This window comes from Lissotriton vulgaris, chromosome 1_1 (assembly GCF_964263255.1).
Source record: "Lissotriton vulgaris chromosome 1_1, aLisVul1.2, whole genome shotgun sequence".
Taxonomy (NCBI): domain Eukaryota; kingdom Metazoa; phylum Chordata; class Amphibia; order Caudata; family Salamandridae; genus Lissotriton; species Lissotriton vulgaris.
The window spans coordinates 2052131637-2052203725 of NC_141685.1; the positions used below are offsets into that span (position 1 = coordinate 2052131637).

General features: G+C 42.9%; 1 protein-coding gene across 1 annotated transcript; it reads right to left on the reverse strand.

The window, feature by feature from the left end:
• Window positions 1-5378: 5378 nt before the first annotated feature.
• On the reverse strand, window positions 5379-37182 carry IAPP (islet amyloid polypeptide). Its single transcript, XM_086938835.1, has 4 exons — window positions 37085-37182; window positions 36627-36724; window positions 36344-36478; window positions 5379-5919 (listed from the first exon to the last, which is right to left on the reverse strand). The coding sequence occupies exons 2-4, from the start codon at window positions 36704-36706 to the stop codon at window positions 5730-5732; spliced, it is 405 nt and encodes a 134-aa protein (XP_086794961.1). The 5' UTR covers window positions 36707-36724; window positions 37085-37182; the 3' UTR covers window positions 5379-5729.
• Window positions 37183-72089: the final 34907 nt, after the last annotated feature.

Consider the following 72089-nt stretch of genomic DNA (forward strand, 5'->3'; position numbering starts at 1 on the left):
ATTGGTGGTGGTGGTATTGGTAGTGGTAGTGGGGGTGGTGGTATTGGTAGTGGTGGTGGCGGTTTTGGTAGTGGTGGTGGTATTGGTGGTGGTGGAGGTATTGGCGATGATGGTGTTGGTGGTGGTATTGGTGGTATTATTGGTGGTGGTGGTGGTATTGGTAGTGGTGGTATTAGTGGTGGTGGTATAGGTGGTGGCGGTATTGGTGGTAATATTGGTAGTGGTGGTATTGGTATAGGTGGTATTGGTAATGGTATTGGAGGTAGTGGAATTGGTGCTGCTGAAGGTGGTGCTGGTATTAGTGGTGGTATTGATGGTGGTGGTGGTGGTGGTATTGGTTAGTGGTGGTGGTGGTATTGGTGTTTCTGGTGGTGGAATTAGTGGTGGAGGATGTGGTAGTGGTAGCATTGGTGTGGTATTGGTGGTGATGGTGGTATTGGTGATTGCATTGGTGGTGGTGGTATTTGTGGTGGTGGTACTAGTGGTGGCGGTGGTAATATTTGTAGTGGTATTGGTGGTATTGGTATAGGTGGTGGTGGTGGAATTGGTGGTGGTATTGGTATTATTGATGGTGGTATTGGTAGTGGTGGTGGTATTGGTGGTGGTGGTATTGGTGATGGTGGTATTGGTGGTAGTGATGGTGAGATTGGTGTCGTTGTTGGTGGAGGTGGTGGTGTTGGTATTGATGGTGGTATTGGTGGTGGTATTGGTGGTGGTATTAGTGGTGGTATTGTTAGAGGTGGTATTGATATAGGTGATATTGCTAGTGGTGGTATTAGTGGTGGTGGTATTGGTGGTGATATTGGTAGTGGTGGTATTGGTATAGGTGGTATTGGTGGTGGTATTAGTGGTGGTGGTATTGGTGGTGGTGGTATTGGTGGTGATATTGGTAGTGGTGGTATTGGTATAGGTGGTATTGGTGGTGGTGGTATTGGTGGTGATAAAACCAACCAATAATTTTGACCCAGTCATATCACATGAATTGTTCCCCTTTACGGAAAACGTTTTGTGTTATTTTTTTTAAAGCTTCTGATCCCTTTTTCTGGTTCTCTGTATTATTATGACATATTTCTTTACTAATGATTTTGGTTTGCCACTTTGACGTTTTTCGTGGCAGATATACTAAAATATAGGGCAACACAGCTAAGCAACCAAAGTTGCTTTCCTGTGTTGCTTGAGTGGACGAAATCGTCACAGAGTCATTGTTACTAATCATGGAATGCTGCTGCTCTTTTCCACTTAACTAGAGCAAAAACAGCCTGCCTAGCTCCACTTTCACACTTTTGCACCATAGGGCAATGGTGTGAGTCTGAGCTCTATTATGGGGTTTGTAACAGAACTATACTTGTACACTATAACATTCTATAACTGGATAATTTTCAAAACATTTCACACATTGCATGGTATGAACTGTTGAGAGAAATCAACATATTTCTCCAACTCAGCAGCTGCTTCAAAGAGGCACAAAACCAAGCCTGATACATTTAGCTAATAGTTCTTTCCATTGCAAACCAGGGGTTATTGTGTTAGAACGGCCACATACCACATATTCAACACCGCCTTGAAGCAAAGTTGTTCAACACAACATAAAGTACTATTTGCACTGAAATAAAGGCTCTTTTTAGTGAAAATATCCTTTAACACTGGAAAGTAAATATTGTTGTTGGAAATTAGGTTATTGTTGTGATTAGTATGCACCTAACACTGACAATAATGTCACTAACGCAGTGTAATGTTCAGTAAAGGTCTCAATATATGAGTCCCTTGCTCAGCCCTTGGTAGCTGGCAGCAAGCAGTCAGGCCTACCATAGGAGACAGGAGTGTAATGCATTTAAAAACACCAATACAATAAACAAGTAAAACACCAAACATAATTAAATGCCCACACAAATTTATAAAAATTGTTTCTATTTTTATTAACAAATAAGACCAAAACTAAAAAAATACAATATAGAGAATCGGAGATATGAATTTTCAAAGAATTAACACTTTCTAGTGACTAAAAGCCTGGAGCACCACTTGGGTGCTCTTGACTGGGACAAAGTAAAAGTTTGAGGCCAACCGCGATGGAGCTCTGGTCGGATACACTAAGCCGGAGGCCTCAGTTAAAATGTTACCTTTGCACTTAGAATCTTCTGTTGATGTCATTCGAACCTTCACAGCAGGTTGGATTCAATGATGGTTCCTCTACTACACTTTCTGTGAGACCCCAGTTAAATCCTGGAAGTCAAAGGCTCCGAATCTTACAGCAAGATGAACCTGAAATTCTGGCCTGGTTGCGGTCGAGTCGGCTCGACTCGACTCTCGACTTTGGTTCAGCCACCTTATGGAGCCTTTTCACAAAAGTTCTGCAAATTTCTCCTAACTTCTGGAGGTGCTTCCTAAAGGTCTCCTCTTAGGTTCAAATTGTCCAAAACACCAATCCAGAGGTCTCTCTGGGATGTCTGGACTTCAATTCCCATACTGCACCTGGCCAAATCCTCAAAGGTCCACTGGACACACTCCAGGATGGGGACTCTTGGTAGAGACGATGCAGTTATGATCTGATAACCTGTAGCATGCAAGGAGTCCACTGCCTAATCCCTCTGGCAGCAAGGTTCATTCCCCAGGGCTGTAGGACAAAATTGTGCATCAGGCGCAGTAAGTCAGAGTGTAGGCCTTTGGGTGCGGATCTAGATTCCAGCACAGCAGTCCTTCCTCTCCTTTTAGTCCCAGGCAGCAGATCTGAGAGTCTTTGCAGCTCTCACCTAATAATTTGGTGTTCTGGGATGACAAGCAGGGGGGCACCTCTGTCCAATTAGATTCTGGGTGTCACCCAAAAGCATGGCAACTTTCTCCAAAGTGTGACATCTTCTTGTCTCACAAAGCACTGCACTTCCAAAATCCAACATAAATGAATTCTATCTAGAGTAGTAGTAGCTGGTTACATCATCCCACAGTGTGGCTCATTTCCATTATCTCTCCTCCTGACCTCTGCACACTCCTCTCCTAAGCTTGCCATCTGGTACAGGATGAGGGGGTAAGTAGGCCTGGCATTATTTTACTGTACTTCTCTCTTGCCCAGTTTGATTTACCCAGCCCGCCTGCATGACCTATCCTCTGCAGCTGCAGAGCTCTCTCCATCTAATAACTCCGGCCACTTATCACTTCATCAAGGCTGCCTGGCTAAGCCTGTTAAGGCTGACCAATCAGCAGAGACTACTAGAAGGCTGGATTTTGGCTTGCAGAAGAGAAAGCTCTGTAACCTATTTTCTGTACTAGTTATGATAACTTCGACAATGGACAGTTGTTTTATCCTTTCCCATCATTTAAGTGTTTGACTACAATTTTAGCCCCATCCTAGCAATAGTTATAATTTAATAACATATTGTCATGTTAGCCTACGGAGGTAACAGCACATGCATCATTGTTTGCGATTTCTTAATTGCGAATATTAAGGAATCGCAATTAAGAAATCGCAAACGGTTATGCACCAAGAAATCGCAATTTTTTTTGCGATTTCTTAAAATTCCTTAATTGCAATTCACAATTTGCGAATCGCAATTAAGGAATCCCTTCCCATTGATTCCTATGATTGATTCCTATGGGCCTAGAGGCCTGCACCCCTGAACTATAACTTTAAGTGCATTTTTCACACACACATGCCCTAAGGGCATGTGTGTGTGTAAAAAGAAACTTTCAAAAATGCTCTTTTGTTCATTTTTGAAAGTTTTAGCAAATTACCATGAAGATCAACTTCATGGTAATTTACCTCTCCCTATTTGCGAATCCGCAAATTTAAAATGTTCTTGCATTGCATTTAAGAAATCGCAAATTGCGATTTCTTAACTGCAATCGCAATTTTAGAAATCGCAACATGATTGCGATTTCTAAAATTGCGAAAAACATGATGCATCCCAATTTTGTCAATTGTATTCGCAAACAGCCGAAATTTGCGATTCACACCGTTTGCGAATGCAAATAACAATAATGCATGTGCCCGATAGTATCTACAATAGGGAAAAATGAAATCAGAAGTTTTACTCTCACCAGGGATTATAAATCATCCTTTATATGGCCACTATATAGCACCCCATCCCTGGGACACCCAGGGGAGACCTTAGGGGGATTCATATGTAAAAATAAGGTAATTATCACTTTTAGAGTGCCCATACCACCAAAGTCGAATTTGCATTGAATTTACTTTTACAGACAGTCTGCAAAGCAAGGCTACCTCTAAAGGCACTCAGCAGTGTATACATGCAACTGCAGGAAATCTGATGGGTCTCTAAATGTCCATGCCCTTTTATGATCTAGAGACCCACAGGGTCTCTCAGTACCAATTGTGAGAATTTACTTTAAAGGCAGGGTGCAAGGCAGGGCTGCCTTTAAAGTGACAGCCCTGTTATCTATTAGGGACTTATAGGTAGATTAAATATCCCCGGCCCTATTATATAGTAGGGACTTACAGGAGTCTATAATTGCCAATGGTAAGTGAACCCAATTAATGTTACCTTTTTAATCATATCACTGGCCCTGGGCCTGGTTAGCAGATCCCAGGGCATAGTCAGACTCAGTTAGCACCTGGGCAAAATGATGACTTACTAACACTGTTTCTAGACGTTGTGTCACTTTGCAGGACTCTGAGACAACACAGCCTTGATAAATCGACCCCTTTGTTTCTTAACTGCAATTTTGTTGGACTAATTGCTGCAAATATACCTCATGCATTTTCTCTGAGGAAGACGTTGCTGCTTGTGGTAGCACTGATTCCTTGTACATAGTTAACAGAACGTAACTCTACCTGCACACCTGGCTATCTTGATGGTAGCCAGATTACCAAATGCTGAAGACGAGAAGGGTTTTTATTTTGAAAACAATACACTGCAGTGCATCTCAAGCAGTGTGTAAAGTGTGGTAGTGGTACTTTATATTAAAAAAAACATTATATCCCCCTTAGGCAGCCAGCTCTCTTCTAAAGGACAATAATAATTAAATGAACTTTAAAAGAAGAGTTACACTGCTTACCGGAGCGTAGTCTCCCCCAGAGGGCATGACAATAATTACCAACACTTTTAAATGCATCTATTTGTGCAGTGTTTGGAAACCATACTATCTATATCCGTGGTGGGATTGCCCACCCACAACTCATCTTTGACTAATCATGGGCTACCCGAACTCTCAGGAATAAACATGCATATATTTTGAAGTGCCCACTAAGTCATTTAAACCACAGCATTTTCAATAGTATTTGCAGACCAGTTACTGAGTTTTTATTTGCAGTTCAGCAAATTATAAAATAACATTACAATCTTGTCATGTTTGCCTAAGCCATTGCTTATCCTTACTTAAACACTTTGGCAACTCACTACATTAACTGAAACTACGTGTATGTTTAGTCCTGAAGGATTCCTTAAAATAATTTTGGGAAATGTATCCGAAAGACACATAAAACAGACCAATGCCTTTTCAATGTTTTTAATTTAAAAAAATGCAGCAATAAACTGTTGATTTTATTTTGTAGCATTGCTTGATAAGATTATTTTTCTGTAAATCCCACTGGTCCTTTCGGAACAATGGGCGATGCATGTCAGCTTGTGTGGCAATGTGCACAGGAAACATAACCTTCACATGTAGACAGAGAGAAAACAAGGCACTCATAAAAATATGAACCGTTAAAAACACAAAGGTTTCTTTATACATAAGGTCGGGGGAAGAAAAACTCTAATCAGAACTTAGAACTTTCCACATTAAAATTGGAGATAAGTGACAGGCTCTCGGCTAAAAAGTCCAGCTCCGTCCCGCTTGCCATACGTATACGAACCGACGTTGGTGGGAGAGTAAATTGTTCCAATGTTGTTGCCGGATCTCACCAAGTAATCGGCCAGACGTTGCGTCACACACGTAGCAGTATTACATTTCCTTTTCTCCATCCGGCGGCTGGTGATTTAAAGAAAAAACAAAGATGTAATGTTGGCCGAAGAGATATTTCTATCAGCCATGCCTCTTTTCAATTTAATATATATCAATGAACGAGTTCAGTTTCTGGCAGCATCAATCTGCTAATTATCACGTTCCTTCCACCTACGTCGCCACGCTTTTAGCGCGATTCTCTAAACTTTAATGACAGGAGCAGGATACAGTTCACATAATCCTACGATCTGATATAATGATTAACATTAGTCACAAGCAGAGTCATTGTTCGAGAAGATCTGTAAAGAATGACTTTTATAAAGTGACAGTGGTGAATACACAATGTGCGTCAATTTGAACTCTGATTGTTGTCAATGCACTCGATTAAAGCAGCAGAGCTGGTAATTAATCACGATTAACATAAAATAACGAAAGCATGGTGAGCAATTTACGTAATAAATTCGGAAAGGACCAGGATGTGAAATTGCAGATGCCAAAGTTAGCCGTTGAATAGAGAGCCATAAAGGTTGAAACTGTCAATGTCGGGGATTGTGAAAGGCTCTGTTCTTTCACCTTCCTCGACATTGGCATCATCAGACAGTATTGATGGAAGCAGGGGAGAGACACACAGTGCTCACTGCCACCACCAGGATCATTAGATTAATTATTTGACTATCTTTACAGGTCTTGCAGAATGGTCTTACTCTTTTTCAATGTCTCTCATTAAAGCTGCTACCAGTTTGCATGACCAAAATTAGAATTTGGGATCCCATTTCCTTGTTGGCGTATCCCTAGAAGGAAAATGTAATTGTACAATCTACTTACAGCATCTGGTGCCAGGGGGATTGACTTGGCAACACTAATAATAAGCATTTGTGAGTCCCACAAGAATAAGTATCACTATAAACCAAGGAGAAGGATATGTCTGTGTTTGGGCTCGATGCAACCACATAGGAAGGGATATGATTGATAGCAACAACGCCCCTTTTATTTTACAGAACAGGCATTCAGGATGTTATGATCTCGTGTTATGGCGTACCCTCTTAGTGGGGCGGCCATTTGTAGCCCCCTGGGTTCTGGCATTCCAGTGTCACATACTGATTTTGCATATAACACCTCACCTAAAAATGTACCCCAGCATTGAACTATGTTTTAATGATACATGAATAAAACCTAATTATAGCATTTTATGAGCAAAGAGGTTTGTGCAAGAGTTTCGTTATATATGGTCCTTGTCTCCATACCAGTGGCTGGCAAGACAGTAGACAAAGTAGGAAAGCCAAAATAAAAATGAAACACGAAGGAAATAAAGAGAAAAGAACATCAATAACAACAGTTTCCATTCTGTCGCCCCTTATGATAGAGCCCTCCCACTCATTCTCTCACTCAAACCACACCGTGGCCTTCCCCCAACAACATAGGTGTCCTCCTATGGGCAAGTGCAGGCTGGTTTGGCATCCTGTAACATTTTGTAAAGTTCAAAACTAGCCTTGAGGCGCCATTGTATTTACTATTGTGCATTTTAAATTTGGTCATTGGTCTAGTTGTGGCTTCTATATTTGCAGGTTGAGTGGCGGAGCTGTGCATATTGCAGTCTATCTACATCTGCGATCCCAAATTTATTTTTTCATTTGATGAATAATTTAAAGATATCCTTATATGAAAGGTCTAAAAATGTTCTGAACTCCCCTTTTTCCTAATTTTTGAAGGAGTTCCTTGATATTTCTGGTGAGAACTGCAGACTATAATGAACTGGCATTTTTGGTAAGGAAACAAGATCAGTCCTCCTTTGATCTCTACTCCATCCCTCACCTCCAGCATTGTGTTCTCTGGTAGAGCCGAATAAGAATGACAAAGTCATGCAATGTCCCATAGGGATGCTGCCTGATTCATCAACAGCCCCAGAGCCTCCCTGCAAACCTGCAAGCTTCAGCCTCAATTGTCATAGTCCTTTCTTCCCTTATTCTAAGGAAGACCTAGGTGCAAGTTGCCAATTAAGTCTGCCACTGTTTAATCAAATACAGCTACGGAGTCATCTGAAGGACTGGAGTCATCCCTCAAGTGCATGAGTGACTGGCCTTCCTACAAGCTTGTGATTTTAACTTCTTTGTGTAAGCAAATTCTATACCAATGTGCAGCAGTCACCTACTGCATTTCCTCTTGTCCAGTAGTTCTTGTATGGCAGCCCTCAACTTTCACCTGCTCGAACTTGTCACATAGAGAAACTAAAAGAAAGATACACAGGTGTCTCAGTGTTAACAAGTTGTTTGCCTCCCTGATAATTTTCACCTTCAAAATAGACGGTGCAACTTTTCTTTCTATGTCTCTGGGCCTAGCGTTGGGATCCCCAAGCTTTAACTCCGAGTATCGTTAACTCGGAGTATCCTTAGTATTGCATACTCCTCCTTCAGGACTATCCAAAGAGTTCCCTACGGCAACTGTAGATATTGATGTCCTCCTCTCCCTCTTGAAAGCCCCAGACCCTGATATCTCCCCTACTCAATCTGTTCTCCCGTTCTTCAGTCTAGTCAACAGTGAGTTGGTAGGCTGTTCATGAATTCAGAGATGAATCATGGTTGTGTGGAGTGCCTTGTTTGATTCTTCATTTCTTCTGAGTTGTTCATCAGCGATTTTGAGGCATTGGTTTATAGATTACATGTCTCCTTTTAATTCTGATATGTCACAGTTTAGATCTGCCTTTAACATGCTTAAATTGTCCATAAGGTTTTTCTCCAGGTCTTGTCTCAGATATTGCTAGGTGCAGCTTGAGCTTGTCCATAATGAAGTAAAGTGCAGCTTTTAACACCATATCATTAGGCAGGACTTGGAGGGGATGGCCAGCCTTGGCAAGATGGCAGACATATATTATACGGCTTCTCGTATCCTGAGCAGGGGTAGATTACAGGTGTACGCCCTTCATACAGACAGGGCACCTGGAATTGAGGTGCTCATTACCGAGAAGACCGTTGAAGCCAGCGCTTCGATCTAGTAGGGTTCCACTCGAAGTGACGGGACTACGTGCTCGCTGAGTATACTAGTGGTAGGTAGGAACCTTGCCTCCTGACCACATTGTGTAGATAGCTATTTTAGGTCCTGAAGAAATGCACTGTATCAGCCCTCCTGGCTGTCTACTGCATCAATGAGATGACTTGTCAATGCCATACATTGGCATTCCGTTATCTGCCACCAGCAGCAGGTGCTGCTGGAGCCACATGTGGAGGTCAGTGGGGCCCACCAGGCCCGTGTACTTTGCAAGGGTCCCATCCCCCATTTTGCCCTCTCTGGACTGATATACCCCTCACCTCTGGGCAGCCCTGCTTCAACACTGGACCCCTAACATGGTTATCGCTGCACCACCTGTGCGGCCACAGAGGCACCCGGGCGCACTGGCCAGCCTGAGGATTGCACCAGCGAAGATCGGAGACTGCGCCCCCGACTGCCTCCTTCTGCATTGGGAGCCCCTGTGCATGGCCCCTTGCAGTGCCAAACAGAGGCACAGTAAAACCCTTCTAGGGGTCGAGGGGCCAGGCTGTCCTGCACCTGGCAGCCTGCTTTTTCTCTTCAGCATTGTTGGCAGCCGCCCATTTACAGCAAAGGGAGACCTGGCCTGATATTTTGCGGGCCTGCCCGTAAACCCAGCTCACAACCACTGCTGAGGCCTACCACTTTGATACCCTGATAAAATTACGCGGCCTGGCAACTCGGTGGGACATGTGCTCCCTCCCATCCCATCTGGCTTCATAGACAGCATGCTCACTGCCTCGACCCTGATCCACATTTGCAGAGACATGGGGCTGTACTCTCTATGCCAGACTTGGGCCCCAACCTGTCCCCACACTCCTGGCATTTGCACACTAAGGAGTGCATTACATTCCTGGGCGAGGGGGTCTATGGACGATGGGCCCCCACTGGGGAGGGCCACCACTGGCCTTTTCAGGGCCAGAGGAACGGCGGCCTGCCATCCTCACTACTGGCTGCGACCTCGCCATCCTCCCCCAACGTTACATCATTGCCCAGGCTGAGGATATAGGAGCTTTCTGGACTACTTGTGCCCCCGCATTTTTACCTGGACAGCACTTGGAGGGAGAGTGAAGGGTTCCTTGCCACATAGATAGCCTATTATCCCATTTTGTACTACATGAGAGGCCCGCTCCATCTTGTTTTTGCGTAAACTACACTTGGGACCTAAGGCACAGTTTGCTAGTCACACCATTATGACTGCTGGTGTGGGACCCCAGATGTGGCCAGGGGTCAGGCGGGTCCTCGGTGGTTGATAATCCAGTATGTGGCAGCATACTTCCTCCTGTCTCCTTCCCCTGGAGTACCTCCATATCATTGATACGGCCCTCACACGGGAGCCTACTGTTTGCCTCATGAAGGTGATGGGGTGGTGGGCAAAGGGAGAGCCCACTCATTGGACCTCCAGGAACTCACACCAGATGACCGGCCCGAGTAAGAGACACCAGAAATGAGGGATGCTCCCACCACAACAGCCTCCGAATCATTAGATTTCCCGAGGGGGCAGATGGCCTGGACAGAGTGACCTTCTTTGAGGCATGGATGGCACAAGTTGTCGCGCCTGAGAAGCTGCCGACTCAATAACTTGTGGAACGTACCCACTGAGTCAGTGCATGACGCATGTCACCCGGGAAGCCTCCCTGACCAGTAGTGGTCAGACGTATGAACTTCAGAGATAAAGAGACCATACCCCGGGCAGGCCATACCGCAACACCGCTACTACACGATAGCTTGAGGATCTTCCTATTATTTGATTACACACTAGGGGGCATTTTTACATGAAAATTGTGCAGGGCAGTGCTGCAAGCAAATTTGCTACACCAAGCTGTGTGATTTTCAAAATGAAGGGATGCGCTGTATTGACAACAATATTGCGCATCTTTGTGCTCACCCTTGCGCCAGCGCAAACATTTCTGCCTAGCCCCAATGTCTGCACCCTTGGGCCATGATGAAATGGTTCCTGCATTGCCATGATGATTGTGTTTGTGCAGGAAGGGACACCTTCTCGCACAAGCACAATCATTAATGGCGTTTTGCTCCTTCTATGTGTGCTGCCGAATGCAGCACACATAGAAGGAGCAAAAAAGGAGGAGAAATAAAAGTAGTTCTGCTCATTGTGCTACATCAATGCCTCTTTCGTAGGGCATTCGTTTTTGGTGCTGCCTTAGAATCAGAGGTCCTATTAAGCCTGGAGAATAAGCATGGGCGAATTTTGCGAATCTCGCGTTCGCGAATTTTGCGGATTTGCGAACTCGCAATCCGCAAAATCCGCGAATTCTCGCGAATTTGCGGATTTTTTTTTGTGTTCGCGCGGGTTTCTGCCAGGTCGCGAGGGTTTTGTACAATTTCGCAAACGTGAACTTACCTGTCGGGTCGCAAGTTTTGCGAACTTGTTGTTTCTACGTGTCCAGCCTCTTTGGGACACTCTTCTTCATCACTGCCACTCTCTGTCACCACTGCCACTCTCTGACTACTCATGCCACCCTCTGGCCCACCCATGCCACCCTCTGTTTCATCACAGCACCCTCAGTGTACATTATTGTGGCAAAGCAAAGCACACCTTCCCTGCCTCAAGTGACCTGAATTAATTTGGGGCTGATTAATGTGTCACAGAATATTTTTTTAGCTGGCACCTGCTTCCTTAGTGCTTCCTGATTAGTGATCTTTTGCACTTGCTAAGTGCTTTCATTGTTGCAAAATTAGTTACAACACCTGCCCTGCCCCAACTGACAATAATGAATTAGGGGCTGATTAATGGATTTGAACTTCCAGCCTGGCTCCTGCTTGTCTCCCTTAGCTGTAATTCAGGACCTTTGTGGCATATGTGTAACTATTCTGAGGTTCAGAGCAGGGTCACATAATAGTTGCAACTGGCAACTGAACTCTGGAGGGGCCCCTCAGGAAGCACTACAGGAAATGGCTACTAATGATGAGCCTGAACTTTTGAACCTGGTAAGTAGTTTCAGTTTTGCTAAGATCGTATTTCTGCAATTTAGCGCTTATTCGCGGGGCGCGAAGTTGTACTGGGAAGCCGCGAACTCACGCGAACAGTGCGAGCAAGCCATAAAATCCGCTGCTCGCGGATTTGCGGATTTTGCGGGAGATTTGCGAATCTCGCGGATTGCGAATTTACCGAAAATCCGCAAAATCCGCGAGCGAAACAGATTTTCCGCCCATGCTTACTGGAGAAGCAACACTCATTGCACGCCCCTTTGTTGCAGAAAACTGCATTGCAGAGGGCGTACTTACATGGCTGTGTGAAGCCACACAAAGTGGCTTAGCGAGGCCTTGTAAATATGGGCTAGCATAGAGTACCTCAGGAGCGTCAAAAAAGGGATCTCCGGTGGTGCTTGTAAATATGCCCCCAGCAGTTTAGCGCCATCGGGTATCCTTTCTAGGAGTTAAAAAGAGACTCCCAGTACAAGCACCTGTCTGCGTAATTAAGTAATATTTAGTGGTGTGCTATGCCTAGGACTGGCAGGTGCAATTATCCCCCTTACTCCGCCAGCGCACGGAGGTCTACAGAATTTCAGAGTTTTACAGTAACTCCGTGAGCTCCGTCCAGTCCTAATTTTTCCCACAACTTCCCAGTACACTTACCCAGAAGTACTTTCCTTACACTACATAGCATGTCAGGAAGCTTACTCAGGAACAAGAGCCAGCGTCGTGTTGCATTACACAAACTTCAGCTCTCAGTCAAAAAAGGGGGAATAAGTGCCCCTAACCTCGAGCACTATTACCTGGCAGTGCTATTGCAGTAGCCATCCCGATGGCTAGCAGGCGGACTCATGGAAGAACTAGGACCTCCCACACCAGACTGACCACATCGCAAAGTGTGAGAGGCATTCCTGCCACAGGGTAAAACCCCTAGACACTCCAACAACCTCCTCCATATAGCACACACCAACTAAGACCTAAGTTTGCGATGACGCTAGCCCTCACACCATGCAGCCAGGTGTCTGTATTTGCTGCATGCGCCCCTTCAAGGACTTAATAGGGAGGGAGTGTCTCGAAATGTGGGAAACCGCTGTGGTTGATACCCTTAGTGCACTCTTTCAAAACAATGAGCTCATACCCTTTTCACAGTTAGAGGCAAACTACACTTTACCTGTGGGCCACTACCTTTCATATAACACCCTGCTGGCTGAAATGCAGAGACTCTGGCAGAGAGCTGGCACAGAACCAGAATTGCATGTCAGTCTCTGCCACTTTCTAGAATGTGAAGGTCATGCTCACAGTGAACAGGACGTGGAGGCTGGCTGCCTGAGACATTTGGGGCCAGATGTTTGATCCAATTTTACATGCGCAAACGGTTTGCGACCGGTTTGCGCATGCAAAATCTAATAGGGCCATGTACAATCCCTATTTAGCGAGTCACATTTTATTTGTGACTCGCTAAATAAGAATTGTGAGTCGCTGTTAGGAAGGGGCATCCCTTCCTAATATTGAGTCAGAGGCCTATGTAAGAATGTTTTGACTCCAATTGTGGTCACAAAACACTCTCAATTTACCGCCCTCTTCAAGAAGGTGGTAAAGCACTCACAAATGGGAAGGGGTCCTCAAGGGATCCCTTCCGCTTTGCAAATACGGTGGAAAATAGTTTTTAATGGCAGGCAGTGGTCCCCCAAACCACTACCTGCCCATAAAAAATGAAACAAAAACGTTTTGTTTTTCTTTTTTCAAATGCATCCCATTTTCCTTTAAAGAAAATAGGCAGCATTTAAAAATAAAACTGTGTTATTTAAAAGCAGTCCCAGACATGGAGGTGTGCTGAGCCCAGCAGGCCACCATCCCTGGGAGGGCCAGCTATTCCTAATGGGGTCGCAAATTGAGAGTGCCTCATTAATATGCATGAGGCATGCAATTTGCAACCCCATTAGTAATCGCGAACAGTGTCTCGGACACTGTAGAACATGTCATTTAGCGACTCGCAAATTGCGACTCTCAATTGAGCACAATTTGCGACTCGCTAAATGACATGGTTGTACATCTGGGCCTTGGGGACTGAGGATGACAGGAGCACTGCGAAGGACAGTTCAAAGCTAAGTAAGTGCAATTGGCAGTATGTACATAACGTATCCCCTTGGGGCCTTAGTTTTTCATTGAAAAGTATATATTCTCCCTTTTTTTGCCTTACTCAATCCTAAAATCCTCCACAACATGATGCATTTGAAATGCCTGCTTCAGGTAAAGGAACCTTTTTTTTGTTTCCTATTGTGTGTCAGATAAGAATCCTCTCTTCTGTATAGTTTTGTCTGTTAAAATATACTAACATAGCCAAGTACAACATCATTAACTTATTCTGATGACTGCTGGAGAGAGAGAGTGTGAGGCTTTCCCCGACAGCTCCTCATGCACGATTGCCAAGAGTGAACGCTACTTGGTCGCCTTTATCGGGGCTTCGTGAAGGCGACCAAGTAGGTTACTATACTGCAAGGAAGAATCCACAAGTTACGTGAGCATTCCGCTCTTGGAACCCGGACGCCCATGGAGCTGTCAATTACCTAGCTCTGAGTTTTTTCCAGACACGGAGGAAGACTACTCTACAATTTTCTAACGGGCCGCAAGTTTGTGGTTCCAGGTGTCTCACAGATCGAGGGCAGGGCACGCCTTAGCGTGCGCGCACCACCCAGGTCTTTTACTTTGGTCCTGACGAAAACCGACAATTGCAAGATGGTTGAAACATGTAGACCTGTATTTTAATCACATAACACACGTTGCGATTTTATACACCACACTTCTTGAACACCGAAGCCTACCTAATTCGACACAGGTGTCACAGTTCTTTTAATAGGGTGTCCAACCACTCAGGAATAAAGTCCACGAGTGAGTAGCGTTGGCTCCCCTTTTTAAACCACTTACTGTATCTATAGCACTGCACATATAAAAAAGAAAAAATACCCGCTCCACTGTAATCAGGTGTCGAAGCACACCCTGTTGGCACTCGGCCTTCGGGGTGGGACCCTGATGATGAAGCATGTCACCAACTAGGTTGGTGAGTGAGAAGGACTTTCCATATCCTTTAACAGGTTGGGCACATCGTGCACCATTGAACCTCTTTTTTGTGGTAGAGAATTTCTCTGCAAATCTCTAGAGTGTACTTCTCCAGTTTGTTGTTTATAAATTATAGATCATGTTACCATCTCTGGTTTTGTCTCCTTCCTGAGTGGTGTTTAGGGGTGAGCGGTGAACTCTGCACTGCTGGTGGAATATGAGGAGTTTTTCCGACTCCATGCTCCACATAGAGCGCAGAGTTCTACAAAACTCTGCAAGATGGTACAGAGCGGAGTTTTTTCTCTTGCGTGGCTCACCGCTATTAAGTTGGTGAGCGCCAGAGAGGAAAATCATGTGCTAAACCACCTCCCAGCAAGATTTATAAACGTGGCTGTGGCAGGAGGTAGTGACTTACCATTAATAATAATGTCAATAAAAGTCTCAGACAAGGTCTCAATAATATATTCCCTTTTTCAACCCTTGGTAGCTAGCGATGAGTAGGCAAGATGAACTTAAATACAGGTGTGTAAAGCATTTAAAACACCAATAGGAAAAACAAAACACCCAATGAAATCCAATACCAATTTATCAAAATAGACCATTTTTATGACACCAAAATGGCAAAAGCCCACTATGTGGAACCAAAGATATGAATTTTTAAAGATTAAAAGTCAAACTAGCGCTTAGAAGCAAATAGCGCTCAAAGGTTTAAAAAAGAGCGCACTGTATCACGGCAAAGTCAAGAGTTCTTTATACTTACTTCCAGAAGTGTTGCTTGATGCAGTAAAGTGGCCCATACAACCAAACAAGGGTTCAGATGTTTTGGACTACAACTCCCACAATGCACCTGGCCATTTATGGAGCTTTTTACAAACATTGCCCCAGACTTCTCCAAACGTATGTAACATCTTCCAGAAGGTCTCCTTGAGGGTTCAAAGTGTCCATAACACCACTCCAGGGGCCTAGAATCTCTGAGAAGATACTTGGGAAGATACTTGGGATTTTGGGACTACAATTCCCACAGTTCACTTGATCAAATCCTTAAATTCCACTGGACGCACTCCGGGTTGGGGACTTTTTGCAGGAGATGATGCAAATGGCCTTTGTTGACCTGTAGCTTGAAGGGAGTCTACTCCTTAATCCTTCTAGAAGCAAGGCAAAGTCCTTAGAGCTGTGGTACCAGATTGTGCAGCAGGCGCAGTCCTTCAGAGTGCAGTCCTTTGGGTGCAGATACAAATTCTAGTAGGGCAGTAGGTTCAGAAATCAGATCCGAGCTCTTCTATATTTACCCAGTGTTCCTGGGCGTGAAACAGGGCAGCACCCCTGACCACTGAGATGCAGGGTGCCACCCAGGTATATGACCACTTTCTCCAGATTGTGGCATATGCTTGCTCAGAATTCTTTCACAATCCAAAATGGAGAACGTCTCTCCAGAGGTGCTGGATCAGGCTAACCCAACCCACCGGTGTGGGTAAGGTTCCTAAACACTCTCCTATTCCACTCCCTAATCTAATTACAGGGGCTCCTTTGTGGCCGGGGTGGCAGATGTAGGAGTCAGCCTGTGCTGTCCTAATGTGTCATTCTCCTTTGAAGACCAGTTGGCCATCTCTCACTCAACATCTGCTCTTCAACTTGTACCTCTCTGCTCACAGAAAACCCATTGTCTCTCTAGCTGGGCTTTTCACATCTCATTACAACAGCCTGGCCAGTCTGGGGAGAGGCTGGCCAATCAGGAGGGAGCAGATGAAAGGCTGGATTCTGGCTCACAGAAAATAAAGTGTAATAACTGCTTTTCTGTAATAGTTATTATAAATCTAACAGTGGCAAGTTATTGGATTTAGCGTAACTATTAATTAGATACCTTGAAGTATATTTTTAGGTGGCTCCTGTCAATCTTCATTCTTAAATAAAATATCTCAATGTTAGCTTATAGAGCCATTCACTACAATGGGGCAAAATGGAGTTGGCATTGTTCCCCTTAGGGCTTATAAAACATCTTTTATAATGTCACTGTTTATAGTTACAAGGCATCCTACCCCTGGAGCACCTAAGGGATACCTTATTGGTGAACTATATGTAAAAATAAGGTAGATTACTACTTTGGAAGTACCTTTAATTCCAAAGTCGAATTGGAATATAATTTCAATTTAAAAGCAGCCTACAAGGCAGGGCTGACTTTTAAAATGACAGCAGACACAACAGTAGTGCATACATCAGTGAAACAAATCTGCTGGGCCTCTAAACCTCACTGCCCTATTATATACTAGGGACGTGTAGGTAGTTAGGATCCCCCTTGCCTTATTATATACCAGGGACTTAAAGGGGTCTCTCTGTTATTGCCAATTGTAATTATACCAAATGACCATGAACTTTTTACACGGAGCCTGGGTCTGGTTAGCAGAACCCAGGGCACAGTCAGTCAGACAACCAGGACCTAGTAGTCAAAATGGGGGCACAAAGTTGGGGGACAGTGCAAACAGGTCCTGATTTATCACACTCCTAGTCCTTCCCATTCCAGTGATTGCGAACCACACACTATTCCAGTAGTAGTGTGACCTTCGGTCTGGCCTGGGTATGCCAGGAAAAAGTCAGCATTCGTTAGCCATTCTTTGACATCCAGCTGGTGCAAGCAGGGCTTAAATTGTCATCTTTCTTTGAAAGATTTCCTGCATCTTGTAGGAATTCACCTCATGAGTAATAACTGGGACAAGTAGGAGAGAGAGAAATTAGGGATTTCTAATTTGAGAAGAGAACATTTTGCTGCCTGTAAACAAGTTACTGAAACCCCCAACATTGAGTAACTTGATTGAGTTGCACTTTCCTTTTTAGTAAGAGCTCAAATGTGAAAATACTACTTGCCATTACGAAAAGGGATATATATTAAATATGTGATGCATCAGCTCTCTCAATCTGGCTCATAAATTTACCTTCAAATTTTGAAAAGCCTGCAAGAAAATTGCATGTCACAGTATGTTACAGCAACTATATGACAGCCATTATTACTTACAATTAGCCCACATTGTTCATGACTTCCACAGTAACAACTTAAATAAATATAGCTGATAGCAAAATGGACATGATGCTTTCAAAGAATACACCACTACCTAATATTGAAAACAATGGACTCAGACATAGTATCTTACATAGGTCCATTGAATTAGAACATGACAAAATAAACATGAAACAGTAGGTTGTAGAGGCATAGAGCAAGCCCTCCAGTCAAAGGGGGTCTCTGAACTCTCCAGGGGGCATCCAACCCTTCAAGAGATCCCATTCAGCCCAAGGTCAATGAATATCTGTATGATATGGGAGACTCAGGGGCTCCTCATCACATCTATGGGGGTGGGGGCCATCATTTTGCGTTATGCCACTGTCTGGCTGCTTAGATATTTTAAACAGATGTTAGGGTAATGCAATTGCTTCAGATAACAGGGACATTTTATTTGTCAATGACATCATCTGAGAAAATTGACTGTCCAGCTCTACAATCATAAAGCCAAAAGATAACAATAAATGCTTATTTAAACAATGCACTTAATGTGCACTATCACAGTCTCTACTCTTCTACCTCCTGCACTCCATTAATTTCTACCTGTGGTCTATAAAATGCTGACAATTATAATCAATGCCTGATGTGACTGAGGTTAGAGATTTGTAACATTGGGTATTTGTGTCTTGATTCCTCAGAGGAAACACAACCTATGTCTCGAAAGCCCTATCTATGATCCAGGGCTAGTAGTGTGATTGCATCTCACCAACCATACATTCTTTGCACTGCATGCCACAGGTGCAAGTTTTAAGGCCTGATTAGGAGTTGAGGCGAGATGCATTCCTGGGGGAAATTCCACTCTTCCAAAATATTAGTTGGCTGGTGTTTCGGCACCCTGATTTCTGACAGCTGAGAATCCAGCTAATAAAATTGCTTTGGGAAAGAGCTGCCTTGCAGCCTAGCCCGGATCCCATCCAAGGCTTCAGTCAAGGCACGGGGAGAGCACATAAGGCTACCCTCTGCCTGGCAGCATCGTCCCCTTGCCTTACCCACTATTCTCACTCGCCTCATTTACCCATGCCCTGCCTTTCAGATGTTTACCACCTGCTCAGAACAGGTGGCAAATGTCTCCATTAAATCCAATAGAATTGATTATTTAGCGTAGGATTAAGCCTGGTAACTCTGGGGCTGCACAGCTATAAGCCATCCTAATGGGTTTAACTCATAATAGGCAGCTATATCTATGGGAATACTGGGTACTAATAGAAATTCGGGTCACTCAGATTTTCTGCACATATTTTTTGCCTACTCGTTGCCATACCTGTTGAATCATTGATTAGATTAATGTGATTGCACCCACAGATTTACTTTTGATAAAGTCTACAAAATAAATCTTGTGTTATAACCTACTAAGGAACCACATCAGGGTAACATTCAGAAAATCTGTTTCATGAATGCTAAACAACACCCAGTGATCCTTACATCAGCTAGCAAAGAAATCCTCCCACTAAAAACAACCATGTTAAGAAGGCCTTGATAAGAGTTGCTTCTCCTCATTAATTTCACAACTAATATACAAATTTTAATCAGTAAGCAACTCAACAGTCTATAAGCTAATGTGCCTGCAAACTACATTACCGGCTTCATCGGCCCCTTGCCATAGGCTCCAGCAATTAAATTTTCCTCTACACCCTCAACTTCCATTTTGATGACCACAATGAAATCCACACTACCAACCTCCTCAACAGCTTAAACAACATCAGGTCCACTCAACTCGTCCATTACCCCACGTACACCGCAGGCCACATGCCAGACCCCATCTTCACCTCCAGTGACTGCATCAGGTACAGCCACACCACTGAACTCCATCATCCAAATTATCACCACCAGTTGACGGACCTCTGTCCCCAGTCTGCCCAACGCACCCCACTGAAGCTTAGGTAAAATCTCAATGGACACATGGATCAACACACTTAACACCACCCACCCCATCTCCTCCAACAACTTAGACCAGAACGTCTGAAACTTCAACAATTGGATCACCAACTGCGCGAACAATATTGTTCCCATCTGCAACAACCCTCTTAGAAGGTCACCAAGTAGGCTAGCTGGTACACTTAAGACTTCAGATCCACTGAACAACATTGTAAACAACTGGAAAAGGAGATGGAGCACCAGCAAGAACATGAATGCCTTCAAGATGGCCCTTAACCTCTACAACAGACTGTTGAGAGAATCAAAGAAAATGGCCTTCACCTCACATATCGAATCAAGCTTCAATAACAGCAAAGAACTCTTCAACATTGTCAAAGAATTCTCCAACCCACCAGCTGCAACAAACAACATTAACTCCCTCACAGGAACTCTGCGGCAACCTTGCAAACTTCTTCCACAACAAAATCGTCAACATCTACAGAAACTTTAAGTTCCAGCCCAAACCACCAACTGCTTCAAGCAACAGACCACCTGGCTACCACTACAGACATCCGACTAACTGAATGGATCCAGCTCGCCCCACAGGACAATGCCTCCATCATGAACTACTCAGGGGCCCAAACTGACCCATGCCATCACCACATCTTCAAACTAGGTGAAGCCAGAATCAGCCACGTACTCACCACCTTGTTCAAAACTTCAATTGCCATGGCCACCTTCCCAGAGGAATGGAAACATACAGAAGTCAACACCCCACTAAAAAACCATTGGCATACCCCCAGCAAACTCAACAATTTCTTACTTATCTCTCTCTCTCTCTGCTCAAGTTCCCGGCCATGGCATTAGAAAAAGCCATCAACCAACAGCTCTCCTCACATCTGGAAGGGAACCTTCTCCTTGACTCCTGCCAATCTGGATTCTAATGAGCACTGAGACAGCCCTCATCGCAGCTATCAATGTCATCCAAGCCCTACTCAACTGAGGACAGACTGCTGGATTTGATCCACCGAGACCTCTTGTAGGCCATGGATATGATCTCTCACCACACACTCCTCACAAGGCTGCACAACATAGACTTCCAAAGAGCCGCTCTCAGATGGATCACCTTTTTCTTCACCAGGAGAACACAAAAAGTCTACCTTCCCCACTTCACTTCCAAACCCAAAGAAATGATCTGTGGAGTACCCCAAGGAAACCTTGCTTAGCCCCACCCTCTTCAACACTTACATGACAACCCTGGCCAGCATCGCTGAACCCTTGGACTCAAAATCACATCCTATCCTCTCCCTCTCCGTGGACACCACCAACACTAAGACCAACTTCCACAACTGAATGACAGACGTCACCAACTGAATAAATGACAACTGCCTGAAGATTAATTCGGACAAGGCAGAGGTACTGATTTTTGGAAACAAAAGCTCCCAATGGGATGCATCCTGGTGGCCCTCAGAACTGGGACCTACTCCTAGCTAGGAACAACAGCAATGCTCTATAAGCATGGATTGCAGATTACCTTTGATGGCTACAGACCACGCAGAACACTAGATCCAGGCTCGCCATGGATCTCCCTACGCAAACCCACATCACTTCCTACCTCAGGGAACTTTACTGGCTGCCTGTATAGAAAAGATGCCAGTTCAAGCCCCTGATCCATGTAACAAGCCCATACACAACAGCCGACCCACCTACTTAACCATCACCTGAACTTCCATCAGCACACCATACACCTCTGCTACGCGTTCCTTTCTCTAACCCTCATCCCCACATCTGACATAGCAGATACGGAGGTCGCTCCTACTCCAACCTAGAAGCAAATACTTTCCGAACGTCCCTGAAGACCTGGCTATTTGGCTAATCAACTGGACCCTGCCAGCCCCTGGGTACCCTCATGGGTGACAGACAGCACTTGCAAATCTACTGTTTGGAACATTTTAGCTACTTAGCTAATATGAAAAGCTAGCATGAGCAAATAAAAACGGTATCCATCAAACCATTTCCACTAGGGTTGTGAGTACTGCTAGTACTTTAAAAACACCTCAAATCAATCCGAAGTGCATCTTAATGCTCTCAGAAAATGCTACTCGCTGGCTGGTTACGTTTTCAGCCTGTACAGCAAGGTCACCTGAACTGAAAATGATCAGGGGCAAAGCAGAGAGAACTGAGTGTTACATTACATTTTATAATTAAGGTCCTGCCGTTAAGGCATTCTGGCTACCTGTAAAAACTTACATCTAGGTGACAGTCAAAGGCTGTTATTTTCGTGTCTCCATTTATCTGAAAGAAGTATTGGGTAACATTTACATTTGTTTGCAAAGTTTACAAATACTTAACTTCCCAACGTCTGGAACGTTTTGCAGTTTGCAGTTTGCAGTTTGCAATGCTACACATGCAGAAGAATTTTCTTACAAAGTCCTTTTCTGCAATTTTTCCAGTAAAAGTGACTTTTAGAAGATTTTTTTCTAGTGTCAAACCCACTTTAGTGAATCAATGTCTCTTATTTACAAATTAACAACCTTCATGAAAGTTGTCGAGTTTTAAATAAACCATCGAAAAGTATGCAGATGACAATTGACCGTTTCTCCTTCCTAACAATTTTTTTTTTTTGATGAATGCAGCCCTATACTATGCGAGCGTCTAGAAAGTAACTGCTAAAGGTAACCTAAGGTGAAAGACCAAGTTGAAAATTCATACAGGTACCTTGAAATCTGAACGCATGCTCTTCAGCAAGATTCAACTGAAAACCTGGGGCCTCATTTATGAGGCCTTGCGTCAGTTTTGCGCTGCGGATGCGTCACTTTTTGTGACGCATCGGCGGCGTAAAACATGCGCCTTGTTGCGCCATACTTAAAAAGTGACGCATCTAGGTAGATGCGTCACTTTTTAAACCCCTGCGCCACATTATACCTGCGTCAGGTATAATGTATGCAGAGGGGGCGTTCCCCCGCAAAAAGCCTCGTAATAGTGACGCAGTGAAATCTATGAGATTTCACTGCGTCACTTTTAGAATGCTGTTGCGTCAAAATCTTGCGCCTGCCTAACAGCAGGCGTAAGACTGACGCAAGCCCTTTCACATGGGGCTTTCCCCATGTGAAAGGACGCATTGCTGGAGATGCGTCACTTTTGTGACACACTCCAGCAATGCGTCACTTTTGCGCTTACAGATGCGTCAGAAATACTGACGTATCTGTAAGTCCTTGCGACATGATGCGTCATACATTAAATATGACGCATCATTGGTGTCGCAAGGAGTGCGCAGTGAAAAGTGATGCATCGCTGTTTTCACGCAGCGATGCGTCACTTTTCATAAATGAGGCCCCAGGAGCCGAATGTCCAATCATTAAAAAAGTATATTAAATTCTCTGACCCCGCCCTTACATATGCACGTCTGTGGTCATTGCGCCATTTTAAATGAGAAGTCCACAATTTACATTAAAGGATTTACTACTAGGCCTTCGAGGTCTCGATATCTACTGACAGACAGACAGAAGTCTAGCAGCCAAGTTTAGCAACGTTTACAGAACATTTGTATTCCCTAGGAGTAACCAAAGGAGCTAACATTTTCGAAACATGTCTTTAACACTTATTGCATTATCAAAATATTTCCTTTGACACTGGGGCATATTTACAAGCCCCTTGCGCCGCCGGTACATCACTTTTTCCCATGTTAAAAGTAACGCATCAGCGCCACAAGGGGCTTGTAAGTAAGCTGTGTGTTGAGAAACGTTTAACTTGCTATACGGCGGAAACTATCCGACCAGACTCCTGAAGTAGTCTGGAGTGAAAGGGCCTTTTCAGAGTTCATGTTCGAGCTGAGGTTTCAGACCATAAGCTTTTGCGTGATATTGTGGATAAAAGGATAGATTCTCCTGTAAAGATTTAGGGGCATGGTATCTACAAGCAGCGATAATTATCGCTGAACGCGATTAGTGCGTTTTTTACTAACGCTGGCTATCGCTGGAATTCATCGCCATGCTAGCACTCTATTAACAACGCTTAGCGCAATGGCAAAATAAATTACAGTGATAGCGAGGAAATGGGCCAAAATCACTGGAAAATCAGTGATGTTTACTAAAAAACAGTGAAAAGCATGTTGATACGACCTTGTGGTCATAACCCTCTAATCCACCTCCCATGTTAGGTACGCCTTAGTCAGGTTTCAATCAGGTGTACAATTCCAGTAAAGATCGGGGTTTAGCGCGACTTTTGTATCGCAGGACATCTTTGCTAATAGCGCGAAGATGTTCAAGCGACCTTTTCTGTGTGCTTGTTGTAAGGAACGCCTACCTTGCATGTCATTAGCGATAAATATCGCTGACATGCAAGGTGATGGGAAAAGTGACAGGTAAGGCCTAAAAGCTTGCGCTAATGCATGTTAGCGCAGGCTTGATAATAGGGCGATAAAAATATCGATGCTTTTTTTGCAAAAAGTGCTGCAAAAGCGGCAACATGGCCCTTGATAAAATGCCCCTTAGTTCTAACATATTTGGAGCCAATAACCAGCGCTTATTTTGAGCAGATTGAGACTACTTCAGGTCATACATTCATGTTTAGCAGATATTTAGGGTGCTTTCAATTAGAGCTGTGATACTCAAAGTGTGGCCCAGGGGTCACTCGTGGCCCTTTTGACCGTTACATGTGCCCCCGCCCCCCCCCCCCCCCCCCCCCCGGTAAACAGCAGCATGAACTGCTGTTTATTTGCTGAGCACTGATATTCAGTTAAACAATGTTAACTAAACGAGCACACATTTCTTAGCAGGGTAAATGAAGTTATGATATAACTACGTGGTGTCCTACTTGCCCATTTCCTTAACATTTTTAGTCCTCCTTACACAATCTCTGAATCATCCACATCCCCTACCTCCAACCTGCCGGTGCGGCCCGCCGGTCACACCAAAGATTATACTTTGTGGCCCCTGGACAAATGTTTGCGAGTACCCATGCTTTAGGGTGTTCCTCACTTGTCTTACCAGCATTCAGTTCTGTTGCAATTTGGGATCTCATTAGCCTGACCACCAGGTGAATGTGCTCCTTCATCACACAAACTAAGGGGCATATTTATTAAAAGGTCCTGCAAAGCCGGGCAGCAAGAAAAGTTGCTGTGCTGAGCCCCATCAATGGGGAAGAGGTGAATAGCACCATGTCTACTAAGGTTTGACGCTCTTTGTCTCTCTACCCATGCTGGTGGTGCACTTTTGGCTCCCTAGCGTCAAAACAGGCACCCTTGCACAATGGTGCGAGGGTGCTTGGGTGTTTGGGTTACAATTTCTCTTTCTATACATGATGCAGAATGCATCATGCTTGGAAAGACAATGTGACAAAGAGAAGTAAACATATTTCTCCTCGTTACTTCATGATTGTAGTGTCATATAATTTTAGCACAATCCCAGGTTTATTGATATCAGTAAATCTTTCATTGTGGCAGATTCCATGAGTTGATGCACAGGAACACCCATGCTCCACCCATGAAACGCCTTCCTCTATAAAATGTAACACAACGCCAAACAAGCATTGAATTAGGTTACATTTCTTTACAAAGTCACACATGGCGGTGTAATCGCCCATTGCCTAGCTTTGTAAATCTCTTTTTAACATCTCTCTTTAACATCTATATGACCCCTTTGGCGGCACTGGCAGAGGCATACGGGGCTCAGATCGTGTCGTACGCTGACGACACCCAACTCCTGTTCACGTGCGACAGAGACTCCGACTTTGACGGTGTGAACATCGGGGTTGCCTTGAGGCAGTTTTCAACTGGTTTGGTCAGAACAGCCTTAAGTGCAACTCCGACAAGTCGAAAGTGCTCTTTTTTGGATGCCCCTCGGACCCCAGGTGGAAAGACTGATGGCCTGCAGCCATGTTTCCCCCTGCAAGCGACTCTGTGGTCGCTAAAAACCTGGGAATACAGATGACAACAGCCTCTAGCTCAAAACCCAGGTTCTGGGCCTGGCTGGCAAATGGTTTGCCATCCTAAAGATGATTAGGTGGCCTCGATTATTCTAATGTTTTGTATCTGGGCCTTCCCGAGTTCCTCCTGGCTCGCCTGCAAATCGTCCAGAACTCTGCGGCTCGTGCCATTTTGGGCCTCAATAGGAGAGCCAGTGCCAGTGATCTGCTTAAAACTCTTCACTGGCTCCCTATCAGAAAGCGTATTGTGTTCAAGACGCTAACGATGGCTTTCAAAGCATTGCACGGCATGGGCGCCAGGTATCTCTGGAAACAGATGATGTTCTATCTTCCTTCCAGATCACTCAGATCTTCCACTCAGGCCCTGGCTGTTGTTCCTGCGATTTGGCGCGCTCGGTGCGGTGGACGCTCTTTCAAACGCCTCGCACCGCAGCTATGGAACGCTCTACCTCTATCACTCAGAACTAACAGCAATTTGCTGGCTTTTAGGAAAAATCTTAAAACTTTGCTTTTTGATCAGTAGGTGCCTCTCTCGCCCTTCAATTCTTGCCTGTGAGGATCTTAAGCGCCGGGACACTCCTCGGAGTAGCTGAGCGCTATAAAAATCACCCTTTAACATAACATAACATAACTTAAGCTTTTGTGATGCCTTGCGTTGACTTGCGCAAAGTAAGGACAAAGCTAAAACATAGTAAATCAAAGCTAAGGTTACCAAGTTCCGATCTTCAAATTGGTACTATATAATGGTAGCTCAGAGTCATAATTACATAATTTATTTATTAGCAGATATAATTTATAACACATGGAATGCCCAATATGTTGCAGAGTGCTTTACATAGCAGCAGTTTTATACAAACAGTAAAAATTGCAACATAATTGTCAAATGAAGTACTCATTCTGAAATATAGAGCGACGGGCAAAAGGCCTTTCAAAATTGGAAGTAGTACTGAAATAGGAGGTTTTTAGCTGGTTTTTAAGATAATCATAATATTCACAGTATTGGAGGATGGAGATCCAGACCCTACGTTCACTTACTGAAAAGGATTATTTTAGAGTTTTTGCTTTCTATAATCCTGGAGGTCCAAGGAGACGGTTCTCCCTTCTCTGAATGAGAACACTGGAGATGAATGGCCGGTTTCTGTGCTAGGGGGCAGAGGTTAACAAACACAAACACATGGTTTTATGTATGATGCAAGCCTTTTAAAGCTGCTTCTCACTTTTATGGGGTCACCTGAGAGACACCAGAATGGACCGATATGATTGAATTTTCTTTGGCCTGTGATCAAGAGCTCAGCTGCATAGCGAGCTCTTCCAACAGGAGTTAGATACAATTGGGAAATTCATATGTAGAGGGTATCCTTAGACCAATTTTGACAGTAAAAACAGATCGGATCTTAAATCTGCAAACAGGAAAATAATTGAATTCCAGTGAGGAGATTACATTCAAATGGTCCCTCCCAGGGGCGCCTTAGGCATGTGCAAGCTGTGCACCTGCACAGGGCTGCCAAACCCCAGGGATCGCCACGCCTATATATATATCCTTAATATAATAATGCTCTGAGGATGGATACATATTTGCATGGCGGCCCCTGGCAGTGGCGTTCCACTTCCAAACACCCTTACCCCCCTCTTCACTGACCTCTACGCCTGCATTCCTCCACGGGCCCCTCTACCTACGCTCCCTGCCCAGGGCCACCATGAGCCTAGAGCCACCCCTGCCTCATCTGCCATTTTGCTGATGGGTCCTTGCTGTTTAAACTTTTTGTTTAAGAAGAAGTACAACTTTTGGTGCTCACTGCTATTAAGGGCTTGCAGTTTAATATCAAAAGGGGATAGAGCCACATTTGGATCCTGAAAAGGCTGTTATTTTTTAACATCTTGATCAACTTTGAATTAAAAAAAGATAAACTTTAGATGCTGATGTGACATCAAGGCTTGAGTTTCCTCAAGAACTTTTGAACATCAGTTCAACATCTTTTTAGGGTAGTGCAGGGAATATCTGCATAAATTAGATATGAGATATTCGAGCTACTGAGACTAGAGGCTATAAATGTATTAACTGAAGAATTTAATGGAGAGGATAGAATCTTGGCGTGCCGCAGAATTGGGGATGAAGTTAGCCATTTTTTTTAATTAAAACTTGTTTTTCAAGTATGAAGAGGACACCGAAACAACTGAGAATAGCACCATTCAATTCCAATCTGTGTTTTAAGATTTTCAGGAGAGGTTCATGGGTTCACACTTTCTCTTACATTGCTGGACTATCATACAGCACCGAGATTGACCTAAACCCTGAGTAAAGCTAACCAAGCATTATACATATTTTCTCTCTGCCACGGTTTCCATGGTGGTTCCTCCTCCATGAACACCTTGGCAGAGAGGAAACAAAGTAGGCCATACTGGGCTCCATGTTGCCTCAGGGCTATGAAGTGCATGTAGAGGGGCACAACATGTGCCCCCACCTGTGTGGATTCAGTCCAATTCCAGCGAGGCATGGACTTTACAGTCCATGCCGTGAGGGAACTTTTTTGGGTTTTTCCATTGCGGTGCCCATTTTCAGATGCATTGCAATGGGACCACCAAAAAGAGTCTGCCAGACATGAAAACCACTTGTAATCTGGTGGGCGTCCCGACCACAGGTTTGGCGGCGCTGGGGCGGGCTGCCGGAATGGCAGTCTGCTCCTGCACTGCCAAACCCGTAATCAGGCCCATAGTCTCTTACCCATTGTCTGGGTCTTTTGGGCTGCCCATTGGTTACAATTTTTGGGGAGTGGAGAGAAACATTATGAAGTCATCAGACCAGTTTACCAGCCCTAGTCTTCCTTCTTTCGTTATGAGGAGGCCCAGGGTGGAGCCTTTTTTTGGGGGGAGGAGTTGCACTTAATTGAAGTAGCTCATTCTTGACTAAGAATGAGGATTAATATGGTACAGCAATCCCCCCCCCCCAACAGAAATTTGAAGTCCCCTAGGACACTGTTGTGATCTGAGTTGATTAAGTATTCGATGTTGAGTGCACTAAATTGTTCTACAAATATAGCACAATCACCAGGTGGGTGGTAAGTGGAATGGATGTTACCTTGAGCAGTCATTATTATCTCTATCATAATACATTGGAGGGTAGAAATTAATTAGGTCGGAGTAGATGAGGTAGGGAGGTTGGAACTAGGAGGGGAGGAATCAGAGGCAGGGACTCCAGCTGAACATCATTCTTCAAGCACATGTTAAACAAAAAAGGAACCACAGGGAGTGGACATTACTGAGGTTGCAGCTGGACGTGTTACCAAACCATAGCGGTTAGTAAAGAGCCTTGAAGATGAAGAACTAAAGACAACTCAGGTGAACTCTGATGGTTGCATTAAAAGATGAGAAAGGATGTATATCAAGGTATTTTGGAAGATCTGCTCTGAGTTAGGATTAGAATTAACAAAGTGAAAGGGTGAATAAGCATGCATAGCCAACAGTTATTTAGCATCTATTTGCCTATCTACCAGTGTGGTGGAAGAAGAGAGGATGAGGGGAAATGAAAGAATAATAGAAAGGTGAATAGCATATAGGCGGTTGCGAGGAAATGAGAGGTGTGGTGTGTACATTGAGCAGAGAGACAAGAGCCTTCCAGGGGCAAAGAAGAGCACAATGTCAATTGAATCATGACCTTGGTATTACTAAAGAAAAAGACTGAAATATTACCTTAAATGAGTGAGGGTGTGTAGATAGACAGCTTATATCAGTGAGTGATTTCCACATTACTCAGAAAATTGTTTCATCAGTACACTGATTAACATGCAGTACTACAAATGTTTCTGTCTTTTTGCCTATGTTGTGTAAGCCATTTCTAAATACCTGCCGTATTTGAAGTATTGAATAGGTTAATATGGAATTAAACAAAGTAGCAGACAACATCATTTTTTTTAATTCATAGATAATATATATTTTCTGCTTTAAAAGTTCCTTTGATTTTTTGGCACCACTGTTTTCCAACATATTTTAATTTCTTATTCTGGAATTACTAAAATAAAAAAGAAGCATAGAACATAGAACATAGGAAATTCCTTTGTACATGCACTCCTCCCATCCCTTTTAGAAATCCTTTTTCACCTGCTACCAGTTCTACTTGAAATGCGTTGGACAGCATATTTTTATTATGAACAACAGAAAAGTAAAACTAATTATCATTTGTACTCTACTTTACTTAAATGCTTGCAGTATTTGACATTGCACCTGTAGCCTATGAACTATTATATGTTGCTTGACAAGTGGAAGGAGGGGGAAGGTTTGGCCAAATTGACTGACACCAAGGGGGCGATGGTGGGCTTTACATGTGACTGCTCGAATCCCACAGAATTAAACTCTCTTCATTGCACTAAGCAGGTTATTTGACACCTCAATAGCTTTTCACTGCTGGCCAACTAGGGGAGCATTTTTGTGATGTAGACCCATTTTTGCAAAGTTCACTTAATGATCCAACCAGTTATGTCATGTTTGGTATTCTCTTAAACTGAATACCATATTGCATTGCTTCCTCTACTCTCGAACTGATTCAGAAGATATACAACTGATCTACTGCACGTATGAAGCTTCACCGTACTGGAAATTAAACAGGTTTTCGAACATGTAGTGAAAAGCTGCCCCATGTGTGATGAAATGCGTCATGCACCGGTGAGATTGTCCGCGTATACTCCGATGGAGTTCAGGCTTATCCCCCAGGAGGATCCGCTGACCCCGGCCAGCACGGTACGGAATCTGGGGGTCCTAATAGATAAGAACCTCCAGATGGAGTCACAGGCAATTAAGACAGCCAGCGTGTGCTTTGGTCTGTTACGTTTGCTACGCCGGATAATTCCGATCCTACCAAAGGATCTGCGTTCCTTGGTAGTAAGCAGCACAGTGATGAGCAGACTGGACTATTTCAACTCCTTGTATTTAGGGGCTCTCAGTACATCTTCCAGGGGTTGCAAAGAGTCCAGTCTGCCGCAGCTTAACTGGTGTTGAATCTGCGGTGTAACTCATCCTCTGCTTATGCCCTGAGAGAGCTCCATTGGTTACCAATCAAGGAAAGGGTTCTTTTGAAATCACTCTGCCAGGTGTATAGAGCATCAGACGAGATGGGCCCAATCCCATTACAGGAAAGTTTTCCTGGTATCTTCCGCAGAGACAGCTCCGCTCCTCTGGTGCCAGTCTACTGGCAACTACGAGATTTAAACGCTCCAGGTTGGGGGGGACTTTAGTGTGGTCGGGGCTCAGCTGTGGAATGAGTTGCCACAAAGGATCAGACAGATTGATTCTTTATGTGAATTCAGAAAGAGCCTAAAAACCTGGCTCTTTCCGAAAGTCTGATCCGCACGTTCTGTCTCACTGCTCGTCATCATGTTGATCATGTGTTCTTATATCTGAGAGCCAGGATACCCATAGGGTGGCAGTAGAGCTATTCAAGCACAGATACAATACAATACAATACAATGCACCGTTGCAATAATATGCTTATATATGTGCTTTTTAAAACATCAACAAATGAATATCAAAACTTGAAAATAAATGTAAATGTTGAGTTTGATATACCCTTTTTACAGGTTCCTGTACTTTCACAAAGTTAAGAAATGAGGGAAATGATATTCAATCGATAAGCCCTCGTGCCTAGGATCCAAATACTTGGACAATTTTGAAATATTGAATTGGAATTTTCACTTTTCCAAATATGTCATATACTTTTTAAAAAAATGTTCCGAAAATAAGAAAAACAAGTGTATTTTAGATTCTAAATTGTACTTATAGTTAATCTCACGCCTCTGTAGACGCTAATGTTCAGCCAAAATGCCATGGTCAGTTTGAATGCTCATTGAATGATTCTGTGTCTTAACTTTCCAGTCACAACGTACAATCCATCCCATGCTAACTCTCTTTTATAGACTGATAAATATAACTTCACCTACATATTGTCTATCAATTGAGAGATACTTTAATTACATCTACACCAGATTTCCAGTGAAGAATCCTCCATGTTGGAGACTCTGCAAAATGAAATAAGTAAGAGGGGCTTTTTGTGTGATCAATCAATATGTTAGTGCGGGGCAAAGTTTTAACCGAGCAATCTACTCTATGCCTTGCCATGTATTGTTGTGAATACAAGGTATTGTAGAAGGTTTGTGATTATCCCATACCATGGGGATCCACCATGGCCGATTCAGCAATTGGAATGGGACTGCAGAACATGCTCTCTGGCACTGTGCGACATTTTAATTCATGCTGTGAAACTGAATTTTCCTTTGGGGGCTCCAGTGAGCATAGTTGTTGCTGAATCATGGGTCTGAAAAAAACATTGGGACAAGGAGCATAGGCTCTCCCTGATGGAGCTCACGGACAAAACTCAGTGAGGGGTTATCATTAGGGGGATTTTCATGAACATTCAAGAGATAAGTTTGCAGCTAAGGGATCTGAATAGGGCGTTCTTTTTAATTTCACTGGTAGCATTGAGCTCCTCATATGGTACAGCTCCTGAAGACCATCCGTGAGTACCTGAGACCTCCTTTGATCCTTGATCATCGAGTGTAAATAATACAGGAGCAACGGGAGCCGGGCTTGGGAAGCCCCCAAACAGTACAAGAGCTGTGCATTTGCAGAATCACCAAAAGGCATCCCACTGAAATGTGTTACTTGTAAAATATTCTCATAAAACTAATTGTGAAAACTATAGAAACATGAATGGATTTCACTGTTTGGTGGCTCTCAAACACAGGTGCAATGGGTAGCTATTGACATGCATGTATGTTGTGTAATTATCAGCAATTTTTAAAAATGTGCTAACTTAGCGCCACGATTTTGCTATTCACAAGGCCGTTGAGTTTGCTGAAACTCATTAATTGCATGCTAAGGGGCATTTATTAAGAAATATGTGACCAGTGCTGTCTGCCTCTCGCGGGAGTTAACTGCTATGAGTATAATAAATGTATAAAAATTTCTCGTTTCCCCTTTTCTGTTTCAGTGTGATGACATGTCTGCTTGGGGTTTAAAAAAAACATATTTCCAATTGGTGACTGGCACATTGTTCTCTTGATTGTCATTTCTCTGGCCTACAACTGTAGCTGTTCGAACCTTTGCCAGAATGACATTTGCCATAGACTAATCCAACCAGTTTATGGCTCACCATATCACATAGTTACATAAGGAACATGTGCGTTTAGATGAAATTGATCCGTATTTCCGTAGAATAAGATGCTCACTTTTGACATGAAATTTTCGACAACTATTCTTGCAATGTATTAGAGAAAAAATGTGTGTCAAGCTGTTTTGATCGACAAAGCATCTATATAGCGGAGGACTATTATTAGAACATGCTTGGAGGTGGATACAGGATGTTTTACTCAGCATGCAGCCATTAGGAATAGAATGAAAGGCTGTGCGGGCCATTTGAAATGTTAACAGTGTGCTTGTAAGACGATGTCTCTTTAGAAGTGGTCGTCAGCTCATCATGTTTAGCATCAAACTAAGATACTGAAAGCAATTGAAATGTAAAACGTTTTCTAAGCTGAACTTGTGGTGTTTTTGGTGCAGTAACTATTGCTACATACTGCTTTATTTTTGCTCCTTATAAAATGCTGAGTGCTAAATATTAACAATAATATACCCACACACACCCATATCTATCTATCTATCTATCTATCTATCTATCTATCTATCTATCTATCTATCTATCTATCTATCTATCTATCTATCTATCTATCTATCTATCTATCTATCTATCTATCTATCTATCTATCTATCTATCTATCTATCTGTCTATATATATATATTTATATATGTATGTGTATATATATATATGTATATATATATATATATATATATATATATATATATATATATATATATATATATATATATATATATATATATATATATATATATATCCTTACCATTTGCGGGATGGTCATATAAATATTTCTTATTCTAAACTCATTAAAATACGTAATACTGAAGTTAGATTTTTTAGATATACATTGTATGCACCCAAACAGGAACTGTATGTATGCTTCAACACCTGTTAACTGTTCTGATAGTGAGTCATTTTTACTAATTCTGCAGGGCATGCATTACATGGTAATTTTGCAAATAAATGAATGCACTCTTTACCCAGATTGACAAATGACGTAGAGTATGTCTTCTTCCATCTATGCCTCACAGAAAACATACGCTCAAGATGTTAATCCATTATATCTCCTGCCTGTCTGACAATAATAGCATGTTTCATTATAGTGTTGTCTACCACAGTTTTTGCACTTTTGTAACACTGTAATTTGCAGTTGTTTCTATTAATCAACTCAAAGTTACTTAATAAATCTATCAATCTAAAGAAGGCTTGGAGGAGGGGATAGGAGTTCCTTCTCCTTGAGCCTAAAGGGTAGAGCGGTCCTTCCACCTTATGGTAGAGTGAAAGGAAGGATATGTCCTACCAGACTATATTGTACACACACAAAGTATCCCGCCTAAAATTACAATGTGGTGCTATATGCTATTGTTATCAGGTGGAATACTGCCTGCCTAGAGGAGTGGAAGGAAGGGATTCCTTTTCTTTAGATAAGCCTCACACACTCTAATAGTGTCATGCTTCATCATCAGGTTCACGCTGACTCCTAAAGGTCAGGGTGGGCTCGACCATGTTCCAGCGAGCACTTAAAAGAAAAAGACCAGGGGGCATAAAGATTAAAAATCCTCTGGCTCTCTCCAGGTATCCCAATTTTAGTGGAGTACTCAGGGATGTTAAAAAGAATATCGAGAAGAAGTTGAGAGCAGTGGACCCAAATAGGAATTACTGCAGGGTCGGACACTTGATGAAAGTGTGACTACAGGGCGACCCTGTATCCACACTCTCCCGAGAGGCGATAAGTTCAACACCAATGGGTTGGACTCAAAAAGAAATGAGTAACAAGAAGGGCAAGTATACACTCTGCCCAAGATACAGTTAGTTACATACATTGTTCTGTATGAACTAGACACCGAATAACGCACATACACCAGGGAGGTGATTCTAAATCACTCTGATGAAAGCCCCGTACCTTTGTGGACCATAGAATATAGCTGAAACATATTAGTATAGGGTCATAGGACCATTACATCCTAATACCCTCTTGATATTCTTTTTAACCCTGGAACATGGTCTAGCCCACCCTGACTTTTAGGAGGCAGGGTGAACCCGATGATGAAGCATGAAACTATTAGAGTGTTTGAGGGTTATTTAAAGAAAAGGAATCCTTTCCTTCCACACCTCTAGGCAGGGAGTATTCCACCTGATAACAAAAGCATATACCATCACGTTGTCATTTTAGGCGGGATACTTAATAAATCTACACCAGGAGAAAGCAGCTGGCTTGAGTCTTCCAACGTTTGCATTTGTGAATCAGCATACTTGTAAGTTTTAGCATTAAACTTATAAAGAAATGCACTACTTGCTAACTCGACTCTACTAGCTCAGCACTTGATGTATTTTAGACACCCACCAGTACAGTCTAACCCACACTGTTCTTGCTTGTCAGTGCAAAGGGCATTGAAATAGCTTTATGTAGGGATGGTGATGTACAGCAACAATGAATTTATAGATACCAGCCACGGTAGTCTTCAAATTCCCAAATCACGTTTATCACCAGTACAACATGTGCATGCACCCTGCCTCACAGAGGAGGCAGCCTGGTACCCACCAAATACTTTTCCACATAAGTTAATTATGTGTTTTAAAAACGTGATGCTTTTTCTGAAGTACAGATTTAATGTTTCATTTTGTTCAGAGTTGTGAGAGAGGCAGGAAGTAGAGAAAGAAGAATCAAATAGAAAATAGAAAAAAATTAAGATTAAGATAAAGAACAAGAGATTGAAACATCTAATAGGAAAGGATGACTTCATGGCGGAAAGGTTGAAAGAAATAAGACAACGAAAAAGAAACCAAACAAGTTGAGAGCAACCAGAAGTAAATCAATAAAATTGGAAGTGAAGAATTGCTGAAACAGAAGGGAGAAATGTAGATTGTAAGGAAAAAAAGAAAGAAAAAAGAACCTCAGAAAAAAGAATAAAAGAGAAAGAACAAAACTAATGGAGGAAAAAGACAAGGAGAAAGAAAGAAGGAAGGAAGAAAGAAAGAACGAAAGAAAGAAAGAAAGAAAGAAAGAAAGAAAGAAAGAAAGAAAGAAAGAAAGAAAGAAAGAGAAAAGAAAGAAAGAAAGAAAGAAAGAAAGAAAGAATTGCATTGAAAACCTAAGATAGGAAAACATTGGAAATCTAGAAAAAGGGCAAGGAATAAAACATATGTTGAAAAATGAAAAGACAAGACGAAAACCATAAAGAGAAGATGTACAAACAGATAAGACCAGAAGAAGGAAGCGGAGCAAATGAGATGCAAAGAAACGTGTTTACGTGAACTTTAAACGCGAAACGCTGTGTATTAATTGATTATAGCTTTGAATCAAACTTTTTCATTTTGAATCATATATCGAATGTCTAAAATGAACACTACATCTGAGCAGAAACCTGATAAAATATGTAATAAATGTATACAGTACAAAATGACAATCTATTGCTGAAAACGGTTTCCATTTGTCGTTAGAATGTAATAAAGGTAGCGACCACTATTACCTTTTGAGCCTTGAAGTGTCTAGTTGCGGTGCTGCTCTGTTAAGCCCAAGCAGTGTGGTTTTGGTCAGAACGGGCAATATCCACCCTTCCCTGTCTGAAGTCCCAGCCGACAGATCGTCAGACACAGAAACTAGCCTAAGCAATAAAAAAAAAACACAGCAATGTATTCGCACGGGTAAAAATGTCACATTAAAGCACATCAGTGTCACATTATTTCAAAGACGCATCAGTTTCTACACTCAATCGCTCATGCTTTTAAAAAGAGTTTTCTTTAATTACCAACCTCTCTATTGGTGCAGCTTCCCGGCAGCTTAAAGTGACAGACAGAGCAATTAGGAGAACTGGCAGACTCAGGTGGCACATCCTCTCTTTCCAAGTTAGCTGAAAGAATAATAACTCCAAAGTAAATAGGGATTCGCACAGCGCAAAAGAAGCAAACTGAACACCGACAACGTTAAGCAGCAAGCATAACACGACTTCTGACTACAGCCATAATCCACCGCAGGCGAGCAGTGTTGCTGGAACTGACACCACCCCGAAAAGACACCTGGAATTGTTTAACAAGTCTTTACAGATGTCTCTTTTCTGCCATCTACAACGCGTGCAGTAAGGAGCGCGACCGATTAAAATGATGCCTTAAACAGTATATACCAGAAGTAACATACCCCAGTTTATTTAAAACATGATCAAATATTCTATTTGGAAGAAGAGGAATACAAAGCACAAAGCGTTTTTTTTTACCTCTGCCGTCCACGAATTTGAAGCGCTGAGTGCTCGCGCCAAAGGATGATGTGTTCAGCCGTCCTCCACTTGCATCTGAGTCCAGAATTCAATCTCCGTGCCCCCTTCCGAGCAGGCACATCACCCAGCTCTTATACACCCCTCACAACTGTCTCATCTTTGACGTCAGACAGCATAGCGACGCTGTCTTTAATTTCCATTCCTATAGATAGAAAGCGCCCCAAAGAGGAGACAGGTGGTGCGTAATACATGAACACATCAGAAAATATTAGTCGAGCAGATGCAGGATGCCTCTACGTCGTGGTTACTGTCACGCAGGCATTGGCTGCAGAGGGGGATTTCCTCAACAGGGAGACCTTTGAGTTTTGCTAAGTCTAGTTCAGTCGATACCAAACCAGCCAACCTTACTTTCTGATGACCAGCAACACGGGGTCAAACTTCATTGTTACGTTGTAGGATCAAATTTGGGTGGAGACGAAAAGGTAAGGAAAATATACACCAAATCAGAGGAAAAAAGGTTCTTTTTCGTACTTGTAAAGTTCTAAATTATGATGGTGTTTACTCGCTGGTGAAAAATACCGTATTTGAAGATAGAAATCTTTCGATATTGTATCAGCATGAGAATGCCTGTAAATAACAAATATTGTGATGAAATTTGAACTTCCATTCAAAACACTGGGTCTGTTTAACGAAAGCATCCTCCCGCCACTATAACTGTGCCTGGCATTAGTGAGTATGAGCAGATTATTCAAAGCTGTTATGTTTTCAGAAGAACACCTTTCATTGCATTCGTGTTAATGTATCTTAAAAAGAAATATCTATGCTCAGGCCCCAGATTGGTTTGATTGTGTCCGTCTATTAGTTTTGCTCTCTGTGTCACTTTAGTCTGGGCCATACCTGCCACATAACCTATCAACTTATTATCAGGAAGGAGAGCTGTTTTTTTTCCCCTAAACTTTGAACATGTAGTAAAAACACACAAATTAACCTAGAACGTATTTTGCCTCCAATAGTGTGTTCCTTCTAAATGGCTAGTGATGAACTTGACCCTTTTTACAGGGTCAACTCCTAACCAGTGCTGCAGTGTTCTCTCCTCTAAACATGGTAAAATTAGCATACACCCAATTGGCACGTTTAATTTACCTGTAAGTCCCAAGTAAAGTGGTACTGCCTGTACCCAGGGACTGTAAATTAAATGTTGCTAGTGGGACCCACCTCAGTAGCCCTTTAAACAGACCTCAGCCTGCCCTTGCAGCTTGTGTTTGCAGTTTTAAACTGCCATTTCAACCTGACAAGATAGAGCTCTTGAAAGGCCAAAACATCTCTCTTAAATACATATATCAGATCAGTTCCGTAGTGTCGACGTGTTTCTTCTTCCTACGGAAAATTAAGAAAATAACAAGATTTCTCTCAAGAGAAGCGCTCACCTTGGTCGTCCTGGCACTCATTATCTCCCGTCTGGACTATGCCAACTCCCTTTACGCCGGTATCCCAGCCTATCAAGTTCAGCGCCTGCAGTTGATCCAGAACCATGCGGCCAGACTCATTCTCCAACTTCCTGTGCGCCAGCATGTGAAACCAATGCTGAAACAACTCCACTGGCTTCCTGTGAGACAACGTAGTGTTTTTAAGCTGGACTGCATGGTTCACAAAGCGCTACTTGAAGGAGGGCCAAAGTTCATCTCCAACAAGATCAGGAAATATACGCCGCCCGCACTCTGCGGTCATCCAGCCAACATCTACTGATCACCCCTAAGTTTAGACGTGCTAAACAAGGGGGCCTGCGTTTCTCTACCCTTGCTCCTCAAGAGTGGAATAAAATTCCCTTGTCTTCACGCACAACAAATAATCACTTCCAGTTTCGAAAACAGCTGAAAACCTTGCTTTTCAAACAAGCTTTTTCCATCTAATCACTCTCCTTCGATCGAGCCCGACCGTAGAAGCGCCATGAAACCTATCCGGTGTACGCAGCGCTATACAAGCATTTTTTACGTTACATTACATTACCTATACATCACCACTAGGGTAGGCCAAACAGCCCAGAATGCAGGGTGAAGTGTGTTTAAAACGTTGGACACACTTTTCAGTTTTACATGTCCTGGTCATGAAAAACCCTTACGTTTATTTTTCACTACTGTGAGGCCTACCTCTCCCTTAGGAAAACATTGGTTGACTTATATTTAAAAAGTGATAACTTCCAATAGGAAGCAGATTAAAATATCGAGTTTGGTGTCTAAAGAATTGTATTTTTAAGCCCTCTTCAATGGTATAGTCACGTTTTAAGCCACCTTTCTGAAAATGGTGCTTTTAGAAAGTTGCCATTTTCTTGTCGTAGCCATTTTTTCCTGTATCCTGGGTCACATGATTAGGTGTTGCTGGCAGTTGGTCTTTGGGTATTGCTCCCAGACAGTAAGACACAGGGTGGTAGCAGGATGGGCCATCTCTGACTTGAAGAGAGTTAGGAGCTATCAACTACCCAGCTACGGTCCGTGGAGGGAGTTCCGGTGGGGCAGAAAGGTGGGGCGGGGCAGGGGCAGGGTGGGGGTTGCCCAAAAAATGGAATATGGATAATTGGAGGTAAGTAAAACATGTAATTAATAAAATGAATTTCGTAGTGCGTGCTGCATCAAACTTTGCGATGCAGGGCGTGCTACGAAATTCGTTTTATTTATTAAATTGTTTACTTACCTCCAATTATCTATATTCCCTTTTTTAGCACACCCCACCCCGCCTTTCTGCCCCACCAGAACTCCCTCCACGTGCCGCTGCTGCAACTACTACACTTAACACATCACAAAGAATCTTTCTGAGTACTCTCACAAAGGGTTTCATGCTGGTCTTTTGTGACACCAGACAAGCTGGGGCCACTTGGTAAAAAGACTGGCCAAACCAAAGTACAATACGATTGCTATTGATTACCACCTTGTGCCTAAAAAACAAAAAACTTTGGATCCTATTACTTTGGACCAATAAAGGAACGTGCACTCAGCATTTTTATGGAAATCCAGAGATTACTAAAATTAGCACATTTGGGCAGTGATAACATTCACATCAATATACAATTCCCAACGCTCCTTTTCACACAATAACCCTCGTATAAAACCATTTCCTGTGACATAAGCTCATAGTGACAATCTTACTATAGTCTGAACCCTATATTTGTATCTTCCAGAATTATTCAAATATTCCTACAAATAATGAATAGTATCACACTCATATTGTAATGTACAAAATGTGTCCATGACTTTTAATCTATAGTGTCTTTTATCTCTCCCAGATATAGACAGTAGGACCTTCTATAACCCTTATATAAAGATTAGCGAATGGGCTCAGTGATGAAGCAGGGTGAGTATATTTGCCTACCCTACCTCAAAGGCAGTTTACTTTGATTTGGCCCTGAAGAAGGCCCACAGACATGTGAGGGCTGCCAACGGCCAAAGCATGTCAACCTATTAAGACCTACAATCAGGCGCAATGGGACATTGACACTTCCACTACAGCGCCACCAATTCACCATTTTAATCTTTCCCCATCCTTTGCAAATATAAGGTTTAACGGAGGGCAGGAAGCAATTTTAACTTCACTTTTCACAACACACCTTCGCACTTACTTTCAACAGCTGTTGAAAAAACAGAGGGTCTACCTCCTGGTGGAGAATAAGGAGATCACTTGGAGAACTGAGCACTCAAATGATGAAAGGCCCAATTATGATACTACTCACTCAACAACAGAGTGGAGAATCAAGATATACCACCTTGTATGCTTAATGTGAATGAGTGTCTTCACCAAACAAGAACCTTAGACCCTGGTAAGCACAGGATGTGTGATTCATTCCCCTTTGATTTTTGACTTTATTCTTTTACACACTGTTTTTACTTAAACCTTACAATTGCATATCTATGGTTCTCCTGATTGGATTTTTGTAATTTTGTCCTCAAATATTTTCTTAACCGTTACTCTATTTTCTTAAATTGGTGTGGGAATTTTCTTGTTCTGTGTTTTCTATTTAATTCTGTTAAAATTCTGCATACATACTTTACATTGACTCTAAATTAGGCCTGGCTGCTTTTGTGCAAAGCTACCAGATGGCTAAGCAGAGGTTAATGTGGGGCTGGCTTATGTTTCACCCTGACAGAGATTGTGGCTGCTGCTTAATTAGGGTTCAACACCCTCAACCAGTAACCCGATTTCCAACAGCAAGTTACAAGCAGCTTTTCTAATCCCTCAAGAACTACCCCCTACCATGAGACACATAATGCACTCCTATGATGCTTCTGTTTAATCCACAAGCATTAGTGAGTCCAGCACAGACTTCTGAAATTGGAACCGATTAATCACATCTGGACTGTACTACAAAGAGAAAGATACTTGTAATTGAGCTCTGTGACCAGAGTTGCATACCAGGTAAACCATAATGCACCTCCCCCATTTCTTGCCTACACTGCCTGTCTAGAGGTATGCAAGTAAAGATTCAACTCTGTTCTGACATCAGATTTACCAACTCTGTGAATGTGACAATTTTCTTACATCGAGCCCAGCTTTTGGTTGAGATTGATTCTGAGCACCAGGTTCTGATGGTCCGAAAACTTTAGGTGAGTTTGTTTTACCAGCATAAAGGGTATTCCCATGGTCCAGCTTGCTTGTGACGCAGGCATGCATGATGGTTTTCCAGATGATGATTGGGAGGCATTTGAAAATCTTCTTCAGCATCTTCGTGGTATGGAAGCATGAGTCAGTGATGGCATTGACTTTGGCAGTTATGTCGAGTTTGCTGTTGATTATGATCTTGAGGTTGTTGGCATGTGTGGTAGGGCTGGGCGTTGGTCCTAGCTCCGCTGGCCACCAGGTTCCACAGTGGTATGATCATGATTTCAATTGTGTCTGTATTTAGATTTAGACAGTTGATTATTCATCCAGTGGCTGATTTCAGTCATGCAGGCATTACATTTTATCTGGATACTAGGCTAATTGTCCGTGAGGAAGAGAATGAGTTGTGTGTCATCGGCATAGGAGATCATGCTGATATGAGAGCAGATGATGCTGGCTAGAGAGCACATGTATGCATTAAAAAGTGTCTGGCATATGGAGGATCCTTGCAAAACTCTGCAGATGAAATTGTGGGCATCCGAAGTGAACGGTTCCAAGCTGACTGACTTGGTCTTTCCAGTCAAGAAGAAGCAGATCCATCGGAGTGCTTATCCTTGGATTCCGATGTTGTGTAGGCATTAAATGATGATGGAGTGGAAGGCATTGTCAAAAGCTGTGGAGAGTTCCAGAAGGATGAGGACACCTGTGCCTCCTCTTTCCAGAGTCATGCGTATATTATCCCTGGTGGCGATGAGGGCAGCCTCTGTGCTGTGGTTGGGTCTAAAACCAGATTGAGTGGTGTGAAATAGTTGGCAGTCACTGAGATATTTGGTTAGGTGTCTGTTGGTGATTTTGTCTAAAACCCTGGTGGGGAATGGTAGAAGGGAGATAGGTCTGTAGCTGGCAAGCATTGAATGTATTGCTGAAGACTTCTTCAGCAATATGAGGACAGTTGCATGTTTCCAAGCACCTGGGAAGGTTCTGGAGGAGATAGTGGCATTCAAAATGGGTGTGAGCATGGCACTGATGGCTTGCAGTCCTCTGTAGTAGGTGTGGTGGGACAGGGGTCCGATGAGACCCCTGAGCAGATGAACTTCATGGTGGACTTCTGACGTGATGATGAGCCACGTGGTTAGCATGAGCTCTTTGGATAAGATTGGGAGACATTTAGTGAGGTCTGACGGGTTTGGTTCTGGGCTGAAGTTGCTGTAAACATCGGTGATTTTGTTACTGAAGAATTGAGAAAGATTGTTGCAGAGGTCTTGCGCAAGGGTGATCAAGATAGAAGCCGCTGATGGTGAGGTGAAATCTTTCACATTGGCAAAGATTTCTTTGCTTCTGTTGGTGCTATCATCAATGTGGTTCACCAGACTGGCACATTTGGTGGTCAGATCGTTTTATTGGTAGGATATTAGGTTAAACATGCTTCTGTCAGCATTGTTCCGGCTCATTCTCCATTAGCGCTCCAGTTGTTTGCAGTGGCACATCATCAGTTGGAGTTCTTCCATGTACCAACTGGCCTGTGATCATCATCTTGTAGTACTGTTGTGTCTGATGTAGGGCAGTGCATTGGTGGATGTGTCCTACTACTTTCATATCCTATTTACCTTTCTTAGATTCCTATGAAAGTAATTGTAGAAACAAAAAGCGCATTGACCATTGTCAGAATAGTGAACTGAGGCCCCATAACTATTCCTGTATATTTAGTCATAAACATGTGAAAGTGCATCCCTTAGCAACCGAACCATTTGAGAGAGAAAGAAAGCAGTACTTTATCCAATCTGCCCATATTCACAATTGTCCTGCATTTTCTGGCATCCATGTGAACTGTCATTGTGAGTATTTCAAATTTTGTCATACTTAATCCTGGTAAAGTGTCTTTAAAGCTCCTTTCTAGCTATTACCTGTCTCAGATGCTTCATATGTCCATATTTTGATGGCTCTTGTGGGATCTATAAAGCCCTCTAGGAAAGATTTCAAATTCATACTAGTCCATGATCATCGACAACTCTGGGTTGCCCTCTGCAGTCAGAGTCCCTGCTCATCCTTTCTAGCAGTGTCAGTCAGTCAGTCAATACAAAGTTTATTGTGTAGAGTACTTAAAACCATGACAATAGAAAACATTTAAAAAGAAGAAACATAATTATACAAAAACAAAAAAGAATGATGATTCCTGACAAGACCATATAGTGTAAATGGCGTGTTATGCCCGAAGAAAGGAAACTCTTGGTGTACAGGCTTTCTATCTACCTTCTTCCCTTTCCTATGTCTATTAAGAAAATAATGAATAAAAGTAAGTTAAAAAACCTTCCATAAAATTAATAAAAAGTTTCAACTAAGAGAGAACTCTATTGCAGCATGGTCTAACTCTACTGTGCATCAATGTCCGTGATCCAAGGACTAAGAGTTAACTCTTATTAATCATCTCAGTGCTTTGTTTTTAAGGAAGTCCTGCACTGCTTTATAAAATTTGCCTATTCTTGCCTGTTCAAGGGGGACCATTGCGCTAAAAATACAGTTCATTGCTTGGTTGCATGTTCGTATACCATGGATTAAGAAGAGTGGCTTTAGTAAGGTTCGGCTGCAGTCAAACAACGTCGGACAGCTGCACAGTAAATGTAAAAGAGTTTCTGACTTGTAGCCACATAGTCTACACTTGACTACTTTAGAGAGCAGCGGCCAGTTAGGATTAAAATCTTTGATTTGTAATGCCAGCATCCTTACTGCCAAGATTTTAGTCAGGCAAGCTTTCCCTATTGTGTATTTAAGGTAAGGTTGTGCCCTAAGTCCGACTTGACTTTCATTGTTGTATGACGCTGCCAGGGCCCTTAGTGGTGGTGGAGTATTATTTTTTTTCAGGTCCGTGAACTTGGAAAGTAATTTAGTCTGTTTTTTCATTATACTTTTTAGCAGTAGTTTTCCTGAAGTTTATACGGGCAACGTTTTTGTGTACAAACTCATGATGAACATTTAACAGGTACCACAGGCACAACAAATAAAACCATTGATTTCTTCTGTCTACCTTCCACAATTCAGAAGATTGTTAGAATGGGTCACTGCTACTTACATTGCATACTGGTTGCTATTGAACAGCAATGCTTTGAGGAACATTTCATTTGGTCTACATATGCTATTAGGAAAATGACCTTTGTCCTTCATTGCCACTAGTCCTTTGAACTATTCTATGTGAGGAAAGCCTGTCAACTGTTTCATGTGCTACACAATAGATGAAAGCAACAGGAGGCACCTAACAATAATATACTATGGAATGTGAATCTACAACACAGACAGCAGACACAAATCTTGAAACTAAAGTTCAGTAATCTTCAGAAAACTCCCCTGGCACAGAAGGCACACTGTGCCCAGGGAGCCCATCTAAGACCCTTTCAAGTAGAAGAGAAGGTCCAAGTGCTTTTTCCTACCAGTGCTTTTATATTTTTGGCTCAGTGGAATAGACCATACCACCATTGTAGTCAAAGTTAGTGATTCATTCTACATTATACAAAACAGAAAAACAAGAAACACTGAACAGGTAAATAACACCAACCAACTAAAAATGTATGAGCTGGTAACATTTGTGATAGAGGTTATCGAAACACAAAAAGAAAACTTGTTGTACCATCCATCATAAGCGCTCAATCCAGGTCTAGCCATATCGCTAATTTTGACGGACCCTCACAGAAACACAGGAATTGTAGAGGACAGTTCAAGCTCTTTCTTCCCTTCATAGAAAAGTCTAAGATAAAGAACATTTCATCTACAATTTGCCAAAGGCATCCATGAAAATGAATTCCTACCAATTGATGCTAGTGAAGCAATGATGTTAAGATTAAAGAAGTAAAAAAACTTTATAGACAATTATCTTCAACAAATTCAAAAACATGATTCTTTTTTATTTTAAAGAGAATTAGAGGTCTATAAAATGAATTACTTCAAGGTGAACACTGCAGTTCTAAAGACTAGCATTGCTTGAAATGACGCTGAACGTCGACCCACAGCGGAAGTTTGCACGAAGCATTGGAGCTCACATTGGAGCTGACACCGGAGCTCCGAATCAACCCCAAAACCACTATCAGCCTCAGCCACAAGCTCGCAACCCACCCCAGCCTCTCGCCATCGTCTTGGGCCCCCAGCAGAACACTGAGTGAGGGGGCTTTAGTTGGCTCCCGCAGAGAGTGTGCCCCCTTTGACTTGTGGAGATGGCCCAGCTAGGTCTGAGTGCAGCCTGCAAGTCGGCTTGGTATGCCCCACTCAGTTGTAGCTGCATGAGGGACAGATGAGGGCCAGAGAGAGGGGCAGAGCATAGCACATGCTGTGCCTCCCCATGGGGCAGGAGCCGAGCTGGCCCCCCCGGTAGCAGCACCATCAAGTGGGTTTTGGCATTTCCCGCCAAAAAAAACTCAAGGCACTCCCGACTTGGATTGGCACCCGTACGGTAAAACGTGCACCCTTCTCCCATTATTATTAAAGCCTGAGTCCGCAGCGGACCAGCAGTAGACTGGCAGGAGAACCAGCTTGGCACTTCATTCAAAGCCCCTCACTAACTCTTCCATGCGGGCAAAAGGCCCTCCTTCAGGTGAGTTGTGAGCATTACTAGAGCCTTTCCTGCTATCACCTACTAGAGGAGGAAGGAGTAAGCCACCTATGAGGAAGAAGGGCAGCATTTAATCTCCTCCCACAATGTTTTAAGAGAATGACATTTAAAAAGAAGCAGACAAGTCACATGATGATTGTTAAAACTGGGGGTCTCTAGTTGGCAGAGGTAGGTACCACTGTCCAAATAGGGACCCCTGCTTCTAGTCAGGGTAAGGAGGAAACCCTCTGAGATAATCCCTGCTCACCCCCTTGGAAGCTTGGCACGAGCAGTCAAGGCTTATCAAAGGCTATGTGTAAGGTATTTGTACCGACACTCACAGTAACACAGTGAAAACACCACAAACTGACTCCACAACAGTTTAGAAAAATAAAGGTATTTAATCTAAACTACACAAGATCAAAACGTCAAAAATCCAACATACACAATTCAAGATTATGGTTGCAAAAGAGTTCTTAAGGTTGCGCTAAAATAATCCACAGTTGCATGAAAAGTTCACAGCTGCGTCACGTTTAGCCAACAGTACCTTTAAATGCGTTAAAGTTCCAAAACAGAAGTTGGTGCGGTGGAAAACAAGCGATGCATCACACCTGAGACCTTGGGCAGGCGATGCGACAACCCTGCTGGATGTAGTGGGCAGGTTGCAGTGACTTTGGTCTGTATGGGGAGGGATGCGATACCTTGTATGGATTCCGGTGCGAAAGTTCCGTAGTGAAAAAGCTTTCAAAGGCACAATGCGATGATCTTTGGGGCTGTGACGATCTCCGGGATGAAGATGCGCGGTCCAGCGGCGAACTTCCTCTCGCAGCTCCTCGATGTGGTGCGACGATCTCACCCAGTGACGAAAGGCTCTGCGACGATACTCGCAGCAATGGTATACTTCCTGCACTTGATTGGTTTGTCATGCCAACGAAGGATGCGACGACTCTGGCAGTGGCAACAGGCGCTGCGACGATCTCGGCCTTCGTAGAGGCGGGAATATCCTCACACTAATGGGGATGCGCTCCGCCAGCGAGCGATGCGACAAAACTTGGAGAAAGTCTTTAAAATCTTGGTTTCCAGCTTCCCAACACAAGTACAACTTCCAGAGGCACCACAACTGGCCCAAGCACTCTAGGAAGGACAGAACTCTCTCAGCAGTAGAGTTCAGGGAAGCTGGGGTGAAGTCCTTTTGTTCCTGGGACTTCTTAACAGGGAGCCAGCTCTTCTCAGTCCCTTGGAGATTCCTTCAAGCAAGGGGACACAGCAAAAAGCAAAGTCCTTCCCCTCTCATTGGCAGCAAAGCAACAGCAGGGCAGTCCAGCAGAGCAGCAGCAGGACAGTCTTCCTTCTTCAGTTTCAGCTTTCTCCTTGGCATAGGTGTCTTCTTGATTCCAGGATGATCTAATTTTCTGTAGTCAGGGGTCTTGTACTTATACCCCTAAAAGTCTTTGATCCCATTGTACAGGAGGGCTCTGAGCCCAGTCTGAACCAGTTCTGGGTGTTCCTTGAGCACTTTGTTTTCCTGGCCTCTCCTTTCCTTTCAGGGAGAGAGGCAGGATCATCAGCCACCCAGCAGGAGGTGGAGCCAGCATTGTGGGAGGCAGGCACAGCCCTATTCAGGCCTGGGTGCTATCCCCTCCCTCCACTCAAGATGCAGATGCTGACATTCAGCCTAGGGCTGACTCAGCCAGCCTCCTGGGGGCTCCCAGCCTCTGTCACTCTCAAACCAGAAAGTCAATTCACAAACAGGCCAAGGCACACAGAAAAGTCAGACAAGAGAACAGCAACCTTCTAAAACTGCTGTTCTCAAACACTGGATTTAAAAACAACCTTTCCTAAAAGATGTGTTATTAAATTCTGAGTTCAGGGATACCAGCCTTTTATGTCCTATCTTGCTCCTATGGGAAGAATGTTGGTAGCCACTGTAGCCCGCATTCCCTATGATATCCTATGGGGAAAGATAGCCTTACAATAGTGAAACATTGACAATGGCTGTAATTCACTACCAGCACTAGTACATGTTCTACCTTTCACATACACTGCACCCTGCACAAGGGGGTACCCTGGGCCTTCCACAGGGGTGACCAATGCATACAGAAAGGGAAGGGTTAGGCCTGGCCAGTGGGTACTCTGACCAGGAGGACATGGCAATTCACAGACTGCGCACAGGCACTGCGGTGGCAGGCCTGAGACACCATTTTAGGGATACTCATGTGGGTGGCACAATCAGTGCTGCAGGCCCACTAGTAGCATTTGTTATCACCAGCCCTGGCACACTCAGTGCACTTTACTAGGGACTTCTTGGTAACACAAATATGCCAATCATGGATAACCAATCACAATAACAATTTACACAGGAAGCACTTGCAATTTGACACTGAACAGCAGTGGTAAAGTGCCCAAAGCATCTAAACCAGCAAAAACAAAATCCAGCACAGCATCAAAAATACAGGAGGTAGAGGCAAAAAGATAGGGGGAAATCACGCCAAAGATGCCAGGTCTAACATGGATGAACGTGGAGGGGGATGAGCTTGCTGGGTCAGCACAAAAAAGGGACATAAGAAGCACAGCCCTCCTACAAAACCAGGAGCAGTCCAAAGTAAATGCTCCTCATCAAGGGCATATCACTCACTTCTTTCAAGCACCAGGTAGCCCAATATTATCTCATGATAGCTCCACGGAAGGTGAGGATGAAGGGGAGAGATGCTGCACAAACTACAATGGCAGGGGGCCTAGCCAAGGGGGGAGGGCACTACCCCTGATGACTCCACCCCAAGCACAGATCTTTGTCGCTCCCTGGCGACTGGGCCTGGAAAAAGGCAGCATAGGACCAGTTGCACCTAGCAAGGTCTCAAGAGGACAACAAGGACCAGTGCGGGTGCCACCCCGGCAAAGGGGTCCAAGCAACTGACCTCCTTCCGTACACATGGAATTTGGAGGACCCTGTTAGAACAACAGCCAAGACAGTCAAGGCTAACGGCCTTCAACTGACTGAAGTTGAAATACATCAGTGGAGAGAAAAGGACAATGAGGTCAAAGTGGCCAATGACTCAACAATATCCACCCGAGACTAGACTCAACTCCCTCACCCGGAAAAAAACAAAAGGTTAATTCCCCAGAGACAGACAAACTCACCGCTTCCTTCTCACAAAAACTAGAACTGACAGTCGAAAGAACGTTGCAACTAACCCCAACATTTTCCGGAAGAAAGGAAAAGCTAAGGATTCCCGCACTGAGGGATGGAGCCCAACAGGCCAAGAGGTTACCTAATAAGATCCACATTCGAAAGCAGTAAGAGAAGCACAAAACACAATAGCCAGGGCTATGATTTGCCAGACAACTAAAAGTCCAAATTTATTTACTGCAATTAATCGCCAAGCGCCTTGCAAACCAGCAAACAAGTTGGCAAAGTTGGAGGCAAAAATTCATAACCACCAGGCTACCTTAGTCTATATGTGCTCATGCGCTGACATCATGCAAAAGTGGCCCTGAGTCACCGGAGGTATAAAGGACATGCTGGAACTAGTCACGGGCAACTGGGAGTTGCCAACACTAATACAAACACCCCCCAGGTCAATAGTTGGGAACGAACCGCATTCAGCCTCCACTAAAAAATAACCATCCTCCAACCAGACCAGTAATCAGACCTGTAATCAAGGAAACCAAGGAAAGGCACAGTAGCACGAACTTCGCAATAACCCAAAGAAGCAGGGTAGGTGGGGAAGGCCACGTCAGCACACAAAGTCTTAATCCACAAGAAGATGCTGCACCCATGGAATTCAGTGAAAAAGAAGCAGGGGCGGAAGCTCCCCGTCAAGAAGGGCCAAGAAAAAGCAAAATAATGTATTGAAGAAATAAAAAATGAAAAAAAGATCAATCATGCCAGTAATGATGAACAGCAGTAGCTTGAAGGATAAAAGCAATCAAAGACCTCTTTTCAGTTTCAAACAGCAAAACAAGATACATGCAACAAGGGAAGAAAATGCCCAGGAAACCGAGGCTCGATTGCGACAGAGCAAGCATCGGGAGGACTCACAACCAACAGGGTCAAAATCAGACTGGTACAGGTAGAGGTATCAGGGTCCATCCCTGTAAAGGAGGACGGCTGCATACAAACTAGGGCACCCGATCCACCGAGACCCGAGCCCTCATATGGTAAGGAGGTGCATACTACACTCCTTCAGAGCGAGCAGCGGATAAAAGAAAGCTTGGCCGGATCATCAAAACGGGGCAGTAAGCAGATTACAGCATAGAGCCCTTAACAATGCCTCTACAACTCAGATATTTGATATTTGATATTTGATATTCATGTGCATTTGTAAAGCGCGAACGTTCGCTCCCAGGGGAGCATCATGGCGCTGAGCAAGCTGCGGAGGATAACTGAAAAAGTGGAGTTTAATGAAGGAATGAAACTAAATGGCAGCCAAAATAGAGGAGTCTGGTTGTTGGTAGACCCATGTCTTGAGAAGTTTTCTGAAATTGTTCTCATTTTCTGTAAGTCTAAGGTTGGCAGGTAGGTTGTTCCAGGCTTTGGCTGCCAGAACAGTGAAGGATTTCCCACCTTTGGTCTTGTATTTGAATCTGGGGATTAAGACAAGATTTGTCCCGGAGGATCTCAAGCAACGCGGGGGGTTATAGCGCGTGAAACGATTTGCAAAGTAGTGGGGCCCTGTATTTTGCATGGTTTTGAAAACTGTGAGGAGCAGTTTAAAAAGGATTCTTTTATGCAACGGCAGCCAGTGCAGCGAATTTAGTGCTGCAGACGCTGATGACCTTCTAGGGAGTTGTAAAACCAGTCTGGCTGCAGCATGTTGTATGCTCTGCAGCTTTCTGAGGGTAGATTTTTTCACTCCGGCCATAAGGCCATTGCAGTAGTCAAGTCGGGAAAGAATGAGAGCTACCGCGACTGACTTTCTAGCTGCAATTGGGAGGAAATCGAAGAATTTCTTCAGAGATTTTATTTGTCCAAAACAGCGACCGGCAGTAATCTTAACGTGGTCATCGAAGGAGAGAGATGAATCGAATTGCACGCCTAGGTTCCGGGCTGATGGTACTGCACTGGGAGGGGCTTCTGATCCTAAGGGCCACCAGTCTTTCGGACAAAAAGACAGATTTTTACCCAATGGGATGATTTCTGTCTTAGCACTGTTGCATCTTAGGTGGTTAGTATTTAGCCACTTGAAAACATCAGAGAGACAGTTTTTGAACCAGAGGTCTGCGTCAGTCCGCTGTTTGTCAATGGTGACGACCAATTGAGTGTCGTCAGCATAAGACGTGACAAGAATCCCATGTGATTCTATCACAGCTAGGAGGGGTGCCATGTAGATGTTAAAAAATAAAGGGCTTAATATGGACCCCTGGGGCACTCCAGATGTGATGAGCTCTTACAGGCTCACCAGGGGGAGGACAGACGTCCAATGAATACGTATAAGCCCAATAAAAATACTGCATTCCACGGGGTGGTGCTTACCCCTAGATATACAGCCAAAGGCTTTTTTGATATCCTGAATAGGTCCAATATCCTATGGCTATTTGGACATATTGCTACTTTAGCCCAGATTACCTCAGAAAGCATAGAGTGGATACAATTTAGAAGGTTAGCCAGCGATACCCACACAGATTCCCCCTTAGTGGGATTCAATCAACAGCAAATTCAACAGGCGGTCCTTGGTGAAGCCCAACAACTAGCAAGTTGGGGCATTGACACTCAAGCACTCAGCCTCTCATAATAACCCCATGTCCTTATCCTCCTTCACATAGAAGGGGGGCTCCACCAATCCTGAAAGGAACAACCATCAATTTGATAGGATGGACAAACCTTTTCGAACAACCAAGTATCCCGATAAATATTTGCATCACCTACAGAGACAACCACCATAGAGTGCAGATGAGCCAGCTTGAGCAGGCCCCAATCGAGGATCCCTGGCAACTGTATCCCTAGCCAAAGCCAACATCGCGTTAGCACTGAAAGAACAGCAATAACAACTAGTGATCAACAACAGAAACTAACCCTCATCTCATGGAACATCGCAGGCTTAAGTAAAATATTTATAGACAAGGCAACGTAGGACTACTTTGCAAAGGGTTGCCTTCTCGAACACCATATAGCAGCGACAAAAAAGAATATCTTTGGATGCCCGTCAGCGGACCTGTCTGTTTTCCTAAGCCACACTCGCAAACTTAAAACCACAGTAATAAGAGTAAAACATCTCAGCCTCCGAAGCCATGACAAAGGAGGGAATCTGCCTCATCGTCTGCTGCTAATAAAATGCTACATTAATCCATAAAACTGCGAAACAATCTTACATAGAAACTTTCACAAGCAATCTGGAAGAAGTATTAACCAAATTTGAACATTACAATGTAATCACCGCCAGAGATTTTCATACGAGAGCACTGGACTACACTTTAAATGTGCTCAGAACTGAGAATACGTTGGGGCCTTTGTTCTCTCTTCTCAAGAGCTTCAAGTTACAATCTAAGTATGGCGTAAAAAACAAAACAGCTTCCCCTCCTGGTGAGAGGCAGGCCAAAATTCTGAGTGATTTTGCAGTGGACGACAGAGAGGAAAGCGATCACAGACCATTGCAAGCCTGCTTTCAACTGGCTCCGCAACCAGCGGCTGTTCAGGAAAAAATTGGCAGAACAATGGGAGAAGAGTGATATGGAGCCCTCAGAAGATTAAAATTGACTGTCAACCGTGGAGACATATTGTCGGAGTATGTAGCACCAAGGAAAGAAGACCTCTAAACAGGCTCCGCAATGATTATTATAGGCTACTGGGAAACCCTGATGCTGGACCTACAGGAGACCCAGGGCAACGCCCACCAAACAAAAAAGAGACACTGTATAGAACTATCGCCACCTGATCCACGAGCACCAAAGGGCCGAATGCAATGCAAACATGCCCATAGGAAGTCAATAAAGGCAAAAAATATAGGTGGTTCATCGTCGGAGGTGACACCCACAGGGGTTCTGAGGACAGCATAGAGGAAGAAAGTATGGGAGCTCAAGGGAAAGCTTATGGAAGAGAAATGGCTCAAAGTGTTCTCCTAATTAAGGAAAAAAACTACGCCAAACTTTGGAGATATATAAATCAGCTGAGCTCCCGAAGTCCGCCTAAATAGAACAGCATCGCAGGCAACAAGTGGGAATTGTATGTGAAAGTACTGTATACACCTGACCCACAAGTAGCTGGACCTATTTCCACCAAGGCCATACAGGTTGCAGCCCAATCCATGGTACCTCAGCCTAAGAGCATGCAGGAAGTAGTCCCAGACACCAGTCAAAGTGCCTGCTTCACGGCAAGGGAGACTGCAAGGATCATCAGGGCAATAAGAGACAAGGGTGAGTCAGGGACTTATGGTATTCCTGCTCAGGTATTCAAGTTTGCTTTGCCATTTTTTGCACCAATTCTGACACCACTCTATAATTACTCCTGTGGCACAGCAACAATACCACAGTCTTGGAAAGACTCAATATTATTTCCCATACAAGAAAGGGGGTCACTCTAACCCTGCCAGCCACAGGCTAATTGCCCTGCTCAAGAAGCCAAGGCCGACGCACAATTACTATTGAAGGACTTGGAGGAATGGGCAAACATCAACGGAATCCACCCGTTCCATCAGACAGGCTTTAGGGCAAACAGCTCCACAATGGACAACATCATGGCGCTAGCCTATCTATCCAAAAAGGTGGTCAAGGAGAAGAACCTGCCTCTGTTTTGCTGTTTCATAGATTACACCATGGCCTTTGACAGAGTCAACCGAAGGAGACTTTGGGGTAAGCTGACATCCTGGGGGATCCCCGCAATACTTCTAAAAGTGATTACAGCACTCTATGAGGGGATATGGGTCCAGGTTAAATTAGGTCTCACAACTGTAACATCAAGAGTCAAAACCAACAACTGGCTCAAACAGGGCTGCGTTCTGGCCCCACTAGTATTCAATTTGTACACCGCAGACCTGGGGAATGCTCTGAAGGATGCCAGTTTAGTGCCACCGAGACTGGGCAAGGTGAGCCTTTCAATCCTTCAGTATGCTGACAATACATTGGTAATGGACCACACCAGGGTGGGTCTTCAGAGGGTCTTAAAGAACCTAGCATTGTACATTAGGGAAAATAGCATGTTAGTTAATGAGAACAAGACAAAGATAACAGTATTTGGCAAATATCCTCATAAAAAGCAAGCAACATGGGTATTAGGCGACCATCAAATAAGGACAACAATAGCCTATAATTACCTTGGGGTTAAAGAGAGGTCCACAGCGGCCAAATATGTAAAAGAACTAAACTCAAAAATCAACAGAATAATTTTCTCAATCTCGTGCCTTTGTCAGCGCTTATCAAGCCTAAGAGCAGAGTCAATGCTGACAGTCCTTAGGGCAAAATTAATTTCGGCAATCACTTATGGCCACCTGGCCTTCCCAGGAGCCTTAAACAAAATCACAATAGCAGCTCAGACTAAAGCACACAAGACAGTATTACAAGTGCACAGACAAGCTAGGAACACCAGGCTATGGTTGGAACTAGGTCTCAGCAGACCAGAATTGGTTTTACATCAGAGTCCTTAAGGCCCCGACAACACTCTCAAACACCACTTGAAAACGATCTTCAAGGAAGTGGATTCCCCCTGGCACACCATGCAGGGTCAAGCAATGGGGACTCTGAAAATGGAAGCAGATAGTGTACCCCTGTAGTGAAGACCGGGTTCTACCTGCACACATTGCTATGTTAGCATAAGCGTATTAGATGTTTACATGCCACTATCATTATAACATGATTTCTCCCTCTGTGTTTTATGAAATTTTAATAATGCTGATTGTTTTATTTCTAATCACATGCATGCTTATGTTAGCCAAAATACTGCATCTTAGAGCACGTAGTTAAAATAAACATTTTAACCTTTATTGTGTCTCTGATTACTCCTGTTGTGGACTTGTATGAGAATAGAAACAAAAGAGTGTTCTTGAGTTCCACTATTCCCGAGAGTATTCTAAGTCGCTTGTTCTGGGTTGTCTAATCATTGGTAGCTTCGCAGTAGGACGGAGAACAAATGAGACACTGATGCTAGTCGGATAAGGGTTCTGGGTACTGAGGTGAGTTTTTGGTACACCACAATTCACTGAGGTCCTGGTTTCTTGCGCATAGTTCTGTGCTTGAGCAGAATCCCCACAACATGGCGCACCAAACGTTTGGTCTTATATTCGAGACACTTTAGTAGTTAGTGCTTCTCTTTGTCCACAACACCCTCACTCCTGTTTCAGGTTCACAGAAGTGAAGGATTACCCTACCTATATGGATTAAAGAGTTTTTGGTACACCACAATTCACTGAGGTCCTGGTTTCCTGTGCATAGTTCTGTGCATGAGCAGAATCCCTGCAACATGGCGCATCTAATGTTTGGTCTTATATTTGAGACACTTTAGTAGTTAGTGCTTCTCTTTGTCCACAACAAACTTACTTCTGTTTCAGGTTGACAGAAGTGACGGATTACCCTAACTATATGGATAGATTATAGGTTCATTCAAGCTTGAGAAATCAAAAAAGTTCACATTTTGAATCACTACCCTTTTTGTGCTACAATTTATATAAATAGTTTTTTTTCTCTGTGTCCTTATGGGTGATATTGACATAGCTCCGTATAGTCGAGCAGCGCTACGGCATCATCTAACGCAGTTTGGAGTCTGATCCTGTACCTCATGGGAACAGTCCAGCCCAAACTGCCAAGCCATGTCTTCCCTGGACCGAAGCAAGAATCCTGGGACCGGTTTCGGATTCATAATCCTAATCAGCCAGGCTATCTTGAATCCAGTGTCAACGTGAGCAAGGGACTCACGTCGGAGCATACCCTGCCAACTTAGGGCGAACAAAGCGATACGAAAGGGGATGATGGACGGAGCGCTTGAGCCAATCAAACACTCAACCCAGTCAACTGATCTGGGTTTAATCCATCACCATTCTTTAGCTCAGTCTGCCACCCCAGTTCAGACATGGCCATATGCAAATCAGTCTGATCATGTGCCTCATGGGAACAGTCCAGCCCGAACTGCCAAGCCATGTCTTCCCTGGACTGGAAACAAGCATCCTGGGAACGGTTTTGGATTCATAATCCTGATCAGCCAGGCTATCTTGAATCCAGTGGCAACGTGAGCAAGGGACTCACGTCTGAGCATACCCTGCCACTTAGGGCGAACAAAACGATAAGAAAAGGGTTGATGGACGGGGCGCTTGAGCAAATCAAACACTCACACCCAGTCAACTGATCTGGGTTTAATCCATCACATTCTTTAGCTCACTCTGCCACCCCAGTTCAGACATGACCATACGCAAATCAGTCTGATCCTGTGCCTCATGGGAACAGTCCAGCCCGAACTGCCAAGCCATGTCTTCCCTGGACCGGAAACAATCATCCTGGTACCGGTTTCGGATTCATAATCCTAATCAGCCAGGCTATCTTGAATCCAGTGGCAACGTGAGCAAGGGACTCACGTCTGAGCATACCCTGCCAACTTAGGACCAACAAAGCAATACGAAAGGGGACGATGGATGGAGCGCTTGAGCAAATCAAACACTCACCCCAGTCAACTGATCTGGGTTTAATATATCACCATTCTTTAGCTCACTCCACCACCCCAGTTCAGACATGGCCGTATGTAAATCAGTCTGACCCTGTGCCTCATGGGAACAGTCCAGCCCGAACTGCTAAGCCATGCCTTCCCTGGACCGAAGCAAGCATCCTGGGACCGGTTTTGGATTCATAATCCTAATCAACCAGGCTATCTTGAATCCAGTGGCAACGTTGTAGTGTAGTTCCTATTTTCCCTATAGGCCCTGCACATTGGAATAACATAAACAGCAGTGTAGACGTAGGACTGCGGTCTTCTAGGTCTCTACTGACTATGTTAGACTTAATTTAGGTTTGCACCAGCTAGCTCAGAGGTCACTGGAAACTTTCTTGACTGAATAGGAAGTGATCAGCTTTCCTGGCTCAGACAAGAAGGGGTTCAGCTTCGGACAACCGCATAAACATGACAAATTTGCTCCTCAGAATAAGAGTCAATCTCTAGAGTCGTGTGAAACAATAGACAGCTATTTCACTCAGTCAGTTGTGCATATTTACTTTCACCAGAGTGCAGAGAATAGAGAGACAGGCGTTTTCAATAAAGGATATTATTTATTGAGCAGTCTTCCTTCTCATGCAAGAGAAATGAATTGCCACAATTGCAAGACTTGTTATTATGAAAAGTGCGTACAGTAAAAAGAGTATTACGAAATAATACTGTAAAAGCATTGATATGGTTTCTTAGCCATTAGATAGTTAAAATGGTCTGGTATCTCCTCTCAGGACCCGATATCCCAGTCACCCGTAAGGGTAGGCTGGAAACGCCGGAGCTGGATTTTCTCGGCAGGAGAAAAAACAGCATCTTTCTCAGCACGTCAAGGAGGAGGGGCAGCGTCCGTGGGCTTCTCGCATCTGCTGGGCTCTCTGCAAGGGGACATCTGTTCTGCTCCAGTATTCACCACCGTGTGTTTGCTTAAGGCAACGTTGGTATATTTATACCTGAAAGGTGCAGAGTTTGACGTAAGTTTTTGGACATAAGACGTCAATAAAGATGTCACTAAGAACTGGTCGTTCTTACAGTGCTCGCAGGAGTTCTATTACTAATCAAAACAAAGCAAGCGGGGCTTTCCCAGGTTGCTGGGGGTTTGGTATGTCGAAAGAACTCGGTGTGCTATCTAGGAATCTAAGGAAGTGGCTTCTGCTGTGTCATGGACTGTCATGGACTGCAGAGGCGAGTTACTGAAATATGGCTCTGAATATTATGCTGTTTATAGGGATATGTATTGATTATAGCCGTATAGGGGCATGAGGTCACAATATTGATCGGGGTCCTAGATAAAACACATCACCCACTCCACGAATTTATGTCCATCAAATTACTAAAAACTAAAGCAGTAAGAAGCACGTGTATTCCTACCCACCCCAAAATACATTTTGCATTTGAAATGGTGTACATGAAATACATGAAAAGTGAAAAGGTACCGTACGTCATCAAGCATAGTAATCATTCAAAAAATATTGCATATGCAGTCAGTTGAATGATTTTGCGAAGAATTACACATGAAAAGTCTTTAAATACAGAAAAGAAGGGCAAGACTATTTCATCACATAGTAAATACAATTGCTGTAAAATGTGCTAGAGGCTGAGGTTAAATTTTTTTGTATCTAGATCTACTAAAAATAGAAGCTCTGTTCTTTATGAATAGTTCTACTTTAAGCAAAGTATGTGTGCCAGAAAAAAGGTAAATATTTTGGAAATTTTGGAAAAAATAATTTCATGGTGAGCGCGGAAAAAAATAGTTCAAACCGCTTTTCAGTAGCTTTTGTTTATCAAAGCTGAAGGCCGAATTCAGAGTTCATGGGAACGCTGTGTGCCGGATTGGTTTCCAAAAGTTATTGTTTCTGTTCAGGGGAGAACATCTTTTCAGACAGGCTCGCAAAGAATTGGTCTACATATTCAGGTGACAGTTCGACCAAGTTCGATAATGCTGTAACTTGGCAGTTGTGAGAATGATTGCTATCATCGATCTCAGGATCAGCAATGCTCACAGAGGGTCGTACCTGGGTGATGCTGCTTCCATTTCTAGCTTCACTGCCACCACCTAGTCGTAGCGCAGGAGTCTCAATGAATGCCGCCATCAGGATTGGTAACCGCTGGGGACAACACGATGCGTGAGCCGTTACTGGACTTAGCAAAGTATCGACGTCCATTGGTATTGCTGATGGTAGTGCAAGACAGGTGTCTAACACGCATTCCTCTCCGCATAGCATACATCGAAGCACAGGTAAGATGTAGGTCTGCCATATAGGTCTGAATGAAAGAAACCAGGTCATATTCAGATCTCTTAGCCGGGCTATCCCAAGGACTTTAGTTATGCGGTCCCGGTAGCGTATTGCTAGGATCGTTTCTTCCATCCGTGCTGGAGGCATGTCTGCGTTTTGGTTTGCCATATCGGAGCAGGAGGGTCAAAAATAAAATACCTGCTACGAGTCCCAAAAGTAGTGGTAGGCCGCCAAAGATCGAATGGACAACATTTGGAAAGATACCCGGGACTGCTTCAAATGGTGTTAACAGTCCCGAAAAAATTGTCTTGAATACACTCGAGATACCACTGGCATTCGACATATTTAGGATTTGGCTGAGCATTTCTGTGAAATGCACCGGGCAATTTGTTGATAAAAGTGTATGTATCTCTGCCGCCGTCCTTGCAACTTGGAGATCATACGTCTCTTTTGTTCACGAGATGGGCACTGTTGTCTGCAAAAGCACAGACTTCATTCTGCTTAAAGTATCAATTCGTATAGAAGAGATATTCAAACTAGGCCAAATCGGAGCCACTGAATCTCCAGGGCCACTCGGATACAATGCTTGCATACAGCAAGTGACCATGGAACTCACGCTTAAGAGATATGCTTTCCCTGGCACCAAGCCACAACAGCTGTGATCCGTTATTAGAACGTAACTCCCATTAGAAAGTTGCCGAAAGAATGGCTCTATTTGTGCTGCAGGTGTGCCGTGCTGGTGGCATGAAAGGTTATTTGAAGTACCCGCACAGGCCCCATGTAAGTTTATACCTTGGCACAAAAGTATACCGCTTAGTGAATGTTTACACTCATTACCACTAAGAAATACATTTTTGTTGTTGTCCCTATAACATGTGTGTGTATAAGGTAATTTCCATGATGACTTAATGTATCCTTTACCCATTTTTTCATACTGGCCTGCCGGTATATACTCAAGGCAATTTTTAAATTGGAAAGTTGTTATCGGAATTGTGATAATCCCGTGTATTATCCATTCAATGACAGGTCTTTCAGACATTGTCAATGGTAATCTCTCAAGTTTTTCTAAGCTCAGGATTGTATAGACTGCTCCTTTCTGTGCCAAACTGATTTGTTTATCAGTAAGGTTAAAGATAGAAAACAATGACGTTGTGTACAATAGAACGTAATTGGGACTGGCCATGTTGTAACATTAACAAGTCCTGGTCTATTATATCAATTGCAGATGATACAATACTGTCCAGTGAATATATTCTAGAGGACAGATTCATTAACCCATTGTCCACAACAGAAAGTGATTTTTCCAAATGAATACGATCAATTTCTCGTATTTTCTCGGCTGCTTCAATTTGAGTTTCATTCCATGCCTCGTTGTATGCAGCATAAATGCTGAATGCTATGAAATGTTTTTTGACGCTGTTTGCGTGGTCCCATAATGAAATCGCGCAAGTCAGCACCATCTTTAAGTAAAGACAAGTGTTGCCTAATTTGTGCCAGTGTGGATGTTTGTAGCCATTCAAGACATAGTTTCCCAACACTCAGACCCCCCAGGATATAGCGGCATGGATTAGCAAATTTAGCGGCACAAAAATGGAAATTTAGCGGCACAAATATGGAAATTTAGCGGCAATTTTGCGGCATTTTATTTGGCCATTTTTCCTACAACAAATACAGATATCTTTGTTTTTTTAGTTAATTAACAACATGAAGCTATATATATTTGGTTTAATTACAATGTAGACACTTTGGGGCAGATTTACAAGCCCCTTGCGCCCCTTTTACACCACCATTGCATCACTTTTGTGACGCAGTGGCAGCGCAAAAGATGCGCCATGGTGCGGGGTACTTACAACGTGACGCATCTGGGAGATGCGTCACGTTGTAAAGCCCTGCGCCAGAAGGAGGCGTTCCTGCGCAGAAATGCCTCCTAAAAGTGCGTCAAAACCCTGCGCCTGCTTGAAGCAGGCGTAAGGCGTTTGGCAAACAAGCCTTTCTATAGCCTTCCCTCTGACTCTTCCCCCTCCATCTCCCCTTTACTCATCCCAAACCTCCTCCTACTGCTATAATCTCCAAAGAAACCCTTCCCTCTTCTATCCCTCCACAACTCTTTTCAATCCAATCCAAAAGACTCGCAGACTTTGCCTGGCTAGTAAAAGATCAGGAACACTGCAGGGATATAGAAGGGAAGGTTAGTGAAATAATACAAAAGCCTTGCAAGGACTACCAATTTCAGGAGTGCCACATGTCCCATCACAGAGAGAAGCAGCGTACACTAGAAGGACATCTGAGACGCAGGGGCGTCACCACGCGTGAAATGTTTCCATCAAAGAGGTCAGTTTTGTTGTGATAAACAGATACTGCAAGGTAATAAGACGTGCTAAGCTGCCAATCTACCTGTATTTTATTCGGAGGAAAATATGTGCATTAGGAACATCCACAATGAAGGGGAACAAACATGATTTAAACTAATTAACCCTAAAACCAGAAAGGATGGCAAATGTGCTAAGTGTCAGGGCATTATCTGGGTACAACAAAAACAGCGTATTATTAATCACATACTTAAAACCTAAAGTATCTGCCAGTGCTTGTTTTAATGCACTTACCGCTGGTGGCAGCACACATTCCAGCACCACTGTACTGATGAGGTTAAACTTTCAACCATACAAAATTAATGTGTAATAAAATAACAAAAAGCAAAATGATTCTTCCACAGAAGATGCTTGGTTACACCGCATACTTTCCATGCTACATAAATCAGTTCCCCGGACGCCTCATCCTTGTGATCACCTCGGTTGTAATCTTGAATGAAGCCCGAGGGAGTGCATGCTCCGCTTCAAAGACGCGCTGCGGCCGGAGGAGACAGGAGCCGGGCGCGCACCATTACTTACCAGCACAGTCTTTACAGAACAGACCCCCCAGGATATAGCAGCTTTTATAAAAATGCCACGATTTCTACAAAAGTGCCGATTTTGCGGGCACTTTTGTAAAAATCGCAGCATTTTTACAAAAGTGCCGATTTTGCGGGAAATCACAAAATCGCAAAATCCTGGAGGGTCTGAACACTGTACGTTGTTACTATCCCTGGATGTTGTCTCTGGGAGTATCTAGGGTCTGGTCTGGACATTTTTATCCCCTGTATTTTGTTCAGGAATCTATCTTGACAGTTATTCGTGTCTGTAGGCCAGATTAACCACTTTTTCCTATTAGGATGTGTTCTGTTTTTATTTAAAATTTGGGATACGTCTAATTCAATATCTGTGGTTGCATTATCAGGTATTGGCTTTGGAATAGATGGTTTGTTATGGTCTTTAATCTTGGCTAGACCAAGACAGGTTGTTTGTTGAATTGTGTCATTCAAGAACATTATTTGTTCTGGGATCATGCAGGCTCGAAATAATGCTTCTAGGCCTTGTACCTGCCAATCTTTTGTACCCCAGATAATTTTTGTTTCAATGTTATTTTTCCAGAAATCAAAACCAAATGTAATCATTTTTTCATAAAATGCTTTTGAATACATCAATTTAGTATTTGTCAGCATGGTTTTTGTCCCTGTTTTATCCAACAGTTTATAATAAATTGTTTCGGCATTACTTGTGCTGAACCCTGAGAAGTATTGGAATTTCTCATAGAATGTTTTTGAACTGCTTTTAGGTGGAGTAGCACAATGTTCCCATTAGTTATATTTAAAAACATTTCTAGGTTGAGCAGATTTATGTAAATAGTGGTCTGCGTAATGTGTAAAACACTACATCTGTTCATAATTAGATGAACCTTGTAAATAATCATGTTCTGTAAATTTTGCTGACAACACTAAATCCGACATCATATCATTTATTCTTTTAAAGTCCCAATCATCAGAGAATGTACTTAGTTTTACAAAGTCACTTAATGAAACCTTAAATTGGTGAGGATATTTCAAGAGCTCGACGGGCCATATATTTCATAGTCTGTCTTGTCCCAAACTACTCCTCCGGGTATTGGAATGGCTGTGACATTTACTGATGATAGTTCTCTTTTCTCGATGTGAGATGATTTGTGAGGCTTCAGAACTAAGTTGATGTTCTGACTTGCTGTGTCCATTGAACTGTATTTTCCCTCAATGAATTTTCCCAAACAAAGTACCATGATGAGCCAAAGCAGGAGGAAAAATACACCTAGCCCTATCCAAAATTCTAACCATGGAGAAATAAGATATGTTTCTTTGAGTTGATTAAAGAGTTCTGTTGCTTTTTCTTTAAAAGTCATTGTTTCTGGCGTCACTTCAGGGTCGATTTGATCTTCAGAAAAGTTGTCGAAATTGATGAAGTAGCCAGATGCAGTTCTGTCGATTGTTGGAATTGTTTTTCCCATTTGGCTTTCATTAGCACATTCTGATGCCACATCATTGTAGACTGGTATTTCATGACGAACTGTTTCAATTTGTGTTTCAAGAGGCACAAGTTCCATGGCATTTCTGCATAGTCCTTTTTTATTCACTGCAGGTTTATCAAATGTGATTAGTCTTTCAGTTTGAACCTCTTGGATACTAGCAAATTTGGATATTCTGTTACTTCTTGGGAGTCCACTGGGCCTGCTATTGATTATAGGCCACATGATTGTGGTTTTACCAGGTCGATGGATACAACTCTGTTCTCCTTTTTAACAGCAAGGGGCGGTAGTACTACTGATCTTGTTCCGTTGATTGCTAAGACAGGTACTGCTTTTCTGTAAGAAGGCCCAAATTCCTTCTTCACCGCTATTTTCTCTCTGACCAGATCCCCAATCTTTGGAATCCAGACAGGTCTTGCTGGGACAGGTGGTGTGTCTTCAGTGGTGGTTGGCTGTTGTTTTAACTTTATGTTGCTCAGGGCTTTTCTTGTTTCATTTAAGTCCTGTAAAACAGCCAAACGATCTTTGATGTCAAAGTCTTTTTTCTTATCTTCTACCACTGAAGCAAGACTATCTAAGTCCTGAACATACATTCTAGTTCCGAACAATAGTTTGTACGGGCTGAAACCTTTTAGAGAATTTCTTGGCAAGTTGTTAAGACTACGTTGGACACTTATTAAATACTTGACCCACCCATCACCCGAACCTAATACCTTTGCCGTTATAGATTGCTTTATGTCTCGTTTTTTTCTTTCCACTACCCCGTTTCCCTCAGGATGGAAGGGACAAGAGAATCGCAATCCAATGCCCATGCTGGTCATGGCCTCCTTATAAGCTTGAGAGCTAAAAGCAGGACCCTGATCAGAATGAAGCATGGCAATTGCGTATGCGCTGATAAAGACTCGCAAATCTTTTATAACAGTTCTGGCGTCAGCCGAGCGCTGGGGCCACATTTTTTAAGTGAATGTAGTCTTAAACAATTAATAGGACGCTGGATTGCATGTGTAGATAGCTCTATGCTACCTTCAGAAATATCCATGGCATTACTCCGCTTGACTCGTTACTGCGGTCTCTGTCGCAGTCTGGACAGTTCTTTACAAATTTATAATGGTGCTGGCTCATCCCCGGCCACCAGTATGCTGATTGTAATTCAGTCAGAGATTCCTTCATCTGTTTGTGCCTTGGACCTTAACCCATGTGTGCGTCTGCTACTAATAAGATTCTCCGATTCGTGTTTGTAATTACCCTATCCCCCACTCCAGGGATTAGAGCAAAAGGAATGGAGTTTGCATCAATTACGTACGTATAATTGAGTGGATAGTTCACAGGTAGTGCTGCACAGTTGCCTATTGAAGACGTTTTTACCGCAAGCATGGTTTCCCCGTCTATATATTTTTCTGAACGCTTTTTTGTGGCTACGGAAGTCGGTTTAGTTGCTTCCGCTGTGGCTGAACTAGCCAATGAATTCCCTGCAACGTGAACGTCATCACGTTGATGACTCAGAGTGTGTATCACGTGAGTCTTCTGTATTTCTTTCTGAAAAAGAACTATCTGTTTCCAGAGCATTTTATGCTTGATTGTGGCACCTGTGTCGTCTTTGTAATCATTTTGAACCCAGTTCTGCAAATCATTATTGTAGGAATTGATGCAAAAATGCGAATCGCACACGATTAGTGTCGGGAATTCATGTTCAGAATTTTCAAGCGCCATCTTTAAAGATCTGATTTCAGCTCGTTGAGCCGAACATTTTCTCAGTGATTCAGTTTTTGTTATTTTCGGTCTGAATTTACAGCAGAGCCAGCGACCTTTAACAATCGCGCAGGCTGCATCGTAGGATTTATCTTCTACATTGTAATGCTGTACATACTGTCTGTATAGATTATACAGGAGTACTGTTCTAGAGGGAGAATTTCAATTGGCAGAGGATATTCTTTTTCATATTTTAAATCATTCAGTTTTTTAATGTGCGGGGCGAAATAGTATTTCACATCTTCTGCAGCAAGAGAGTTTTCCCACTGTATCCATCCCGGATCTAGTGACACTGTAGGCAGGTTTACTGGGCTGAATAGTGCCTCGAAGGCTGATTCTGCTGTGAGAACAGTGATTCTTTTGCCTTGTGCTAGTGCTCGTTCTCTCGATATAGCAGTTTGCACTGCCTTTACAGTATTTTCTGTGAGACTGAATGTTTTTTCTGCTTGTGTGTACAAATGTGATTTGTAAGCTATTGGTACCGTTTCTCCCTCATTAGAGGTCAGGTACGTGAATCCGCATCTTCCTGTGATGACCCGGATTACAAGGTTGCGTGTATTGTCATGTGTTTCTAATTTTGTTTTAGCTAACATGTCTGTTTGCAGTGATCTCAAAATTTCTGTGTGTTTTTGAGTCCAGTTGATTGGTTTAAAATCAGGTTTTATTAATTCGTAGAGAGGTTTAATCCTTTCTGCATAGTTTAAAATGTAAGTTCTACCGAAATTCAGGAAGCCTAGAATTGATTGTAAGTTCTTCAGCTTTTTCGGTGCTTGGAGTACAGCGCACTTCTCTAAGAAGTTGTCCGCTAGGCTTTTCCCTTCACTTGATAATTCGTATCCTAAGAATAAGACTGTCAGATGGGCAATTCTTGACTTTTTAAAGTTGAATTTGTAACCCTCTGCTGAGAACGCAAGTATTATGGTGTTCACTCTTTTCAAGTGAGTATCCAAGTCGTCGTCTGCGAGGGTGAACAGACAAAATATCGATTCCAAAATATCGACTGGACATAATATCGAGTTTTAAATATAGACTGGACAAAATATCGACTGGACATAATATCGACTACAAAAATATTGTTTTTCAGGTAAGTGAAGTAATATCGACTGTTTAAAATATAGATAGCAAAAATATCGAATTTTTAATAATATATAATATTTTATAGTGTATTTTTATGTAATAATATGTGTGAAGAGTGTGTATTAATGTTATAAAATATTTTATTAAATGGAATTTGTTTTTTTAATAATTGCGTTATGTAATTCTGTAGCGGGTTGTGGGTTTATAGGGGAATAGGGTGGGAAGTAATTTAATAATAATTAATTAATTAATATATGTTTGTAAATATTTATAATTAATAATTAATTGATAATTAATAATAATTAGTTAATTAATTAATATAATTTTGTACATATTTTGAATTAGTAATTAATTGGTAATTGATTAATTGTAATTAGTTAATTACATTAATTAGAGTACATTTTAATATATATAATTTTGTGTTATTGTTAAGTAATTAATTGGGAAAAAATAATATTAATTATTAAAATAATTACAGCTAATGTGCTAATATATTTACTTTATTGTTATTGTTAATTAATAATTAATTGGTAATTAAATAATATTGATAAATTTTGAGTAAAGGAGTATTTTTAGGGTTCAGGGTCAGTTTTTAGTTTTTGGGTAAAGGGGCATTTTTAGGGTTCAGGGTCAGTTTTCAGTTTTTGGGTAAAGGGGCATTTTTAGGGTTCAGGGTCAGTTTTCAGTTTTTGGGTAAAGGGGCATTTTTAGGGTTCAGGGTCAGTTTTCAGTTTTTGGGTAAAGGGGCATTTTTAGGGTTCAGGGTCAGTTTTCAGTTTTTGGGTAAAGGGGCATTTTTAGGGTTCAGGGTCAGTTTTCAGTTTTTGGGTAAAGGGGCATTTTTAGGGTTCAGGGTCAGTTTTTAGTTTTTGGGTAAAGGGGTATTTTTAGGGTTCAGGGTCAGTTTTGGGTTTTTGGGTAAAGGTGTATATTTTAGGGTTCAGGGTCAACAAATAAGATTGTAAATTTTTTTTTTATTATTTTCATTTATTATTTAATTATTATAATTTAATTTATGTATTTTTAAGTATATTTTAGTCATTTAAATTTAATATTAATTTAATTTAACACTGTTTTTAATAAAGTCGATATTTTTTACATCTATATTATTGTTAACGATATTTTGTACTCGATATTTTTGTACTTACCTGTTTGTAGATAGAAAGTCGATATTTTGTCTGTCGATATTTTGGCAACGATATTTTTGCAGGTCGATATTTTGGCAGTCTATATTATTTCAGTGATCCGTCTGTGAGATAGATGTCATCGACATAAGATAATGCCTCATCATCATATATTTGTAGTAACTCTGTTACTCTGGTTGAGAATAGTCCTGGGCTGTTCTTGAATCCCTGTGGGAGCCTACAGAAATTTTTCTGTGACCCCATTATTGAGAAAGCGGTCAGGTACCTGCTTTCTGGTGCAATATTTTGGCAAAAGAACCCATTAGATATGTCTAATGTCGTTTTGTACTTTTTGCGAACTATGTTATTCATTAGTGCAGCACTATGCGAATTTTGTACTGCAAATGTTTTGCAACATGAGTTAAGGTGTCTGAAGTCCAAGACTAGACGATACGAATCGTCCGGTTTGGAGACCGGAAACAAAGGATTGTTCATTTGAAAGGTGCATGTTTCAATTACCCCTTGGTATTCAAGTTGTTCTAAAATATCCCTGACTTGTTTTTTTGCTTCTTGCATAATTGGGTACTGCCTTTGTGCAGTTGGTTGACTTTTTAACTGGATTTTGTGAGGAGGAGAGTCCTCATCCCATCCTACATGATTCTTATATTTCCTTGCATATATATATTTAGTGTGAATTGGAATGTGGTTTGAGAAGGCAGGCATAATCATTTCTTCGCCATGAGGGCACTCCCTGACAAACTCTGGGGGCCCATCTTTCTCGGCTAACAGGATGTCATAGCCTTTTGAGAGGTTATCCCAAAATAGACCCCTTATTTTTCTGGTCTTATCTCCCTCTATATGCAGTGTTATTTCGTATATCTTATGAGGTTCGCTAACTCTGGTGTCTGCAGTTTCTACCTGAATGTATTCATTCGTGTCCACTGTCTCCAGATGACTCATCAGGATCTTGCGAGCTATGCTGATTTCTGCTGCACTGTCTAGCATTGTCTGTGCCCACTCTCCGTTTTTCAGCTGTGTCCTCAGTATTCTCGGCATGTTCGATTACTCTAATACTGGCTACCTTCTTCCTTGGCAATTGTAATTTTTTACTTTGAGCAGGTTCCTTGTCTTTGGACTTGGTGTGCTCTTCCCTTGGGTCTGACCGTCCTCTTCTTTCCGATTTCTGTGAAAAAGATCGAGAGGGACGTGTATCAATACTTTGATATCTATCAGGCTTTTTCAAGTTATCCCTATTTCTAAGGTTATATCTTTTCTCAGAGTGCTCCCTCTGGGGAGACTGGTGTTCTCGATTCGGAGTTCTTTCCCTCCGTCGAGGAGACCTTCCTCTGGACTGGAAAACTTTTTCTTTGGGAGTGGATTGTTAGAAGTGTTTAGATTATTTTTAATAAATAATTTTTTAGGGTTTTCGAGTAGTTGGGGTTTTACTGGTTTCCCACCCAAACTATCTCTACCTAATTCTTCATAGCATTTTTCTATAATTCTGGCAAGCTCAATTGGCTGATCTGTTATATCTGTTTCTTTCAATTTCTGGCGGATCGCCACAGATGCTGCTTCTCCTTTTATGTTGGCTAGTAATATAGCCGAGACCTGCTTGAAGACTTTCAGTAATTTCATACCAAGAGTTAAGGCAGGTTCTGGACCGTATTCATTCTGAATTTGTTTTAGCACATCCGGTATTACCGCCATGGACGGAACACCATGTGCTTTTGTGTAAATGGAAGCAAAGACTGTACCTCAAGTGTCACAGTCCACCACATGTGGTGCGACCCCCATTGGAAGGCAGATAGTCAGAATTCTGTGTTTCTCAATAGGGGTAGTATTCGGGAATACTGCCTCTATTTGAGTAATTTTCTGTGCTAACCAGAAAGGAATTTGTTCCCGTTTTCCGGGAGTTTTTCCAAGACATGATTGTATGTTCTGTGGTGTAATTTTATTTGTGTTTCCCTGATGAGGGGTCAGCTGTGGAATATTAACAGCTGTTTGGACTGTTGCAGTCTGCATTACATATTGGACTAACTGTCTGTGTATTTTAATTAGTAATTTTAGCTTTGCTAAAAGTTCTTCTTTTGACATTTTATCAATGTCTGGATGGGGTGTGTAGCTGGCTAGAACCGGCCACGTTGCTCCTGGTCTACCTAGTGGACCGAGCCTTGTAATGTGATCATTATGTTTTAGGGCGCCTTTAAACCAGAGCAGGTGCTCTTGGTATTTTAATGGGATTTCATTCTCCTCGAAAGGAGCGTATTCATCCGGTGGTTCCTCTATTTTATAATAGTGGAACTTGTGTGTTTTAGCGTCTGCCGCTGGAAAGTTTATCCAAGAATAGAATACCTCTGTCTGCCGATATTCGTGTGCCTCTATCACGAAATTGACTGTACCACCTCGCGATGTCAGTCCGTTTTCTATAAGTTTTGAAGTTATAGATTTTCTTATGTTTGCCGGGATGATAATCGCACCCGGTTCATTAATCCCTGTAACATCGGGACCCTGTTGATTCGCATCTGCTGCGACTTCACTGGTTCCGTTGTTATTGCCATTTACTGACATTGTATTAATGAAGGTTTGCAGAGCAGGTTTCCAAGGAAACAAAGATTAGGTGCACAATATTTTGGAACACTGTATCCTTCAACGTTGACTAAACCAGAAACTCTACATAGGAATTTCTTCCTACTAAGTTCCGGCGGATTTTAACCTTTCACCCACTCCAGACGTCTATTGGAGTATTTACGGGAGAAAGGGTCTGTGTGAAAAAGCACGACTGAGTTACTCTAACGTCTTGCGTTAGTTTTATCGCCTTACCAAACGTTGGGCGCCATGTAGTGTAGTTCCTATTTTCCCTATAGGCCCTGCGCATTGGAATAACATAAACAGCAGTGTAGACGTAGGACTATGGTCTTCTAGGTCTCTACTGACTATGTTAGACTTAATTTAGGTTTGCGCCAGCTAGCTCAGAGGTCACTGGAAACTTTCTTGACTGAATAGGAAGTGATCAGCTTCCCTGGCTCAGACAAGAAGGGATTCAGCTTCCGACAACCGCATAAACATGACAACTTTGCTCCTCAGAATAAGAGTCAATCTCTAGAGTTGTGTGAAACAATAGACAGCTATTTCACTCAGTCAGTTGTGCAGATTTACTTTCACCAGAGTGCAGAGAATAGAGAGACGGGCGTTTTCAATAAAAGATATTATTTATTGAGCAGTCTTCCTTCTCATGCAAGAGAAATGAATTGCCACAATTGCAAGACTTGTTATTATGAAAAGTGCGTACAGTAAAAAGAGTATTACGAAATAATACTGTAAAAGCATTGATATGGTTTCTTAGCCATAAGATAGTTAAAATGAATAAAATATATACATTCATATATACATTGGCTAACAACCTCAACTGGTGCTTCTAACTACGCCTACCCCAGTGTACCTGACCTAAGCCTAATACATGGGAGGGAGTAAGTAGGGAACAATTTAAGTTAAGTTGGTTTTGCCAAGAGTTTGTTTCAAGAATTCCCTCTAAGGGTTTAGTCAGCACCGTACCTCTGGAATAGAATGTAGGAGGTCTGGTATTTCCTCTCAGGACCCGATATCCCAGTCACCCGCAAGGGTAGGCTGGAAACGCCGGAACTGGATTTTCTCGGCAGGAGAAAAGACAGCGTCTTTCTCAGCGCGTCAAGGAGGAGGGGCAGCGTCCGTGGGCTTCTCGCATCTGCTGGGCTCTCTGCAAGGGGACAGCTGTTCTGCTCCAGTATTCACCAACGTGTGTTTGCTTAAGGCAACGTTGGTATATTTATACCTGAAAGGTGCCGAGTTTGACGTAAGTTTTTGGACATAAGACGTCAATAAAGATGTCACTAAGAACTGGTCGTTCTTACAGTGCTCGCAGGAGTTCTATTACTAATCAAAACAAAGCAAGCATGGCTTTCCCAGGTTGCTGGGGGTTTGGTATGTCGAAAGAACTCGGTGTGCTATCTAGGAATCTAAGGAAGTGGCTTCTGCTGTGTCATGGACTGTCATGGACTGCAGAGGCGAGTTACTAAAATATGGCTCTGATTATTATGCCGTTTATAGGGATATGTATTGATTATAGCCGTATAGGGGCATGAGGTCCCAATATTGATTGGGGTCCTAGATAAAACACATCAACGTGAGCAAGGGACCAAGCCATGTCTCCCCTGGACCGGAAACAAGCATCCTGGGACTGGTTTCGGATTCATAATCGTAATCAGCCAGGCTATCTTGAATCCAGTGGCAACATGAGCAAGGGACTCATTCTGAGCATACCCTGCCAACTTGGGGTGAACAAAGCGATACGAAAGGGGATGATGGACGGAGCGCTTGAGCAAATCAAACACTCAACCCCAGTCAACTGATCTGGGTTCAATCCATCACCATTCTTTAGCTCACTCTGCCACCCCAGTTCAGAGATGGCCATATGCAAATCAGTCTGACCCTGTGCCTCATGGGAACAGTTCAGCCGAACTGCCAAGCCATGTCTTCCTTGGACCGGAAACAAGCATCCTGGGACCGGTATCGGATTCATAATCCTCATCAGCCAGGCTATCTTGAATCCAGTGGCAACGTCAGCAAGAGACTCATGTCTGAGCATACCCTGCCAACGTAGGGCGAACAAAGAGATACGAAAGGGGATGATGGAAGGTATTGC

Coding starts and splice junctions, on each gene's coding strand:
- IAPP (XM_086938835.1), bottom strand. CDS start 36,706: ATGTGCCACCTGAGTCTGCCAGTTCTCCTAATTGCTCTGTCTGTCACT. Junction 36,479..36,626: donor GAAGCTGCACCAATAGAGAG/GTTGGTAATTAA, acceptor TTTATTGCTTAG/GCTAGTTTCTGTGTCTGACG. Junction 5,920..36,343: donor GACACTTCAAGGCTCAAAAG/GTAATAGTGGTC, acceptor TTAAATCACCAG/CCGCCGGATGGAGAAAAGGA.